Here is a 60869-nt window from a genome sequence, read left to right on the forward strand (position 1 = left end):
TTTTTTTTTTTTTTTTTTTTTGAGGCCGAGCCCCACTCTTGCTGAGGCTTGAATACAGTGGGGAGATTAAGGCTCACTGCAGCCTCGACCTCCCCAGCTCAAGCGATCTTCTCACTTCAGCCTCCTGAGTAGCTGGGACCACCACACCCAGCTAATTTTTTTGTAGAGAGGGTGCCTCTCTGTGTTGCCCAGGCTGGTCTCAAACTCCTGAGCACAAGTGATCCTCCCAAAATGTTGGGATTACAGGCATGAGCCACTGTGCCTAGCCTAAATATTATTTTAACCCCTTTTTCTTCTAAGTTTCTGAGGCTCGTTTTTTTCTTTTGGTTGATTTCAAAAGGAATTCCAGGGCTTAGCCGTAAAATTCCTAGGTGCGTTAAAATATGATTGTTTAGAAAACCACTTCTGGCTGGGCACGGTGGCTCATGCATGTAACCCCAGCATTTTGGGAGGCTAAGGCGGGTGGATCTCCTGAGCTCAGGAGCTCCAGACCAGCCAGGGCAACATGGCAAAACCCCGTCTCTAACAAACAATACAAAAAATTAGTCAGGCATAGTGGCACGTGCCTGTGGTCCCAGCTACTTTGGAGGCTGAGGTGGGAGGATTGCTTGAGCCTGTGAGGTGGAGGTTGCAGTGAGCCGAGATCATGCCACTGCACTCCAACCTGGGTGACAGAGTGAGACCCCATCTTAAAAATATATATATTTCTAATAATTAACTATTGATTAAATTATTAGTTTGACTAATTAATGATTATAGTTATGATTAATGATTAATAGTTCGACTAATGATTAATCATTTCTAATTAACTTCATTTTCCAAAATGAATAGATATTTGTGGGTTTTGTTTTGAAACTAGAAGTTTTACAGTTTGCTTCCATGCTTTATACATAAATACTTGGTTTGAGTGATTTTGCTGAATTCTTTAAACACTGGGTTTTTCTAATTTAAAATATCAAAAGTGTTCTAAAGCCACATGACTGGTGAGTGGAGGCCTGAGGCAGTGACTAGAAGGTAAGGCCACCTTTGACTCTGCCAAGGGAAGTAATTAAGACCCAGGTGGTTCTTCTTAGGGCCTCTCCCTGCAGATGTCCTGTGTACGCTTATCAAGAAAAGCAGGTGTCCTACATACTCACACCTATCAAGGAAAGACTCCTTTGGTAGTGACAGAAACTGAGCATTGGAAAACTGGGGATCCACGTGTACGTGGTGGGGAGGGGAACAGCATGATACTTTCTGGGGTTGTAATTGTAGTTTCCTTGGGCTTGCTTTTAGACAGTGGATTTGAGGGGTAGTTGTTGCTGTTGTTTTGTTTGAGACAGGTTCTTTTTTTTTTTTTTTTTGAGGCGGAGTCTCGCTCTGTCGCCCGGACTGGAGTGCAGTGGCCAGATCTCAGCTCACTGCAAGCTCCGCCTCCCGGGTTTATGCCATTCTCCTGCCTCAGCCTCCCGAGTAGCTGGGACTACAGGTGCCCGCCACCTCGCCCGGCTAGTTTTTGTATTTTTAGTAGAGACGGGGTTTCACCGTGTTAGCCAGGATGGTCTCGATCTCCTGACCTCGTGATCCGCCCGTCTCGGCCTCCCAAAGTGCTGGGATTACAGGCTTGAGCCACCGCGCCCGGCCGAGACAGGTTCTTAATCTGTCACCCAGGCTGGGGTGCAGTGGCACAGTCTTGGCTCACTGCAGCCTGGACTCCTGGGCTCAAGTGATCCTCCCACCACAGCCTCCCAAGTAGCTAGGACTACAGGCACATGCTACCATGCTTGGTTTTTTTTGTGTTTGTTTGTTTGTTTTTTGTAGAGATAGGGTGTTGATACATTGCCCAAGCTAGTCTCAAACTTGTGAACTCAGGGAATCCCATCTTGGCCTCCCAGGTGCTGGGATTACAGGCATGAGCCGCCACTCCCGGCCTTCAGTTTTGCATCCCCAGTGTTGCTGCATTCAGAGTGTAATATTTACGTGTTGAGAAAGTCTGTGAAGTTAGGACTTTTGTCTCCTGGATCTGAGATTGATGAATTAGAGAGTTCACTTGGGTCAGAACCTTAAACTGAATCTGGGACTGAACTACTCTAGGTGTTATGCCTTAATGGTGAGAGTCTGACCTCCAAGCTTGTTAAGGTGTTTGACTTTCTGCGTGTGGGTTTTACAGTTCTGCATTGTGGGGAAGCAGGCTGCTAAGCTGATGAGAAGAATATCTGTGTTTCTTTCCTTTGGATTCCTTTATCTGTTTATTGTGGTGCTCCAACTGTAGTTTCCCTTAGCATTTAGTAATTTTATATGTGTGAGTGTGTAGGATATTCGTTTCTTCGGCTTTGAAAATGAAAGTTGATAAATATGATGTGAGGCAAGACAATTCTGGAACCAAACAGAATTGTGTTCCTTTTGTGCAAAAGAATCTCAAGATGCAAGATGAGTGCATTAAAGTTCTCGGGTACATTTTTCATTTTTAAGTCAGTTTTGTATGTGCATATCCCTAGAGGATGTGACATTTAAAAAGCTCCGCTCTTCCTAAGAAAAATGAATTATTTTAATTGATAAGATGAAAATTTTGACATCTGTATGAGCTGATAAACCTTCATGGGATTAGTACTAGGGCTCATGTTTTAGTTGTACCTGGGTATCCCATCAAATGTAATGAAGGTGTCCCGATAGAGGAGTTACTGGATATAAAATAGAGCAGAAATCCCCGTGCCTCTCCTTAGCCGTCATAACTATTGTGTTGGCTAAATCATTCTTGGTTGTATTATAGAACAAATTGTCTTAAAATATCACATAGGGCCAGGTGCAGTGACTCACGCCTGTAATCCCAGCACTTTGGGAGGCCAAGGTGGGTGGATTGCTTGAGCCCAGGAGTTCAAGACCAGCCTGGGCAGCATCGTGGAACCCTGTATTTGTAAAAATACAAAAATTAGCTGCGTGTAGTGGCGCAAACTAGTCCTGGCTTTGGGAGGCTGAGGTAGGAGGGTAGCTTGGGCCTGGGAGGTTGAGGCTGCAGTGAGCTGTGACTGTGCCACTGCACTCCAGCCTGGGTGATAAGGTGAGACAACAGCCCTTAAAAATCCCACAGTGACCAAGGAAGCTCTGAACCAGTGGGTTATTTGTTTATTTACTTAGACAGAGTGTTGCTCTGTCACCCAGGCTGGAGTGCAGTGGCGGGATCTCAGCTCACTGCAACCTCCGCCTCCCAAGTTTAAGCAATTTTCCTGCCTCAGCCTCCCGAGTAGTTGGGATTACAGGCACTCGCCACCACACCCAGCTAATTCTTGTGTTTTTTGTAGAGATGGGGTTTTGCCTTGTTGGCCAGGCTGGTCTCAAACTCCTGGCCTCAAGTGATTCACCTGCCTCAGCCTCCCAGGGTGTTAGAATTACAGGAATGAGCCACTGCACCCAGCCATAAATTTAAATTAAGTCTTTGGCAGTTACAAATTAGATTGACAAAATGGGACCCCATGGAACTTACTCCCCAATTAAATTAGTTAATATGACTCAATGTAAATTGAACTGGGCCTGGAAGGATTGACAGCCATTATACAAAACCATTAATACAAAATGGTTATATGGTTGTAGTGAAGGGGCAGCTATCCCCAGTGCTGCCTTTTTTTTTCTTTTTTGACAAGATCTCACTCTGTTGCCCAGGCTGGAATCCAGTGATGCAATCACAGCTCACTGCAGCCTCCAACACCTGGACTCAAGCATCCTCCTGCATCAGCCTCCTGAGATGCTGGGACCAGAGGTGCGCCCCCATGCTCAGCTAATTTTTTTTTTTTTTTTTGGAGAGATGAGATCTCACAATATTGCCCAGGCTGGTGTTGAACTCCTGGCCTCAAGCAGTCCTCCTACCTCAGCCTCCCAAAGTGCTGGGATTATGGACATGAGCCACTGCATTTGGCTGAGTGTTTCTCCAGTTAACAGTCTAATTTGGCCTGGCCTGTTTTTTTTGTTTGTTTGTTTGAGATAGGGTCTTGCTCTGTTGCCCAGGCTGGAGTGCAGTGGCGCGGTCTTGGCTCACTGCAACCTCCACCAGCCGGGTTCAAGTGATTCTTCTGCCTTGGCCTCCCGAGTAGCTGGGATGACAGGCATGCACCACAACACTCAGCTAAATCTTTTTTTTTTTTTTGAGACAGTTTAGCTGCTGTTGCTGGGGCTGGAGTGCAGTGGCGTGATCTTGGCTCACTGCAACCTCCACCTTCCAGTTTCAAATGATTCTCCTGCCTCAGCCTCCCACGTAGCTGGGATTACAGGCACCCGCCACCACGCCTGGTTAAGTTTTTATTTTTAGTAGAGTCAGAGTTTCACCATGTTGGCCAGGCCACTCTTGACCTCCTGACCTTGTGATCCACCTGCCTTGGCCTTCCAAAGTGCTGGGATTATAGGCATGAGCCCCCATGCCCAGCCAATTTTTGTATTTTTTTAAGTAAAGACAGGATTTCACCATGTGGGCCAGGCTGGTCTCGAACTCCTGACTCAGGTGGATCCACCCTCCTCAGCCTCCCGAAGTGTTGGGATTATAGGTGTGAGCCACTGCACCCAGCCTAATTTGGCTTGTTCTTAAATCTGGTTGCCTCAAAGTGGATTACTGCAATTTACTGCTGTGATCCCAACCTAATGAGCCCCTACACCCAATATCCAACATGAGGGAAATTACTGACTCTGTCCAGCGAACAAGTGGTAGGTATTCTGGTGTCACAGATTTGTATAGGTTCTATTCAGTCTCTATTTCAAGAGACTCTTAGCTGCAGTTTACCTTCACCTTTGAAGGGATTTGGTCCACCTTTATCTGGTTTCTTTTCATGGAACCTCAGTAGCCCTGCTATTGCAGTCTTTGCCAGCAAGATCTAAATTTTATGTACCTTTCTCCAGGAGCACAGGTATGGCATTACATTAAAGTCATTGCTGGCCAGGCACAGTGGCTCATGCCTGTAATCCCATACCTGTGGGAGGCTGAGGTGGGAAGATCACTCAAGGTCAGGAATTTGAGACCAGCCTGGCCAACATGGCAAAAACCTGTCTCTACTTTAAAATATGCAAAAATTAGTCCGGTGTGGTGGTGAGCGCCTATAATCCCAGCTACTTGGGAGGCTGAGGCACAAGAATCACTTGAACCTGGGAGGCAGAGGTGTAGTGAGCCAAGATTGTGCCACTGCACTCCAGCCTGGGTGACAGAGCAAGACTCCATCTCAAGAAAAAAAAAAAAGTAATTGCTCTCTGGGAACAGTCATTTGACATTCATTCAGGACATACAAATATTGAAAGAAAAGAGCTTACAAAAAGTGGAAGGGCCATTGCCCCATCTAGAATGTAAGACGCACTGACACCTTGGCTAAATTCCAGAAAATTATGTAGTAAGCAGAGGACTCGCATCCTCTGTGACATAGTGAAGAAATAGCGTGTTTTTTTGTTTGGTTTTGTTTGAGACAGGGTCTGTCACCCAGGCTGGAGTGCAGTGGTGCGATCTTGGTTCACCGCAATCTCCGCCTCCCAGGCTCAAGTGATTCCCATGCCTCAGCCTCCCCAGTAGCTGGGATTACAGGCGTGCACCACCATGCCTCGCTAATTTTTTTGTAGTTTTAGCAGAGGCGAGGTTTCACTATGTTGGCCAGGCTAAGAAATAGCTATTGACTGTCTCACCATCACAATATCTTTTAGAGTCTTCTATTCTTTGTTCTGGAGGCAACATAATCCTGTGCACAAATTTTAATTAAATCCAATTAATGCTGTGACTTGCAGGTTAGCCCACCTTGAATGGGTATTTCTACTACAGAGGCTTCTAGACCGTTCAAACTGCCATGCAATTAATGCCCTCAGACTCCCTTACTATGTAGGCTTTTTTTTTTTTGAGATGGAGTTTCGCTCTTGTTGCCCAGGCTGGCGTGCAATGGTATGATCTCGGCTCACTGCAACCTCTGCCTCCCAGGTTCAAGCAATTCTCCTGCCTCTGCCTCCTGAGTAGCTGGGATTACAGGTGTGCACCACCACGTCTGGCTAATTTTGTATTTTTAGTAGAGACAGGGTTTCTCCATGTTGAGGCTGGTCTCGAACTCCTGACCTCAGGTGATCTGCCCACCTCGGTCTCCCAAAGTGCTGGAATTACAGGCGTGAGCCACCGCGCCTGGCCAGACTATGTAGGCTTTAGCAACCCCTACTTGTGGCCCCTGTAGGTAGCCAGATGGTCATAAGTTGTCCACAGGCTTCTGATGCAAGCCCACACTATGTGCCAGTACCATGTTGAACAGAAATGCTGCATGAGGGGACTCCCTTGCCTTGTTCTTCATCTTACTGGGAAAGCATTTTGTTTTTCACTCTTAAGTATGATGTTAGCTGTAAGTTTCTTGTAGATGTTCTTTCTTAAGAAGTAGTAGTTTCTCTCTATTCCTAGTTTGCTATCATAAATGGAAGTCGTACTTTGCCAAATGCTTTCTCATTTTCATTATCCTCCCTTTCATTTGTGATATTAGTAATTTCTATCCTCTTTGTTTTCCTCAGTTAGCTTGACTAGATTTTTATCAATTTTATTCATCTTTTCAAAGAGCGGGCTTTGGTTTTTATTTTTTTTTTTATTTCTTGCAGTTTCACTATTTGAAAAAATTTCTTTTCTTTTGCTTACTATGGTTTTAATTTGCTTTTTCTAATTTCCTAAAGCACATGCTTAATTGATTATATATTTTTCTTTCTTTCTAGTGTATCTGTTCAGTAGCATATTTGTCCTCTATGTACTCCTTTTTTTGCTGTGTCCCACACAAAGGGGTGTGTGTGTGTGTGTGTTTTGAGTTGGAGTCTGACTCTGTCACCCAGGCTGGAGTTCAGTGGCACGATCTTGGCTCACGGCGACCTCTGCCTCCCAGGTTCAAGCGATTCTCATGCCTCAGCCTCCCAAGTAGCTGGGATTACAGGCGTGCGCCACCATGCCTGGCTTATTTTTTTTGTATTTTTAGTAGAGACAGAGTTTTGCCATGTTGCCCAGGCTGGTCTCAAACTCCTGACCTCAAGTGATCCACCCACCTCAGCCTCCCAAAGTGCTGGGATTATAGGCATGAGCCACCGCGCCCAGCCCCTACAAAGTTTAATAAGCTGTATTGTCATTCGTTTATTTTTTATTTATTATTATTATTATTTTTTTGAGATGGAGTCTCTATTGCCCAGGCTGGAGTGCAGGCTGGAGCACAGTGGTGCGATCATGGCTCACTGCAACCTCCACTTCCTGGGTTCAAGCAATTCCTCTGCCTCAGCCTCCCAACTAGCTGAGATTACAGGTGCACGCCACCATTGCTGTCTGATTTTTTTGTATTTTCAGTAGAGACAGGGTTTCACCATGTTGGCCATACTGGTCTTGAACTCCGCCCATCTTGGCCTGCCAAAGTGCTGGGATTGCAGGCGTGAGCCACTGTACTCGGCCTGTCCTTCCTATTTTTTTTTGCCTACTGGATCTCTTAATTACTGGTAGGAGGGTGTTGAAATCTCAACCATAGTCATGGATTCATGTATTTCTCCTTGTAGTCGTATCACATTTTGCCTTGTGCATTTTGCAATTTTTTTGTTATGCACATACACGCTAAATATTACACATAGATTCTCTGTGTCCTCTTAGAGAATCAACACCTTGGGCGGGTGCAGTGACTCACGCCTGTAATCCCAGCACTTTGGGAGGCCAAGGCGAGTGGATCACCTGAGGTCAGGAGTTTGAGACCAGCCTGGCCAACATGACAAAACCCTGTCTCTACTAAAAATACAAACATTAGCCAGGTATGGTGGTGCGCGCCTGTAATCCCAGCTACTCAGGAGGCTGAGGCAGGAGAATCACTTGAACTTGAGAGGCAGAGGTTGCAGTGAGCTGAGACCATACCTCTGCACTCCAGCCTGGTCAACAACATGACTCCGTCTTAAAAAACAAAAACAAAAACTGCCGAGTGCAGTAGCTTACACCTGTAATCCCAGCACTTTGGGAGGCCGAGGCAGGCACATCACCTGAGGTCAGGAGTTTGAGACCAGCTGACCAATGTAAAGTGAAACCCTGTCTCTACTAAAAAATAAAAAATTAGCTGGGTGTGGTGGCATACACCCATAGTCCCAGCTACTTGGGAAGCTGAGGCAGGAGAATCGCTTCAACCCAGGAGGTAGAGGTTGCAGTGAGCCAAGATCATGCCACCACATTCCAGCCTGGGAGACAGAGCGAGTCTCCGTCTCTCAAAAAAAAAAAAAAAAAAAAAAAAGTTTCTTGTAGACAACATATAATTAGGTAGGTAGTTTTCTTGTAAATAACATACTTTTTAATTTTCTTTGTGACTTCTGTGTTTGACTGTTTACCTTACCTGATTTCATTTATTTCCCTCTCTTAACATATTGATTATGCTTTTTTTTTTTTTTTAAACTATTGTAATGGTTACCCTTGAGTTTTCAGTATACAACTATCCTAAGCCCTCTTTCTGGCAATCTTAGGCCACTTCACTGGGTGCTTAAGTAACTCTTAATAGAGTATTCCCAATTCCTCCCTCCCTTATAACAATGCTGTTACTCATTTTACTTGTCCATAAACTGTACTTATATGTTGTAGCTATTGTTACTTTGAACAACCTGTTACCTGTCACATTGAGAATGAGAAAATGATTTTACCTCCACTTATGCCTTCTCTATTGCAGTACCTTTCTTTGTCATTTACCTTCTTTCTGGTGAATTCAACATTTCTTGCAAAGCGGGTGTACTGGTGACAGATTCCCTCAATTTTTGTCTCAGAAAGTACTATGGACTCATTTGAAGGGTAATTTTGCTTGATACAGATGGTTTTCTTTTTTTCTTTTTCTTTTTTTGAGACGGAGTCTCGCTGTGTCGCCCAGGCTGGAGTGCAGTGGCTGGATCTCGGCTCACTGCAAGCTCCTCCTCCCGGGTTCACGCCATTCTCCTGCCTCAGCCTCCCAAGTAGCTGGGACTACAGGCGCCCGCCACCTCACCCAGCTAGTTTTTTGCATTTTTTAGTAGAGACGGGGTTTCACTGTGTTAGCCAGGCTGGTCTCAATCTCCTGACCTCGTGATCCGCCCGTCTCGCCCTCCCAAAGTGCTGGGATTACAGGCTTGAGCCACCACGCCCAGCGATACAGATGTTTTTCTTTCAGAACTTTAAATATTTCACTCTACTCTACTTTCTCCTTGTATGGTTTCTGAGAAGAAGTTCAATTTAACTCTTATCCCTCTTCTCTAGAGTGACTGGGGAATCACTTCCTTCTTAAATTGGAGAAAGGGCATTTTATGTTCTTTTGGAAGAAACCTCTGCTGAGAACATTTTATACATTTTATAATCATGTGTAAATTCATCATTTCATTGTGGACTGTAACGCACTTTATTGTAAATTGCAAATCTTTTTTCCTTTTTCTTCTTTTTTTTTGAGACCGAGTTTCATTCTTACTGCCCAGGCTGGAGTGCACTGGTGCGATCTAGGCTCACTGCAACCTCCGCCTCCCGGGTTCAAGCAATTCTCCTGCCTCAGCCTCCCAAGTAGCTGGGATTACAGGCATGCGCCACCACGCCTGGCTAATTTTGTATTTTTAGTAGAGACAGGGTTTCTCCATGTTGGTCAGGCTGGTCTCGAACTCCTGACCTCAGGTGATCTGCCCGCCTTGGCCGCCCAAAGTGCTGGGATTACAGGCTTGAGCCACCGTGCCCGGCCTGTAAATTGCAAATCTTAACCTGTTCCTCAAGGTCAGCAAGGCCCAAGGTTAACTGTAATGGTTCTGCTGGAAAGAGCTCTTTTGGCACTTTGCCATCTCAGGATGGCATGCCTGAGCTTTAACTTCCCAGTAACTTAATAACTCCATGAAATGGGACAATAAGTCTCTGATAAATATTAACACAAGTGAAAATAAACACTTCTCTCGGGTGGAGTGAAGTGGTGTGATCTCAGCTCACTGCAACCTCTGCCTCCCAAGCTCAAGCGATTCTCAGGCCTCAGCCTCCTAAGTAGCTGGGATTAGAGATGTGCACCACTACACCCAGCTAATTTTTTTTTTTTTTTTTGAGACAGAGCCTTGCTCTGTCACCCAGGCTGGAGTGCAATGGCACCATGTCGGCTCACTGCACCCTCCACCTCCCAGGTTCAAGCAATTCTCCTGCCTCAGGCTCCTGAGTAGCTGGGATTATAGGCATGTACCACCACACCCACCTAATTTTGTATTTTTAGTAGAGACGGGGTTTCACCATTTTAGCCAGACTGGTCTTGAACTCCCAACCTCAGGTGATCCACCTGCCTCAGCCTCCCAAAGTGTTGGGATTACAGGTGTGAGCCACCGAGATGGGGTTTCACCATGTTGCCCAGGCTGGTCTCGAACTCCTGAGCTCAGTCTGCCTGCCTCGGCCTCCCAAAGTGCTAGGATTACAGGTGTGAGCCATCGTGCCCAGCCAACTTCTCCAAAAGAAATATTTTGATTGAATTGGCTGGATCTGACTACCTTGAATATCCTTGAGGACCTCAGGACAATATGGTCAGGTAAATATTGTTGCAAGTTTGATTTCCACGTGTTTCTTGTTCTCATGTTTAGCGATGGGAATAGTAGAAAAAGCTTCTAGTTCTTCAGTGTGCTTTTATTCATTCACACATTATCCAGAGTTGACCCTGTGTCTCATGGAATGTTGAGTGATGTGATGTATAAGAAGATGAGTTTTTCTCACAAAGAATCGATGGTCTTAAAATGGAATTTTTTTGTACAGCAGTTCTCTCACTTCTCCAAAGTGCTCTGGGTCCTGCCATTGGAAAGCAGTATGCTTGTGATCACAGTGAAAAGTGTAGAAATAATTTTCATGTGTTCATAAATTAGGGAGTGTGGCCAAAGAGAGTTCGGACAACAAATTCATAGAATAAATCTCTGGAGATCACAGAATCATCGTGAACATCTTATGACTTGAGTATAGTTGCCCAGTGCTGTCAGTCTCACCCATTCTCCTTTACACACATTTGGAATGTTTTAGGATTCGGTGACCTTTGAAGATGTGGCTGTGAACTTCACCCAGGAGGAGTGGGCTTTGCTGGATCCTTCACAGAAAAAACTCTACAGAGATGTGATGTGGGAAACCTTCAGGAATCTGGCCTCTATAGGTAAAAATGAAATCATTCTATCATGTTCTTGAATGAATTAGAGAATATATTTTTCTTGGATATCAATGCTATTCCAAGATGTGGAATGTGAAAAGGCAAAATTCTTTTGTAAATCAGGCAGGTCACAGATGGACCTAGAATCTAATAATTTTTCTGTAATTCCTAATAACTTATGATAATTTTCTGGGTCTGCATTTCAGGAACAAAACAAAAAGAATGGAACACTGAAGAGCGGTACAAAAGCCAGGGGAGAAATCTCAGGTGAGTCACACTCAGAGAAGAAAGCAGCAGTATTCTAGGAGAAAATCTTAGTATGTCATTAAATTTGATAATTAAGGAAACATAAGCCGAGCCTCAAATGTATCTGTTCTTAGAAAATATTAACCCAGCTGGCGCGGTGGCTCACGCCTGTAATCCCAGCACTTTGGGAGGCTGAGGTGGCCAGATCACCTGAGGTTGGGAGTTCAAGACCAGCCTGACCAACATGGAGAAACCTCATCTCTACTAAAAATACAAAATTAGCCGGGCATGGTAGCACATGCCTGTAATCCCAGCTACTCAGGAGGCTGAGGCAGGAGAATCACTTTAACCCAGGAGGCAGAGGCTGCAGTGAGCCGAGGTCACGCCATTGCATTCCAGCCTGGGCAACAAGAGTGAAGTTTCATCTCAAAAAAAAAAAAAAAAAAAAAAAAGAAAATATTAACCCAAAGTGCTTTCTTAAATATGACATAGATGTTCAGTGTTTGAAAAATAGTTCACTTGGAAACAGTATTAAGAAACCCATATATGGTCCGGGCGCAGTGGCTCACGCCTATAATCCCAGCACTTTGGAAGGCCGAGGTGGGTGGATCATGAGGTCAGGAGTTCAAGACCAGCCTGGGCAACATAGTAAAACCCCATCTTTACTGAAAATACAAAAAGTAGCCGGGTGCAATGGCAGGTGCCTGTAATCCCTGCTACTCAGGAGGCTGAGGCAGAAGAATCACTTGAACCCGGGTGGCAGAGGTTGCAGTGAGCCAAGATTGCACCATTGCACTCCAGCCTGGGTGACAGAGTGAGACTTGTCTCAAAAAAAAAAAAAAAAAAGAAACCTATATATGAATATCACTGTTTTCATAACAGCTATGTTTGAGCCCGCTTGCAGAGTCACAGCATTCAATACATTCACTTCACAAGCAATTCAGACAGGACAAAAAAATCTATACTTTCCCTGAAAGTGGAAAAAATAGTTATTCTAGTATCAGTTAATAAAGAGAACATCTTTAATAAATGGACTATTAATGTGCTGCTCATTTTTTACAGAAATCATATGGTAGAGAGACTCTGTGAAAGTAAAGAAGGTAGTCATGGTGAAGAAGGTTTCAGCCAGATTCCAAATCTCAGTCTGAACAAGAAAACTCCTTCTGGAGGAAAGCTTTGGGAAAGCAGTGTATGTGGAAAAGTCTTGAGCCATCATTCATCCCTTAACAGACACAACAGATCTTACACCAGACACAAACTGTATAAGTGTCGGGAATATGGAGAGAAGCCGTATAAATGTAAAAAATGTGGGAAACCCTTCAGTTATCTGCAGTCTTTTAAAAAGCATAAGAGAGCACACAGTGCAAGGATAGTCTACACATGTAAGGCCTGTGGGAAAGCCTTCAGTTGTCAGCGTTCTTTCCAAATACATGGAAGGACTCACACTGGAGATAAACCCTATCAATGTAAAGAATGTGGAAAAGCATTCCGATATCACCAGTCCGCTCAAAGACATGAAAAGGCTCATACTGGAGAGAAACCCTACAAATGTAAGGAATGTGGGAAACCCTTCATTTACCGCCATTCTGCTCGAGCACATGAAAGGAATCACACTGTACAGAAACGCTATGAATGTAAACAATGTGGAAAAACCTACATATCTTCTGTAGGTTTTCAAGCACATGAAAGAACTCACACTGGAGAAAAACCCTATGTATGTAAAAAATGTGGAAAAGTGTTCGTGTATCACAACTCTGCTCAAAGACATGAAAAGACCCATACTGGAGAGAAACCCTACAAATGTAAGGAATGTGGGAAAGCCTTCAGTTATCACTGTACTGCCCAAAAGCATGAAAGGAATCACACGGCACAGAAACACTATGAATGTAAACTGTGTGGGAAAACTTACTTGTCTCCTTTAGGCTTTCAAGCACATGAAAGTACTCACACTGGAGATAAACCCTTTGAATGTAAAAAATGTGGAAAAACATTTAGATACTACTACTCAGCTCAGAGACATGAAAGGACTCATACTGGAGAGAAACCCTACAAATGTAGGGAATGTGGGAAAGCCTTTTATTGTTGCAGTTCTGCCCGAAGACATGAAAGGATGCACACTGCAAAGAAACAGTATGAATGTAAAAAATGTGGGAAAACATACATTACTCTTGCAGGTTTCCAGATCCATGAAAGAACCCACACGGGAGAGAAACCTTACGAATGTAAACAGTGTGGGAAAGCCTTCAGTAGTTCCAGTTATATTCATATACATGAAAGAATTCATACTGGAGAGAAACCCTATGAATGTAAAGAATGTGGAAAACCCTTCAGTTTTCTTACAGGCTTTCGAGTACACATGAGAATGCACACTGGAGAGAAACCTTATAAATGTAAGGATTGTGGCAACGCCTTCATTTGGCGTGCATCCTTACAATACCATGTGAAGAAAGTGCACACTGAATAGAAACTATAAATGTAAAATATCAAAAGTTTTGCAATTTTAACGATTTTCAAAGTTGATATGAAAGTTCATACTGGAGAGTAGTTGCATGAATGTAAGTAATACAGGAAAGCCTGATATAACTTAATTCAGGTATAATGCTCCAGAAAATTCATGCCATGAAAAAATTTTATAAATGTATTTATCAGTGTCATGTCCCTTTTGATTCTAGTTTTAATATATTTTATTTTAAAATATTTTTATATATGTGTGTATATGTGTATATATTTGTAGAGACAGGCAACATTATCTTGCCCAGGCTGATCGCCAACTCCCTGACCTCAATAATCCTCCCACCTCAGCCCCACAAAGTGCTGGGATTATAGGCATGAGCCACCACACTGAGCCAGTTTTTTGTTTGTTTGTTTGTTTTGAGATGGGTCTTGCCATGTTGCCCAGGCTGGCCTTGGACTTCTAGGCTCATGAGATCCTCCCACCTCAGCTTCCTGAGCAGCTGGGACTACAGGTGTGTGCTGCCTTGCCTGGCTTAGTGCCACATTCTTAAAGTGGATCTCTGGACTGTGGGTTCCTACTTATTTTCATAAATGAACACTGAGGTGAGATTATTCTGTAAATGCTCTTTAAGAAATAGTGCAGAGGTGTAATTGGTAGTGTTTTTTCCTTAAGTCAGTTAATAACATTTTTTCTCTTCATAGTTCTGTAAGTAAGGAAGGGGCCATTGAAAAATGACAGTTTGGTACTGGGAGTTTCCTACTGACATCTTATGGCAGGTACTGGCTTTCCCTTATCCATTATGTATATATTCCACCTTCCTCAGGAGAAAATCTTTCTTCGTTTTTATTAGAAGAGCCATATTTTATTTCCCTTGCTAATGAATAGTGGGCCGTTATAAAATATAGTCTTATCTAAATTATTTCCACATTTTACTCTTTCTGGGCAAGATATGGATGGTGGACTTTGAATTAAGAAGGGAGATCTGTGATAGGACGGCACAATCTAGGTTGGAGGTGTCCCTCTTAGATTGTGTTATGTCATTATGGGTAACGTGAACTAAGTTTTCTAGAATCTATTCCCTTTTGGATTTTATGTTGGAATTCAGCAGTAGTCTAACTGACATGAAAGTTGGAAGGCAGAACTGAAGAAGGCATTAGTCAGGTTTTGGACCCATCTACATGGAGACAGACAGATGCACAGGGACAAATGAGGGCTTGCAGGAAAATCCAAACCGCAAATGGATCTTTGATGTGAAGGTTGTGGAGACATCTGTGGAACCCGACCCCTCTGAGAAAACAAGTAGACGGTGATGTTTTAAACTCTTGATTGTCAGGACAAAGTATCAGGAAAACAGGCAGGAGGCCGGTGTCCATGCAGTCCCCTTGCAGCCTTCTTAAGTTCTGCCTCCCAACTTTCATGTCATTTGGCTATTGGTGAATTCTAACATGGAAACAAAAAGAGAAAAGATTCTAGAAAATTGTTAACATTACCCGTATCACCATAATCCACCAGGCAACTAATTAAAACTGTCATGGTTGAGGGTATTTTCTGTTGTTCTGACTACCCTCATCTCTAGATTATATTCAAATAAGATCTAATTTGCATAGTAAACACCTCATTCTGTTAATACTGGTAATAACTGTGTTCCTGATTTCCCCGTGACAGCTACAATGATAAAGTCACACAGAACAACATGGGGGCTTGTTCCTCTGTTGTGTTGTGCAGTAACTGCTCTGACGCAGTCTCTGTGAGAACAAATGTCTTAGGTCAGGCAGATTGCAAGAATTTCCAATTACAGCTGAATTGTGATCGTGTGCACATTCTCAGTTATGTTTGTATGTGGTAAAAACAATGCATATTTATCAAACAACTTATGCAGGTATTTCTTAGAAATATTTTATTAACTCTTTTAAAATAACTTGTATACTAACAAATATTGTATTAATATTTTCCATTACCTGAGACTATATATTAAAATATCCCATTGCAATTATGCATTTTCAGGTCAACTTTGTAATTTTGTCAGGTTATTCATTATACATTCTAAATAATGAGTCAGTATTACCATTTGCATATAAGTCCAAGTACTTTTTTTCTTTAAAAAATGTTAAAGAAAATGTAAAGGAAAATTTTTAAAAATTCTTACATGGTCACAGTTTTTCTCATGAAACTAATTTCTCATTTATAATACCACAAGAACAAAGCATGCTTTTGTCTGTGCCATCTTGCCAAAGACCACTAGAATCACACCTGTAGTCAGAGTGGTGTGTAAAGAGTTGTAATAAGAATTCACACAAAGCATAAATGACTGAGGGTTGTCAATGAGAGGGTGCTCAAGAGGACTTCTTACAGGATTTGTGTTTCTTTTGGGTGATTTCATTGCTATTCAACAAAGTGAGGTGTTTGTATTGGATGCTGTGAGGTGAACTCAATTCCATCCTTGGAAATTCTAATAGATCTTATCTAGGAGGCAGAAAGAATAGAGTGGTGCTAAACCTAATTCATAAGAAGCACAGTCATATTAGTTAGAAGAGATTTCTGGTCATTTTTAGGGCTTGGAGTCTGTTTTCTTTCTAACTATATCCGAGACATAGTTACAGAATTTGATGTTGATCCATTATGGTCACCTGGTAGCTTTGTCTGATGGAGGTTTGTTACAGTTTTCAACAGGGAAGACTTCGCTTTGAGGTGAGTTGGGGAGCAGCTGTCATTGGGAACAGCTTTTGCTTTTCTCATTATCTAAACACTGAAGTATTTCCTGCAGTATAACGGACACTGTTATCTATAAAGTACCTCAGTTAAATTATTGACCAAAATTAAGTCTGTTGAGGCAGAAATAATTTGATAAAGGCTAATCAAAGCCAAATGTGAGGATCGGCCAGGGAAGGCACCAACAAAGCTGGGTATGTTTCAAAGTCATAACACTCTTGTAAGTTTAGGAGGCCAGGTGCCGTGGCTCATGCCTATAATTCCAGGTACTTGGGAGGACTGCTTGAGGCCAGGAATTTGGGACCAACCTGGGCAACATAGGGAGACTTCATGTCTAAAAACATAAAAAATTATTAGCTGGGCATAGTGGTGCCCAGTTGTAGTTCCACTACTCAGAGTCAAGAAGATCAAGGAGTTCAACACCAACCTGGGCAACATAATCAGACCCCTCCCATCTCAAAACACTAAAAAATTTAAGAAAAATAGACTGGTTTCTGCAAGGGGTAAAACAATAAGAAAATAAAAAACCTTGAGTGGACATTTTTTCCAACGAAGACATACAAATGGTCTGAAAGCATATGAAAAGGGACTTAATATCACTCATCATTACAGAAATTCAAATCAAAACCACAATTACATGTTACCTCATACATGCAAGGATGGGTACTATCGAAAGAGATTAGTGTTAGGGTATAGAGGAAAAGGAAGCTTTGTGTACTGTTGGTGGAAATGTACATTTGTACAGCCATTGTGAAAAACAATATGGAGGTTCCTGAAAAAAAAAAAAATACCATGTGATCCAACAGTCTCACACCTGGGTATATGCATATATGCCCAAAGGCAGTGATCAGTATTTCAAAGATATTATGTGCCACTCCCATGTTCATTACAGCATTATTCACTATAGTCAACATATGGAAACAAACAGCATCCATCAATGAATGAAGAAAATGTGATGTATATTTAAACAACAGAATATTAGCCATAAAAAAGAAATCCTGACATTTGTCACAACATGAATAAACGGGGTGTACACTATAAGGCAGAGATATAGGCAAATACTTCATGATCCCACTTAATTGTGGAATCTTAAAAACTCAAACTCAGAGGTAGAGGGAGGAACGGTGGTTACTAGAGTCCAGAAGGTAGGGAAAATGGAGAAATGTTGGTCAAAGGTTAAAGACCAAGCTGTAAGGTGAACAAGTTCTGGAGATTTAATGTACAGCATGGGTGGTCATCAATGTGTTAATCTGACTGGTAACCATTACAGAATGTATATATACATCAAAACATAACATTGTACGTCATGAACATATTCAATCTTTGTGAAGTATTTTAAAATAAAAAAAGGAATGTTTACTGAATCTATGCCTGTTGGATCTTTGAATTACTGAGACGTGTTGAGTCTTCAGTAAATTGTGAATTTGTCTGTCTCACCTTGCAGTTGTGTGTTCTTGCATGACATATTTTGACAATCTGTTATGTGCATATATTTTAAATTATGTCATTTTTTTTTTTTTTTTTTTTTTGAGGCGGAGTCTTGCTCTGTCGCCCGGGCTGGAGTGCAGTGGCCTGATCTCAGCTCACTGCAAGCTCCGCCTCCCGGGTTTACGCCATTCTCCTGCCTCAGCCTCCCGAGTAGCTGGGACTACAGGCGCCCGCCACCTCGCCCGGCTAGTTTTGTATTTTAGTAGAGACGGGGTTTCACCGTGTTAGCCAGGATGGTCTCGATCTCCTGACCTCGTGATCCGCCCATCTCGGCCTCCCAAAGTGCTGGGATTACAGCCTTGAGCCACCGCGCCCGGCCAAATTATGTCATTTCTATTATTGGGTCTTAATTTCTTTTCTTCCTGAAATATCTGATCTGGTTATTCAATCCAGTGAATATTTTATACCAGGCATTGCTGTTTTCCTTTCTAGTAGCTCAAATTGTGTCTTTAGTTTTTAATTTTCTTTCTCTCAGACAGGGTCTCCCTGTCACCCAGGCTGGAGTTCAGTAGTGTTATCTTGGCTCACTGAAACTGCTGTCTCCCAAGCAAATGATCCTCCCACCTCAGCCTCCTGAATAGCTGGGACCACAAGTGCACATTATCATGCCCAGGTAATGTTTTAAACCTTTTTTTTTTTTTGGAGAGACAAGGTCTTACTATATTGCCCAGGCTGGTTCCCTGGGCTCAAGGGATCTTCCTGCCTTGGCCTCTCAAAGTGCTGGGATTACAGGTGTGAGCCACGGTGCCTGGCCAGTTTTTAATTTTTTTTAAGGTCAAATATAGTAATACAAAATGTACCATTTTAAGTATGCTATTCAGTAGCATTAAATACATTAACAGTGCTTTAGAACCATCACAGCTAGCTAGCTCCAGAGTTTTTTCATTATTCCAAAAAAATTGGTACCCATTAAACAACCATTCCCCATTCCTCCCATCCCCATCCCTTGGTAATCTCTGTTTTCCTTTCTTGCTCTATGAATTTGCTGACTCCAGATGCGTCATGTAAGTAGAAGCATACAGTATTTGTCGCTATGTGTATGGCTTATTTCACTTAGCATAATGTTTTCAAGGTTCATCCATATGTTAGCATGTACCAGTAATTCATTGTTTTTGTGCCTGAATAATATTCCCAAGTGTGGCATATTGGATACACCACACTTGATCCATTCGTATGTTGAGCACTTGGGTTGTTTCTACAAAACTCTTTTGACTACTGTGAATAATACGGCTCTAAAATTGGTGTATATGTGTCTGAATCCCTGCTTTCCATGGTTGGTTGATTGATTGAAACAGTGTCTTGCTCTGTCGCCCAGGCTGGAGTGCAGTGATGTGATCTTGGCTCACTGCAACCTCCACCTCCTGGGTTCAAGCGATTCTCCTGTCTCAGCCTCCCAAGTGGCTGAGATTACAGGTGTCTGCCACCACACCTAGCTAATTTTTGTATTTTTAGTAGAGACAGGGTTTCACCATGTTGGCCAGGCTGGTCTCAAACTCCTGACCTCAGGTGGTCCACTTACCTTGGCCTCCCAGAGTACTGGGATTACAGGCGTGAGCCACCGTGCCTGGCCTCCATTATTTTAGATATATACCTAGGAGTGGAACTGCTGGGGCACAGGGTTTTCTATGTTCATGTATAGCCATACTGTTTTTCACAGTAGCTGTGTTTTACATTCTCCCCAGCAATACACAAGGACTGCAATTTCTCTGCATGCTCACCACCCTGGTTATATTCTACTTTCTGTTTTAAATGGCAGCCATTCCAACAGTTGTGAACTATCTCACTGGTGTTTTGATTTACATTTCCCTAATCACCAGTGATAATGAGCATTATTCCATGTGATTGTTGGCCATTTATATATCTTCTTTGTACAAATGTTTTCAAGTCCCTCACTCATTTTTGAATTGGGTCATTGGTTTGTTGAGTTGTAGGAATTCCTTATGTATTTGGGGTATTAATCTCTTCCAAGATACGTGATTTGCAAATACGTTCTCTCATTCTGTACATTGTCTTTTCATTGTCTTGAGACTGGCCTTTGGTGCACAAGCTTTAAATTTTGATGTAGTCCAGTTTATTTTTTGTTTGCCTGTGCTTTAGATTTCATATCCAAGAAATGATTGTTAAATCCAATGTCATGAAAATTTCCCCTATATTTTCTTCTAAGTCTTCTATGGTTTTAGCTTTTAAGTTTAGATCTTTGATTCAAAGTTAATTTTTGTATATAAGGTAAGGGTCCAACTTTTATTCTTTTGAATGTAGATATCCAGTTTTCCCAACAACATATGTTGAAAGATTGTCCTTTCTCCATTGAATGATCATGGCACTGTTGTCAAAAACTCATTTGACCACATATACAAGCATTTTCTTTCTAGACTCTGTTCTGTTCCACTGGGCTGTATGTCTGTCCCTGTGCAGTACCATGTGATTTTGATTATGGTAGTTTTATAGCCAGTTTGAAATCAAAGTGTGAGTCTTTGAACTTTGTTATTTTTGAAGATTGTTTTGGTATTAGAAGATTCCAAATGAACTTTAGGGTTGATTTTTTTCTAGTTTTTTTTTTTTTTTTTTTTGAGATGGAGTCTCACTCTGTCTCCCAGGCTGGAGTGCAGTGGCGCAATATCAGTGCACTGCACCCTCCATCTCCTGGGTTCAAGTAATCCTCCTGCCTCAGCCTCCTGAGTAGCTGGGACTACAGGCACGAGCCACCACACCCGACTAATTTTTTGTATTTTTAGTAGAGACGGGGTTTCACCGTGTTGGCCAAGCTGGTCTTGAACTTCTGACCTCAAGTGATCTGCCTGCCTCAGCCTCCCAAAGTGCTGGGATTACAGGTGTGAGCCATTGTGCTCAGCCTATAAAAGAAGGCCATAAGGATTTTGATAGGGGTTGCATTGTATCTGTAGATTAATTTGGGTAGTACTATCATCCTAATAGGAAGTCTTATAATCCATGAACATGGGATTACTTGCCATTTGTCTGTTTTTTAATTTGTTTCAGCAATCTTTTATAGTGGTCAGTGTACAAGATACAGGCCTCTTGGCTGAATTTTTACTGTTTTCGATGCTTTTGTAAATGAAATTGTTTCATTAATTTTCTTTCAGACCGTTTGTTTATTAGTATATAAAAACGCAACTTGGGGCTGGGCACGGTAGCTCACGCCTGCAGTCCCAGCACTTTGGGAAGCCAAGGCGGGTGGAGCACAAGGTCAGGAGTAGAAGGCCAGCTTGGCCAACATAGTGAAACCCCATCTCTCCTAAAAATACAAAACTTAGCTGGGTGTGGTGGCACGCACCAGTAGTCCCAGCTGCTCGGGAGGCTGAGGCAGGAGAATCGCTTGAACAGGGAGGCGGAGGTTGCAGTGAGCAACACCACGCCTTTGCACTCCAGCCTGGATGAGTTAGACTCCATCTCAAAAAAAAAAAAAAAAAAAAAGCAACTTGGGGCTCACACCTATAAGCCCAGCATTTTGGGAGGTTGAGGCAGGAGGATCACTTGAGGCCAGGACTTTGAGACCAGCCTGGGCAACAGAGTGAGACCCCATCTCGTTTAAAAAAAAAACACAAAGGCCAGGTACAGTGGCTCACACCTGTAATCCCAGCACTTTGGGAGGCCAAGGCAGGCAGATTACCTGAGGTCAGGAGTTCGAGACCAACCTGGTCAACGTGGTGAATCCCCGTCTCTACTAAAAATACAAAAATTATCTGGGCATGGTGGTGCGCACCTGTAGTCACAGCTGCTTGGGGAGGCTGAGGCAGAACTGCTTGAACCTGGGAGGCAGAGGCTGCAGTGAGCCGAGATCACACCACTGCACTCCAGCCTGGGCAATAGAGCTAGATCCCTCAAAAAATCTGTGAAGTTCAGGTTTAGAGACAGACTTGTTTGGGTTGTCTTCTGGAGAATGGGTTTATGATTTTGACAGTTTATTTAGATCAGAACCTTAAGCTGATTCCAGGTGAGAGTTTCTTGCTGGTGAAAATTAAGGTCCTGAGGGAGGGAGCATTTCCACACTCAGGAGGGGACAGGAACTCACAGGTTGATCCCCTCTGGGGCTGCATTACAGCAGTCAGAACCTGGCTCTTAAGGTTGGGAATGTGACTCATTTTCTGAATGCGGCTTTTCCTTGTGAAAGAGGATGGTTATCTGAGGTAGTTCAAATGTCTGCTGTTCTTCCCCCCCCCTTTTTTTCTTTTTTTTCCTTTTGTTTTTTCCGGAGCGGATTGTGTTCACCCCTCGTCGCCCTCACGTGGACGTGGCAGTGGCCCCGGGTATCTCCGAGCTTCACTGAATGCTCTGCTCCCGGGTTCTGACGGCCGATTTCTCCTGCCTCAGCGTTCGGAGGTTCGAGTATGTCTGGGACTACAGCGGCTCTGCCACCCCGTCGCCCAGTCTAATTTTTTTATTTTTCAGTAAGAGACCCGGGGTCTTCACCGTATTCAGCCAGGATGAGTCTCGATCTCCTGACCTCGGTGATCCGCCGTCCTCAGGCCTCCCAAATGCTGGGATTACAGGCTTGAGCCACCGCGCCTGGCCCCTTTTCATTTTTTGAGACGAAGTCTCTGCTGCCCAGGCTGGAGTGCAGTGGCATGATCTTGGCTCACTGAAACCCCTGCCTCCCAAGTTCAGGTGATTATCCTGCCTCGACCTCCCAAGTAGCTGGGACTAAAGGGACGCACCACCATGCCCAGCTAATATTTTTTGTATTTTTAGTAGAGGCGGGGTTTTACCATGTTGGCCAGGATGGTCTCGATCTCTTGACCTCGTGATCTGCCTGCCTTGGCCTCCCAAAGTGCTGGAATTACAGGCTTGAGCTGCTGTGCTCGGCCTAGTTTTTGTATTTTTAGTAGAGAATGGGGTTTCACACGTTGGCCAGAGTGGTCTCAAACTCCTGACCTCAGGTGATTCGCCTACCTCGGCCTCTCAAAGTGCTGGGATTATAGGCGTGAGCCATCGCGCCCGGCCCCTTTTGATTTCTTTACAGAATATTGTGGTAGTATAACTCTTTTTTCCATGCACTTAATTTTTGTTCCCTTCTTGGCCATTTCCCTGAAAATGGGTAGACTGAGATAACGTGTGAGGAAGCCTTGGCCATCCCACCAGCCGCTTTTCCCAAATTCCTGATCCCCGGAAGACATCTGGGCCCTTCCTCCTGTTCCAGTCCAGTAGCTTTCAGCAAAGGTACTGCTCCATTGGACACGGAGTGTGGAATTGCCTGCTCACACTTGTCCAGGATGAAGAAACAGAAAGGGCCCAGTGAGTACAGGAAGATGCCAATGCCCACTGTGGAAAGCCCGGAGCAAGTTTTTCTTAAATGCGAATGCCCCAGTGTGGGGTCACGTCCAAGCTCCAGAAGGAAGCCTGGCCTCGGTGGGGGGAGGGGGGGGGGGGAGGGCTGTTGCTAGAACCTGTCAGTCCAGTTCCACACTTCCGTGCTTTCCGTGGCTTCTCCTGAAACCCGGGCCTAGGGAGTGGGGCTTGATCCCTATCCTAGGGGTGCTGGGCAGGGTTGTGTAAATCATCCAATCAGGTGCTCTGCCAGGAGGGTGGGGCCAAGCTCCGCGAGTCTAAGGGGCTCTTGTTCCCCTAACCCACTGAAATCAGCGTTCCAGAGGCTGAGGTGGCTCCACCACAGCTTCTGTCCGGTGGTGACCAGCACTGATCCCCGGAGCCAAGGGAGGACCCGGGACACCTGGGAGCCTGGAAATGGTGAGTGTGCAAGGCTGGGCGGGAGGAGGGGCTGGTTGGGACCTGCTGTGGTGGGACCCGGGCCTCTTAGCAGTGATTCCAGGGTCTGCGGACCCGAGTCTCCCTGGCGCAGCTGGGCCCTGGGTCCCCTCAGCTACAGGGTGGGGCTAGGCCAGCAGCCGGACCCCAGGCAGGAGCCCTCTCGGCAGCACAGCGCTCGCAGCGCCCGCAGCCCCGCGTCTCCCCAGATTGTGTGGGGGCCACGGGAGGATCACGGCGAGAATCCAGACTCATGTGTGAGGTTCTCCTGGGAGGAGCTGTGGTCTGTGGGGTTCCCAATCCCGCCTTTCACCTGTAAAAATTAAAATGCAGCACCGTTAAATATTTAATTATTTTTAGCCAAGGGCAGTTCATGAATAACCCAACCAGGGCTTGTTCTTTGGGGTCCCGTCAGGGGGGCTTGAAGGAAAGGCTTTTCTAAGGTGTATGAGGAAGCAGACCAAATTCAGTCTTTTGATTGGTTATGAGTCGCCTTATTTGGTCTGTCAACCAAAGGTTAAAAAAACAGCCGTTTTATTCTGAGCCAAGTTTAAGGACAATAGCCTGGGAAGGCAGACCCAGCACAATGTGTCCTGGAGTGGCTACGTGAAGTATACGCTGTGTTACATAGAAAATGGGAGAGGTGGGCAGTGACCTTATACATAAGATAAAGCAAGTATGTGGTTAAAGTATATGAAAGGTTAACCAGTACACAGGCATCTTAGGGTTTAGAGAGGGATGATTGAATCTGTCCTACCTTTGCTTCATCTGATAGGCAAGGTTGTAATCAGTACAGGTCAGTGAAATATTTGACTTGCAGGCTGAGAGTTCAGCTTTATTTCATGGGTCTGGTTTCTTTTTTTTTTTTCTTTTTTCTTTTTTTTTCTTTTTTTTTTGAGACGGAGTCTCGCTCTATCGCCCAGGGGGGAGTGCAGTGGCCGGATCTCAGCTCACTGCAAGCTCCGCCTCCCGGGTTTACGCCATTCTCCTGCCTCAGCCTCCCGAGTAGCTGGGACTACAGGCACCCGCCATCTCGCCCGGCTAGTTTTTTTTTTTTTTGTATTTTTTAGTAGAGACGGGGTTTCACGGTGTTAGCCAGGATGGTCTCGATCTCCTGACCTCGTGATCCACCCGTCTCGGCCTCCCAAAGTGCTGGGATTACAGGCTTGAGCCACCGCGCCCGGCCGGGTCTGGTTTCTAGTACCTGTATGTCCAACCTGCAGCCATCTTAGGCCACTTTTTAAAAACAAATTTCTTTCAGTTTTTCCTATTTCTGACAGGTCTATCCAGGTGGAAATGTTCTGGTCCTGTAGTTGGAGGCTAAATTTCATTTTCCTCTAAACTGGTAATTTACAGGCTGCATTTGTGTTCGATTTTGGTGTCCTTGGGTAGGAACTCAGGGCACTACAGCCACTCCAAACTGATCGCCTCTTATTTCTTTTAACACTCCCTAGGGGTACCAATTTTCCCATGTATTTGTTTGCCCTTGCATTTTCCAAATGTGTGGGACACAGGTCTCATATCCACAATTCTGTTTGCTGAACTTAACCCTTCTAGGGTTTGTATGAATTCCAAAATGTCCAATTCCTTCCCCACATTCCCAAGTGCCAGCTTTGCTTCATCGATACAAAATATTACCAACTATTTGTCCTTTACTGTACATTTCAAACAGATGCAGTACTTTATCATTTTTTCACAGAGCAATAGATGGCTCTTTTTAAAATATTTTTCTGTTTGTGAACATTTCACATGAGGAAAACAGAGTAAGTGCATGAAACTCTGCTGCAAAAAACTTTGTGCCTCTCCTCCTTTTATCTTCCCTAGGCACAGACACCTTGCCAGAATGTCTTTGGATTGAGGTTCACTTTTGGAAATTTTACAGGGTGATCTGTCCCTATTCCTGGGTTTCAGACTTCCTGGGGTTGCCCCAGGATGCTCACAGTCGCCAGGTGTCTTGGAGGATCTAGTGAATAGCAGCCCCTGGTTCACTCTGCCTTCTGGGCTCAAGCAACCCTCTCAGCCTCTCCAAGTGCTGAGATTACAGGCATGAGCCACAGCACCCAGCAATTTCTGAATTTTGAATCAGCCTTGTACACCTGTAATGATTCCCACTTGACGGTGGTGTATAGTTCTTTTTCTACATTTTCAGATTCAATCTGTGAATATTTGTTGAGAACTTTTAGGATCTATGCTGAGAGTTACTGGTCTATAGTTTTCTACCTTTGTAACGTATCTGCCTAGTTTTGGCAGTAGGATTCTGTTGGCCTCATAGCATGTATTAGGAAGTGTTTACGCTTGTATGTTATAGAAAGATTGTAGTGAACTGGTGTCAGTTATTTAAATGTTTGGCAGAAATGACCAGTGAGACTGTCTTGGTCCTTGTCTGTCCTTTTTTGGACCGTTACTACGTTATTAGCTGATTCACTTTCTTTTAACACATATATACCTATTCATATTGCTTCTCTCTCCTTGTGTGTGTTTTGGTAGATTGTCTCTTTCAAAGGATTGGTCCATTTCATCCAAGTTATCAAACTTGTGGGCATGGAATTGTTCATAATAATCCTTTATGGTTCTTTTAATGTCCATGGAATTAATAGTGATGAACCCTCTTTCATTTATGATCAGTAATTTTTTGGGTCTTCTCTCTTTTTCTCTTACCCTGGCTATAGGGTGTGTGTGTGTGTGTGTGTGTGTATATATATATATATATATAAATTTTATTGATATTTTCACAGAACCAGCTTTTGATATTGTTGATTTTCTTTTTTTTTTTTTGAGATGGAGTCTCGCTGTTGCCAGGCTGGAGTCCAGTGGTGCCATCTTGGCGCCCGGCAACCTCCACCTCCCGGGTTCAAGCTATTCTCGTGCCTCAGCCTCCCCAGGAGCTGGGACTACAGGCGCGCGCCACCACACCCAGCTAATTTTTGTATTTTTAGTAGAGATGGCGTTTCACCATGTTGGCCAGGATGGTCTCAATCTCCTGACCTCGTGATCCTCCTGCCTAGGCCTCCCAAAGTACTAGGATTACAGGCATGAGCCACCGTGCCCAGCCTATATTACTGATTTTCAATTTCATTGATGTTTTCTGTAATTGTTATTTTCCTGTGTTTGATTTACATTTATCTTGCTCTTCTTTCTCTGGTTGCCTAAACTAGAAGGTTACATTGTTGATTTTAGACTTACTCTGCTTTATTTGGTTTATTTGAGACAGGGTCTCACTCTGGCTGGCTGGACTGCAATTGCATGATCTCAGCTCATTGAAGCTTCAACCTCCTGGGCTGAAGCAATCTTCCCACTTCAGTATTTACATTTGTTAAGAGGTGTTTTATGGCTCAAAATGTGGCCTAACTTGGTGAATATTCCATGCAATCTTGGGAAGGATTTGTACTTTGCTCTTGTTGGTTGCTGTATCTTAGAAATACCTCTTAAATCCAATTGATTGATGATGCTGTTGAGTTAAAACTATACCATTAAATTCTCTTTGGGGCCGGGTGCAGTGGCTCACGCCTGTAATCCCAGCACTCTGGGAGGTCGAGGCGGGTGGATCACCTGAGGTCAGGATTTGGAGACCAGCCTGGCCAATATACTGAAACCCTGTCTCTACTAAAAATACAAAAAACAAAAAAACAACAACAAAAAAAACTGGGTGTGCTACTTGGGAGGCTGAGGCAGGATCATCACTTGAACTCAGGAGGTGGAGGTTGAGGTGAGCCGAGATTGTGCCACTGCACTACAGCCTGGGTGACACAGCAAGACTCTGTCTTAAGGGGAAAAAAAATTATCTTTGGTACTGAAAAAAAAACCTATACCATTAATGATTTTCTTCCCACTTGATTTGTCAACTACTGATAAAGGTATGTTGGTGTGTCCCACTAAGAAAGAGAATTTCCTTATCTTTCCTCACAGTTCTAGAAGTTTTTGCCTCATGTATTTTGACACTCTGTTATCGTTGCACACCTAATAAGGATTTAAGACAATTGATTTGGCTGGGCACGGTGGCTCACGCCTGTACAATGGGAGGCCAAGGTGGGTGGCTCACCTGAGGTCAGGAGTTTGAGACCAGCCTGACCAACATTGTGAAACCCTGTCTCTACTAAAAATACAAAAATTAGCTGGGCGTGGTGGTGGGCACCTGTAATCCCAGCTACTGGGGAGGCTGAAGCAGGAGAATCGCTTGAACCCAGGAGGTGGAGGTTGCAGTGAGCCATGAGCATGCCATTGCACTCCAGCCTGCGTGACAGAGCAAGACTCCATCTCAAAAAAAAAAAAAAGTTGATTTAAAGTCTTTGTCTAGTAGGTCTAATGTCTAGGGTTTTAGAAATGGTTTATCTCAAATGATTTTTTCCATTAATGAGCTATGTTTTTCTGTTTCTCTGTATTCCTCATAAATTTTGTTGAAATACGGACATTTGAATGTCATAAGGGATGACTCTAGAAGTCAGTTTCTCCCTCTTCAGTGTTGCTATTTTTGTTTGTTGACTTTTCCAAAGTATTTTTGCAGAGATCGTATTACTTGTTGAGCACAGCCCTTGAAGTTCCTGTTCCTTTAGCTTGTGTTTAGCCTGTGTTTTGACAGCGATTTCCTTGCATCATAAGAGCTAAAGAAGCAGAAACAAAAAACCTCACGGTGGCCGAGTACAGTGGCTCACACCTGTAATTCCAGTACTTTGGGAAGCCGAGGTGGGTGGATCACGAGGTCAGGCGATCAAGACCATCCTGGCTAACACCGTGAAACTCTGTCTCTACTAAAAATACACACACACACACACACACAAATTAGCTAGGTGTGGTGGCACGCACCTGTAGTCCCAGCTACTGAGGAAGCTGAGGCAGGAGAATCACTTGAACCCGGGAGGTGGAGGTTGCAGTGATCGCACCACTGCACTCCAGCCTGGGAAACAAAGCAAGACTCTGTCTCAAAAAAAAAAAAACCTCACACTTTCCAGTTTTTATGGATAGTTCTAGGCTGTGGCATTCCTTTAACACTTAGCAAGGCTGCTTAAAACTCTGCTTCCGCCTTCACTTTCTGCCTAACTGATCCTAGAGATTAGCCAGTGCTGAAAATGAGGGTGTTCTTGGGTCTGTGATGTTAGCTGTGGGTTTTTAATAGATTCCTTATAGCAGGTTGAGGAAGTTCCTTTCTATTCCTAGTTTACTGAGTGTTTTCATTGTGAACATGTTGAACTTTGTCAAGTGCATTTTCTTTGTATATTCCACATATTAACACCTTGGCAGTTCTGTGTTTGCAAACATTTTCTGCAGTTCCATGGGCTGCCTTTTCACTGTGTTCATGGTATCCCCTGAGGGACAGAAGTTTTTAACTTTGAAGTCAAACTTGTCTCTTCTTCCTTTTGGTGACTGGGCATGTGTGATATCTAAGAAATCATTGCCAAATTCAATTTTGTGAAATTCCTCCCTCCATATATTCTTCTAAGAGTAGTTTAGTTTAGGTCCTTGCCTCATTTTGATTTCATTTTTGTATATGGTGTAAAGGGTCCAGCTTCATACTTCCACATGTCAAGATTGTTTTCCCAGCACCACTTTTTGCAATAACTTCCTCTTCCCACTGAATGAACCTGGTACCTTGCTGAAAATCATTTAATCATATATGTGAGGATATCTTCTGAGTTCTCTATTCCATTGATATATCTTCTATCCTTGTGCCAGTACTACAGTGTTTTTATCTATTGTATATTTAAGTTTAAAAAAGAAGAGTGAGACTTCCAAATTTGTTCTTTTTGAGATGGAGTCTCACTTTGTCACCCAGGCTGGGGTGCAGTGGTGCAATCCTGGCTCACTGCAACCCAAACCTCCTGGGTTCAAGCAATTCTCCTGCCTCAGCCTCCTGAGTACCTGGGACTACAGGCACCCACCACACCACCATGCGATTTTTTTTTTTTGTTTTGAGATGGAGCTCGCTCTGCTGCCCGGGCTGAGTGCAGTGCCGATCTCAGCTCACTTCAGCTCACTGCAAGCCCGCCTCCGGGCCCCCACTGCCTCAGCTCCCACAGCTGGGACTACAGCCTGCCACCACGCCGGGACAGTTTTTTTTTTTGTATTTTTTAGTAGAGAGGGTTTTACACCGTGGTTTAGCCAGGATAAGTCCGATCTCCTGACCTCGTGATCCACCCGTCTCGGCCTCCCAAAGTGCTGGGATTACAGGCTTGAGCCACCGCGCCCGGCCTGGCTAATTTTTTTTAGATAGTGTCTCACTCTGTTGCCAGGCTGGAGTGCAGTGGCGCGATCTTGGCTCACTGCAACTTCCACCTCCCAGACTCAAGCGATCTCCTGCCTCAGCCTCCCAAGTACAGGCGTGTGTCACCACACCCAGATAATTTTTGTATTTTTAATAGAGACGAGGTTTCACCATATCGGCCAGGATAGTCTCAATCTCTGGACCTCATGATCTGCCCACCTCGGCCTCCCAAAGTGCTGGGATTACAGGCATGAGCCACCGTACCTGGCTCAGCTAATTTTAAAATGTTTTAGTAGAGACAGAGTTTCACCATGTTCACCAGGCTGGTCTCAAACTCCTGACCTCAAGTGATCTGCCTGCCTTGGCCTCCCAAAGTGCTGGGATTATAGGCGTGAGCCACTGCACCTGGCTTGTTCTTCTTTATCAATCGTTTTGTCTATTTGGGGTTCCTAGAGATTCCCTATGAATTTTAGGATGGGCATTTCTATTTGTTTTTTTAAAAAATTCATTGGTGCCAGGTGCGGTGGCTCACACCTGTAATCCCAGCACTTTGGGAGGCCAAGGCAGGTGAATCACCTGAGGTCAGGAGTTCAAGACCACCCTGGCCAATATGGTGAAACCTCATCTCTACTAAAATAAAAAAGCCGGGCATGGTGGCATGCACCTGTAGTCCCAGATACTTGGGAGGCTGCGACTTGAGAACTGCTTGAACCCAGGAGGTGGAGATTGCAGTGAGCTGAGATCATGCCACTGCAGGTGAGCAGGTACACACGAGTAGAGTGAGACTGTCTCCAAAAAAAAAAAAAAAATCATTGGTATTTGGATAGGAATTGCATTGACTTTCTAGACCATCTTCAGTAGTATTGATATCTTAATATTAAATCTTAAAATCTATGAATGAGATGTCTTTCTATTCATTTATATCTTTAATTTCTTTCAACAACATGTTATAGTTTTCAGTGTACAAGTTTTTTGCTGCCTTTGTTATTGTTCATGGTATTGTTTCCTAATTTCCTTCTCAGATTATATGTTGTTAGTATGTATAAATGAGACTGATTTTTCTTTAAGGGATGGGGTCTCACTATGTTGTCCAGGGTGGAGTGCAGTGGCTATTCACAGGAGCAACTGTAGTGTACTACAGCCTTGAACTCCTGGGCTCAAGCAATCCTCCTGACTCAGCCTGCAAAGCAGCTTGGACTCATGCCACCACACCCAGTTGAAACTGACTTTTTCATGTTGATTTGGTATCCTGCAACTTTGTGGAATTTGTTAGTTCCAACCATTTTGGGGTGTTCTATGTGTGTTATGCACAATCTTTAGGATTTTCTACCTATAAGATTGTTTCATCTGTGGACAGAGATAATTTTATTTTTTTCTTTTCAGTTTGGATGCATTTCTTTTTCTTGCTTAATCATTATGTGTAGGACTTCCAACAGTGCATTGAGGCAGGTGGTGAAAACAGGTATCCTGTTTTGTTCTTGATCTTAGTGAAAAAGTTTTTTGTATTTCACCACTGACTATGTTTCTGTGGCTTTTTAATGTATGGCTTGTATTATATCAAGGTCGTTTCTTTCTAGCTCAAGTTCTGTGTTTTTATCATGAATGGGTTTTGTATTTTGTCAAACGCTTTTTCTACACCTACATTGAGATGGTTGTGGTGTATTACTTTTTTTTCTTTTGAGACGGAGTCTTGCTCTGTCGTCTGGGCTGGAGTGCAGTGGCATGATCTTGGCTCACTGCAAGCTCCACCTCCCAGGTTCACACTATTCTCCTGCCTCATCCTCCCGAGTAGCTGGGACTACAGGTGCCCACCACCACACCCGGCTAATTTTTTGTATTTTTAGTAGAGACGGGGTTTCACTGTGTTAGCCAGGATGGTCTTGATCTCCTGACCTTGTGATCCACCCGCCTCGGCCTCCCAAAGTGCTGGGATTACAGGTGTGAGCCACCGTGCCTGGCCACTATTTTTATATGTTGAACCATCCTTGCATTTTAGAGATAAATCTCACTTGGTCATGGTGTGTAATCTTTTAATATGCTGCTGAATATGGTTTGCTAGTATTTGAGAATTTTTGTATCATATTCAGAAAGGACACTTAGCTGCAGCTTTCATTCTTGTAGTGTCTTTTCTTTGGTGTTAGTGTGATTTGGGCCCATAAAATGAGTTTGGAAGTGTTCTCTTAGTTTTTTTAAGTTTGGGGAAGATGGGTATTAATATTTTAAATGTTTGGTAGATTTTAGCAGTAAAACTCTTTGGTCTTAGGTTTTTACTGTTTTTTGTTTTGTTTTGTTTTGTTTATTACTACAACAGTCTCCTAGAACTGAAGATCTGTTCAGATTTTCTGTTTCTTCATGACAGTCTATGTACATTGTGTTTGTAGACATCTGTCCACTTCATCAGTGTCACCCAACTTATTTCTGTGCCCTTAGACTTCTGTAAGTAAAAGGTCTGAGGCATAGTTTTTCAGTCGTGTTCTGCTGTTATTATGGTATAAATTCTGCTGCTATTGATGTGGTGATCAGGTGTGGGACTATGGGAAGCATTTCATGGACCTATGATTTGACCTCATTTGTAGGAAGCCTGTGTCTCTGTGTTGTGACGCTTTCAAGTATTTCTCCCTCACTTCTGCTTAGTTGAGGCAAAAAAGAGGGCCAAGAGGTTTGCCTCTGGTAAAATCTCAATCTGGTTTTTGAGAAACAGTTTCTTTTGAAGGTAGGTCTTGTTAAGAATAGAATTCTCTGGGCATATTGCAAAATAGTGGCAGGGTGCTTTGGAAGGCAGGGGCAGGAGGATCACTTGAGGCCAGGAGTTTTAGACCAGCGTGAGAAGCATAGCCAGACCTCATCTCCAAACAAATGAATAATAAATAAAAATAAATAATAAATTGATAGCTAGAGAGATTATTGCTTGATGGATGGATGGGCCTTATTTCATTAAAATGAAAAGGCTTATTGCTGTTTTCCTTGCCTCAGTACATTTCATACGTGCTAGTGTTTAAGGCTGTGTGCCATCCAATACCCTCATCCATTCCAATAGTTATGGTGCTTGAGCTTCTTCAGGGTTTTTGTTTGCTCTTAGGAAAAATATTGCTCCGATAGTCTTTAAGCACAAATGCACAATAAACTACCTAGAGAAAAATTACTGGGCTGTAGATTATGGTAAAGTTCAAATTACATGAAATAGCAATGGAATGTATCTCTTGACCCCCACTCCTTCATTCATGCATACCTATTTATTTTCTATGGTCATTGCCACTTAGGATTCTCAAATTGACTAATTTTCGTCCTTCTAATCAATGAGAAATATCATCTAGTTGACATTTTATTTGGCTATTTCCTCATTACTATGGAAATGGATATTTTTTCATACATGGTCTTTCATTTTCAGTTAAGTATTTTCTTTATTTTCCCATGTTTTAATCTTGTGTTTGTTTTTACTCTACAAATTAATCCTTTTATATTGCATGTACTACAGGCATTTTTCTCCTACTTTGTTGTTCGTCTTTTACCTTCCTAATTTTAATTTATTTAAATTTATCACTCTGTTCCTTCATTGCTTACTCTTTTATTTATTTTATTTTATTTTATTTTTTTTGAGACAGGGTCTCGCTCTGTCCACCAGGCTGGAGGGCAGTGGCGCGATCTCGGCTCACTGCAAGCTCCGCCTCCTGGGTTCAAGCCATTCTCCTGCCTCAGCCTCCCGGGTAGCTGGGACTACAGGCGCCCGCCACCGCGCCCAGCTAATTTTTTGTATTTTAGTAGAGACGGGGTTTCACCATGGTCTCGCTCTCCTGACCTTGTGATCCGCCCGCCTCGGCCTCCCAAAGTGCTGGGATTACAGGCGTGAGCCATCGCGCCCGGCCTATTTTTTTTTTTGAGATGGAGTCTTGCCGTGTTTCCAGGCTGGAGTGCAGCGGCAGGATGTCGGCTCACTGCAAGCTCTGCCCCCTGGGTTCACGCCATTCTTCTGCCTTAGCCTCCTGAGCAGCTGGGACTACAGGCACCTGCCACCACACCCGGCTAATTTTTTGTAGTTTTAGTAGAGACAGGGTTTCACTGTGCTAGCCAGGATGGTCTCGATCTCTTGACCTCGTGATCCGCCTGCCTTGGCTTCCCAAAGTGCTGGGATTACAGGCGTGAGCCACCACACCTGGCCCCAACCAATCTTTTGTGTCGTATGTAAATCAGACACTGCCTCATCAAGCTCATCTATAAAACTGTCTGCATTTCGCTGTGGAAGCAGCAACCCACTTCTCTGGGACCTTTCTCTCTGCAGCAGAGAGAGCTCATCTCTTTTGCCTATTAAACTTCTGCTCAGAACCTCACTCCTGTGTGTGTCCATGTCCTAGTTTTCCATGGCCGTGAGACAATGACACCGCTTCAGTGTGAACTCTCATGAACTGAGTCTAGATCCCCAGTGCTGTCCGTCTCACCTGTCCTCCTCTACACATATCTGGGATATGTCACGGCTTGGTGGTCTTTGAAGATGTGGCTGTGAACTTCATCCAGGAGGAGTGGGCTTTGCTGGATTTTTCCATGAAGAATCTGTAGAGATGTGATGAGGGAAGCCATCAGCACCTGTCTTCTATAGGTGAGGATAATATTTTTTTCCTTTAGTCAATTAGAGAAGTGCTTCTTGGCCATCAGTGCTATTCCAAAACTTGGAATGTGGAAAGGGGGTATTTTGATGAATTGATCAAGCATGGCTGCAGTGCACAATGAACCTACAATCCAGTATTTCTTCCATACTTTCTAAATGATGATGATTTTTCTCAGTCTACATTTTAGGAAACAAATGGGAAAACCAGAACATTAAAGATCAACAGAAAAACTCTGGGAGAAATCTAAGGTGATTTGCACTCAAAAGAGGGGAAAAAAAAGTCCCTGAGGGGATCTTTGCATGTTACCAATTTTTAAAACAAAATTTTCAACAAAAATATATACTTAATGTAACATAGATGTTGAAGTATTTATAAAATACTTCACTTGGAAATAGAACTAAGAAACTTCATACATGGATATTATTATTTTTATAATAGCTATGGGGGAGCCTTGTTGCAGAGTAATCAGTGCATTTACTTTCAAACAATTCATACATGGCAGAAAACCTGCACCTTCTGTGATACTGGTAGCAATGTATGTTCAAAACCTATTAATGAATATAAGTCTAATTAATGAACCGCTAATAATGGGCTTGTCTTTTTTTTTTTTTTAAGACCAAGTCTCACTCTGTCACCCAGGCTGGAGTGCAGTGGCACCATCTCAGCTCACTGCAACCTCCGCCTCCCGGGTTCAAGCGATTCTCCTGCCTCAGCCTTCTAAGTAGCTGGGATTACAGGCGCGCATCACCACGCCTGGCTAATTTTTGTATTTTTAGTAGAGACAGGGTTTTACCATGTTGGTCAGGCTGGTCTCAAACTCCTGACCTCATGATCCACCCTCCTTGGCCTCCCAAAGTGCTGGGATTACAGGTGTGAGCCACTGTGCCTGGCCAGGCTTGTCATTTTTCACAGAAGTCATTACATTAGAAAAATTGTGAAAGTAGGGTAGTTATTGTGGAGAAACCTTCAGCTAGATTCCAAATCTCAATGTGTTTAAGTCATGCTCTTCTTTGGTTCTGTGAACATATTTATAATGTACACTTTGAAGTATTTTTCTATTAATCTGCTATCTGTTCTCACAGGCAGTTTCTATTGTCAGCTTTTCTTTTTTCTTTTTTTTTTTTTTTTTGATGTATGGGCTGTACTTGTTGCAAATTGAACATTTTTGATAACATACCGAACCTTCTCAGAGTATGTTCAATTTCTCCAGGCCTTGTTATTGTTATTTGCTTTATTTTGTTTAGTGACTGATTGGACTATTTTGGTGAAGTCTATCTCTGTAATAGTTAAAGAGGAAAGAAACACAGCTTGATGATTAAATATAGGTTTATTTTAGAAATAACCTGAGAGGGGCTTCTGGCCAATTTTGGTCAGGAGCACTTTTTCTTACAGACTAAGAGTACATATTGGTTTTAGGGTGAGGGGGCTTATTACAAGCTTGGAATGTCTCTGGGCGGAGGGAAGGTTATTTGGGGGCAGACATCTTTCTGGCCGGAGGGGGGTTTCTTGGGGCTGGCATCTTCCCAGCCAGAGGTAGGGGTTATTTTGGTGCATGTCTCTGGTCAGGGAGGAGTCTGGAATGTATCTGGTCAGAGGTGTTATTTGTGGTTTATGTTCATGCTGACCTTAGCCATTAAGCTGATGCCCTTTGGATTTAGGCAGCTTTCGATTAAGGTGAATTTTAAAATGAGGTGCTTGCCCACGATGGCGATGTTCCTGCTCTGTCAATTTCTTCCTCATAACTTTAAGCCTCTGATATTGCTCTTGAGGGGAGGGGAAGTGGTTCAGCTTTGTTTCTGCCTGCAGTCATCCTGGGATGACAATGGTATGATGGGAATCTCTTCCTCTCTTGGACAGCCCTCAGATGTTAAACTGTACTAATTGCTGGTTGATGGCTCTATTGTTCTCAAAAAGTACAAAGACAAATTTGCCCTGTAAATCCAAGTATGTTTTCTCTCCTTTCTAAGAATACTATCTGAGATCAGCATTTAATAGTTGTTAGTTTATACGCTTCACGGACTCCTCCCTAACAGTGTTTTTTCATGGTTTTCTCCACAAATTAGCTGGCCTACAGTGCAGGCAGTATCTTCATTAAATCCACGAATCTCATGTGAATTGTTTTTCACCTCCATTTCCACTGCATCAAGGATGGAGTGCCCTTTGGCTAAAATGTCTCATGATCTATTGCAATTGAAGTTAATTCTTAGGCAAGAGGTTAGGAGCTCTGTTTCACAGCTTGCTTCTCTTCCACCTCAAGGCAAAATCTGACAGGGCTCTGAAGCGTGGGTAGGAACACTGGCAAGCTGCTTTCTGAATAATCCTCTCTTTTTGAGAACTGAGTGTTCAGTGGTGGGGAGGGACAGCAGCCTGATGTCCTCTTGGCCTGTGTCCTGGTATGGATCCACCACCTCTATGAGCTGAGGCAAAGTTGGTCAGTGTCCTAGCAGTCTGAGTGCACCATGCTCACAAACCATATCCCCACTTTTCAAACATATGCACACAGTAAGATGAGAAAAGCTGAAGTTTTGCCCTTCCTAGAAAAAAGCTTTCTGACTAGAGGCTGGGTGACTGAGCAGAAGCATCAACATCATAGACAAGCATCTCATTTTAAAAGTCACCTTAATCAAAAACTGCCTAAATCCAAAGGGCATCAGCCTAATGGCTAAGTCAGCATGATCATAAACCACAAATAATATCTCCAACCAGAAACATTCCAAACTCTTCCCTGACCAGAGACATTCCAACCCTGCCATAAACTTCTCCCCCACACGGAAACATTCCAAGCTTGTAATAAGCCCCCTCACCCTAAAACCGATATATACTCAGTCTGTAAGAGAAAGCACTTCTGACGGAAATCAGCCAGAAGCCCCTCAGGTTTTTTCTAAAATAAACCTGTCTTTGACAGTCAAGCCGCATTTCGTGTTTCTTTCCTCTGACTCTTACATTTGGTGCCGAAACCCAGGACGGGTGCTGGGGGCAGAGGCTCTCTCGCAATCCAGGAAGCAGTGGGCAATGGCAGCTCGTCCTGAGTTAATTCCTGGATCCTGAAGGTCTCTGGCCACCACTCCATCTCTTCTTTGTTCGCTTTTCTCTCATCCTCCCTTTTCTCTCTCTCTCCCTTGTGCAGCTGCAGTCCAACAGGCCAACTGGAACATCAACATGAGACACTAATCCAGCTGACTGGTAAGAGCTGCCCTCCCCTGGCTTTCTCATGGTACCCAGAAAAAGTCAGGTCTGCTGTCTTGGTCCTCAGAGGACCAGTGGGACTAAGCCAGAGGAAATCTTGGGGATGCCCAGTTTCTTCTCAGCTTGACCATCCTCTTTAGAAAGAGGACTCTGGGTCTCTGTCTTTTGTCTGGGGATGCCTAAAACAAAAACAGACACCCTCGGCGGCTTCTTGCCAGTCCACATGGGTGCCAAACAATCCCATGTTCCCACACCTTCTCCCCTGTGCTGTCTCCTTCCTGACCTTACCAAACTTGGCTTAGTCTTTTATTGTAACATGGCCTGGCCCCAATACACATTAGATAATGACAGCTGATGGCCCAAAATGGCACCTTTAACTTTCAAATTCTCAGGAACCTTAACAACTTGATAACCAGGAACAGCAAATGGCAAGAGGTTCTCTGTATTCACACTTTCTTCTGCTTCTACCTTAAATCCCATCTCTCCCTGTGTCAAGCTTGCACCTCTCATAAAATCTTTCTTCCTGGCTGGGCACGGTGGCTCCCATCTGTAATCCCAGCACTTTGGGAGACCAAGGTGGGCGGATCATGAGGTCAGGAGATTGAGACCATCCTGGCTAACACGGTGAAACCCCATCTCTACTAAAAATACAAAAAATTAGCCGGGCGTGGTGGCAGGCACCTGTAGACCCAGCTACTCAGGAGGCTTAGGCAGGAGAATGGTGTGAATCCGGGAGGTGGAGTTTGCAGTGAGCCGAGATTGTGCTACTGCACTCCAGCCTGGGCAACAGAGGGAGACTCCATCTCAAAACAAACGAACAAACAAACAAATCTTTCTTCCTAATGAAAACCCTCTCTAGGTCTCTCCCTCCTCCAAGCTATAAGTACATTCAAAAGGCTTCTCTTCATAAATCTTGCTTTCCTGGAAAAGGTTTTTTCCCAGTTAACTGAATTACTTTTCTCCACTCTGTCTTGCCACCCTTGGTGCATGTTTAAAAGACCCTAAAATGGCTTCTAGTGGCCTGGGACTCCTTGGGAAAACAGAAAAGGTGCCACAATCCCATTTTGGGGAAAATCTGTTTTCCTTATGGAACCCCTGGAATTAAAGGTAAGTACCTCTCAAAGTCTTTGTCTTCCAGCTCTACTTGTTTATTAGGCCCTGGATACTGTTTTCCTAGCTCTTTTCTTAAAGGACCCCACCCAAAGGCCAATAAGTCAACTGGGAAATTAGCAGAAAAAAAATCTTGTAACTACTAAATCTTCTGGGTTGTCTTTGTGGCTATATGTGTGCAATGTCTATTAAAAGAACTCTAATTGGCAAAAAAATAAGGGCCTAAATCAAATATTTTTAAGGGAAAAGTAAAAGCTATGGGATCTTTCAGTTCACGTGACTTTAATCTTTAAAACTTACTGGTACAGTAAAGTTAGAAGTGTCTTAAGAGTTGCCAGCATACATTTTCATTTGCATTTCTTAATCAAGCAATTTCATTTTTATCTCTGCCAAATACTATAAAGTATCAAAACAAAACTATGACTCAACCCAAACAAAATAATCTTTAATTTTTTAATAAATGAAACATTAATATTGGTTTAATGAAAATAGCTACATCCTAAGATTTTCATTTAATGAAAATCCTACATCCTAAGCCGTTTAATATCCTAACTTCTACTCTTATGGCCTTAGGCAGTCTAGTCCACAGGCGTGAAGGAAGTTTGTTTTGGGAAAGGACTGTTATCTTTGATATTAAAGGAATTTATATTTTAAAATGTTATATGGTAAATTTTTGTCCTAAAGTAAATTAACTGGTTGTTTAAAGAGAGGGATGTTTCCAACAAGTCAGAAAGTTCAGGCATGTCAGATTGTCTGTGAAAGGCAAGAAAAATTTTATAAATGGAATTTATGCAAGAAATATACAATTTAAAAGTGATTAGGCCTCCTGACTGCTTTATAAAATGCCCCTATAACTCTTACCTGTACAACTTGCCTGCTTTACAGCTAGGTAAAACTTAGGACACACAGAATTAATGCTGGACTAACACAGACCTTATCTGCACTTCTATGTAGATCCTAGGCTCTACACCTAGTACATAATTAAAATCCCAAACTTACCAAGGTGTTCAACAAAAGTTTGCTAAAAGTTAATTATGTGGAAAGTGTGTAAGGAAAGTAAAATATATATATATATACTATATATATATACACACTATATATATATACTATATATATACACACTATATATATATACTATATATATACACACTATATATATATACTATATATATACACACTATATATATATACTATATATATACACACTATATATATATATAGTAAAAAGATTATAAGAAGGCATGAGATTGTGGATTTTTTACCTACATTAAAGAATTTTTTTGAAGGTCTAAGCAAGTTTTGGAAGGTTAATTGTAAAGGAAATTCTGTGTAAACATACTGGCTAAAGTTGAAGGGGTAGCATCCAGTTTTTCTGTAAATTGAGCATTAAAATAAAAGCACAACGGGTTTATCTTAAAGCACTAACCTGCTCTTTAACAAAATATAAAGGGTTAAAAGGGTCTATAAAATCTTACCTTATGGTCAAACATTAAAATTGAGTAAATGCATCTACAAGGGTTTATTAAAAATGGAGTTTAATATTAATAGTGCACTAATATAAAGGTAAAATTTGGTGTATTTGGTATAAAATCATACAGGAAGCACTGTCAAATACAAAATGGTGTTTGGCTTTCTTTGGGCTATATTTGTATAAATGTTATTGGTATGTGTTCCAAAGTTATGGGAGACTCCTACAATTCTGACATATCTTAGTGTACCTTATAAGTAATAATTCTAATTGTTATGTTAAAATTATTGTGTGCCACAGAGGTAACAGATATCCTTGTCAATTGTGTCTTTATGGCTATTCTAAAACTTTTTTTCTGAGACAGATTTTCACTCTTGTCGCCCAGGCTGGAGTGCAATGGCACGATCTCGGCTCACTGCAACCTCTGCCTCCTGGGTTCAAGCGATTCTCGTGCCTCAGCCTCCAGAGTAGCTGGGATTACAGGTGCACACCACCACACCTGGCTAATTTTTGTATTTTTAGGAGACACAGTTTCACCATGTTGGCCAGCCTGGTCTCAAACTCCTGACCTCAGGTGATCCGCCAGCCTTGGCCTCCAAAAGTGCTGGGATTACAGGCATGAGCCACCGCGCCCAGCCTATCCTAAAACTTTTTGTAATCCATAAACAATTGTTGTCTTGTTTTGGTCCTTTTTAAAAAGTTGGTTTTAAAATAAGCTATAAAGGTCTAACAGGTGCCCCTGAATGCAGGTTTCTGATAACTTTGAAAATTGTTATATCAGACTAGAGGAAAACGTTCAGAACTCTTAAAAAACTAAAATGTTAATATCAATCAGGACAGGAATTAATTGCATGAACTAAACTGTAGGAGACTGGAGTGACTTTTTTTTAAGACAGAGTCTTGCTCTGTAGCCCAGGCTGGAATGCAGTGGCGGGATCTCGGCTCACTGCAGCCTCCTTCTGGGTTCAAGCAATTCTCCTGTCTCAGCCTCCCAAGTAGCTGGGATTACAGGTGCATGCCACCATGCCCAACTAATTTTTGTATTTTTAGTAGAGATGGGGGTTCACCATGTTACCCAGCTGGTCTTGAACTCCCGACCTCAGGTGATCCACCTACCTTAGTCTCCCAAAGTGCTGGGAGTTTACAGGCATGAGCCACCACACCCAGCCTGGAGTGATCTTTTTAACGTATTGCTTAAAATATTGCTAATCCTTTGTTTTGCTTTTCAAAGTACAAGAATATTTTCTTTTGAGCTATTGACAGCTTTTAACAATTTAGTATGCTTCCATGAACAAAATTTGGAGCATACTTGTTTCTCTCTACCTGATTTTCTCCAGAATTTGGAAACTATCTGTAAGTATTCGTAAGTTATGGTAGTATAGTTATTTGCATAAGTGCAACCAAGAATCTGTTTTCTTTTGTAACAGGACACAATTGGAAAAACTGGTTATTTTACCAAGGCTTTGCCTGGAATGGTGTGCCTTCCTTCAAGGAATCAAATTTGACTTATGGAGCCAATAAAGCCCTTGGAAAGCTGGCCTCAGATTTTCTGTACACAGTCCCTGTACAGGGTTTCTGATCTGTGGTAAGTAAAGAATGTCACATTTTGACAGGCCAGGAGTCCCAAGTTATCTTGGAACCTCAAGAGAAGAGGAATTCACCCAACTCACAGGTATTCAGTGGTACAAATCCATGGCTGGGCTTCCCTTTAAAAAGGTCTTACCTCAGATTCCTTCTACGAAACAAAGTTCCATCAAAGCCCATTTAAAGGGCCGGTGTAACAAGTAATTATGCTTGCTCCACTGTATGCAAATAACTAAGCCAAGTATAATAAAGAAACTCAGTCCTACTAGCATGATTTGTCTTTTAATGAAAATGATAGCACACCTGTTGTTAAATTCTGGTGTTGCCCAGTGTTTTTCAAATCTTGCTATTTTCTGTTTAAATTAAATTCTAATTTTTCTGGCTACAAGTTTCCAAAATAGCTGTGCTTTCTAAAGGCCCTATAAACTGAAAACTTGATGTTTCAGCAGCTCTGCCTCTAAGCCCCCTGACTCACACAGGAGGAAATAAATAGGAAAGCTTAAGCTAAAAATCATAAAAAAATAACCAAGTGAGAATTACTCATCCTATTCAGTCTCACCCCTACCTCGTCAAATACTTTTATCGTTCCTACCTCTGCTTTTAAGTCAAATATTAACTTTTTAATGAAAATTATTTACTAAGCCACCCTTGTGGGAATTGCTTTACTCATTCTACTATTTGCAGTAGGACTATATACTGTAGCACCCTCAGGGTAAAATATCAGACATAGACTCTCCATTACTATAGCATTTTGCTTAATTATTATTATTATTATTATTTTTTTTTTTTTNCCAACGCGCCCAGCCGCATTTTGCTTAATTATTATCCTCATAGCAGGAATAATGGTTACTAGCAGAAAATAACACATGGGCCTTTCCAAACCAGCACCTCTGCTCTCATTAGGTAAGGAATGTTGTTTCTATATCAGCCAATCAGACCTAGTAAAAAGCGCTAGAAAAAAAAGTTACAGAAAAAACTAAAAAAGCTAAGGAGTACCAAAACAAGCAAATAGATTCTTGGTTTGGGAACAAAATCATAGCATGGGTCATCCCATTCCTGGGCCCTCTCCTAATAATATGCCTAATTATGGGACTACTGTTCTTACCCTGCCTAATTAACCTTTTTCAAAGATTTTTTAAACTGACAGGATCTTGGCCATTTCACAGACAACTACCCAAAAACATCTACAGACAGCACTGCTCCTACACTCAACCCGAAACCAGGGAACTCTCCGTCCCCTCATCAGCAGGAAGTAGCCAGAAAGAACATGCCGCCCCTCATCCTTTTTATAACTATAAGGTCTGGATTGATGGCAGGAGCATCACCATCGTGGATAAGCACCTCATTTTAAAATTCACCTTAATCAAAAACTGCCTAAATCCAAAGGGCATCAGCCTAATGGCTAAGGTCAGCATGACCATAAACCACACATAACATCTCCAACCAAAAACATTCCAGACACCTCCCACAGAGACATGCAACCTCGGGATAACCCCTGTCCTGCCAGAAAGATGTCACCCCCAAGATAACTGCCCCTCTGCCCAGAACATTCCAACCCCACCAAACACTTCTCCCTCACACAGAAACATTCTTTTTTTTTTTTGAGACAGAGTCTGGCTCTGTCGCCTGGGCTGGAGTGCAGTGGCCGGATCTCAGCTCACTGCAAGCTCCGCCTCCCGGGTTGACGCCATTCTCCTGCCTCAGCCTCCTGAGTAGCTGAGACTACAAGCGCCCGCCACCTCGCCCAGCTAGTTTTTTGTATTTTTTAGTAGAGACGGGGTTTCACAGTGTTAGCCAGGATGGTCTCGGTCTCCTGACCTCGTGATCCGCCTGTCTCGGCCTCCCAAAGTGCTGGGATTACAGGCTTGAGCCACCGCACCCAGCCCCACACAGAAATATTCTAAGCTTGTAATAAGCTCCCTCACCCTAAAACCAATATATGCTCTTAGTCTGCAAGGAAAAGTGCTCCTGACTGAAATCAGCCAGAAGCCTCTCTCAGGTCTTTTCTATAATAAACCTGTCTTTGACTATCAAGCAGTGTTTGGTGTTTCTTTCCTCCTTTTTCATTTTTTTAAAGACAGAGTCTCACTTTGTTGCCCAAGCTGGAGTGCAGTGGTGCGATCTCAGCTCACTGCAACCTCCACCTCCCGGGTTCAAGTGATTCTCCTGTCTCAGCTTTCTGAGTAGCTGGGATTATAGGCGCACACTGCCATGCCTGGCTAATTTTTTGTATTTTAGTAGAAACGGGGTATCACCGTGTTGCCCAGGCTGGTCTCAATCTCCTGAGCTCAGGCAGTCCGCCTGCCTCATCCTTCCAAAGTGCTAGGATTACAGGTGTGAGCCACCACGCCCAGCCTCTTTCCTCTTTAACTCTTACACTGGGGAAACAGAGAACCTTGTACCCTTGGCTACACAGTCTAGAGTGGAGTGTTCACCTCACTGGGGTGAGGATGTGGGGTGCAGGATCAGAAAACAGTAAGGGTTTAAATACCACAGATTCATATTTCTCAAAGAATTTTCATAGATTCTCTTGAATAGTTTTCCTCACTGGCTGGCTGCCTTTAGGATGACTTCCAGGGGCTTTAAATGGTTGTTTTAAAGTGACTGTCACAAGTTTCTCTGGGGAGTGGGTTAGTGAAGCTCCTCATACTGTTACGCCATCCTAATGCCTTAAGATTCTGTCCATATCAAAAAATGCCCTGCAGTTTGATGTGATGGCAGTACAACCTGTCATATCACTTATAATTTTATTTAAGAACCACATGTTTAAAATTATTTTTTTCATTTTTTTTTTTTTTTTTTGAGACATGTCTCACTCTGTTGCCCAAGCTGGAGTGCAGTAGCATGATCTCAGTTCACTGCAACCTCTGCCTCACAGGCTTTAAGCCGTCTACCCACCTCAGCCTCCCAAGTAGCTGGGACTACAGGCACATGCCACCACACCTGGCTAATTTTTAAAATTTTTGTAGAGATGGGGTTTTGCTATGTTGCCCTGGCTAGTCTCGAACTACTGAGCTCAAGTGACAAAAAAATTTTTGTTAACGTTTATTTTTTAAAGATTCCTGGGATAGAATACACAAACCCACATCTCACGAACATCAGGAATCATATCACAAAAAATATACATTTCTATTTATTTACCTTCTTAATAATTTCAACTTTTTAGATTCAGTGGGTACATGTGCAGGTCTGTCACCTGGGAACACTGTGACACTGAGGTTTGGGCTATGGATGAGCCTGTCATCCTGGCAGTGAGCACAGCACCCAACAGGCAGTCCCTCAGCCCTCACTCTCCACCATCCCTCCCCCTTCAGCAGTCCCCAGTGTCCATTGCTCCCATCTTTATGTGCCTAATGATTTCTTATGGTTTGCGAAAACATACTGCTCATTTCATAAAACTTCTTTAGAGGACTATAACACAGAGAACTGGTTTCCTGTTAAAAATTAGTCATCTGATTTATGAACTATTAAAATATAGTTAATGCAAATTTTCTTAATCATTGCTTATAGTCAATGTTAAGATTCAAAAATTCAGCCTGAGGCTGGGCACAGTGACTCATATCTGTTTGGGAGGCTCAGGCCAAAGGATCACTTGAGGCCAGTTCAAGACCAACCTGGGAAACATGGCAAGACTTTGTCTCTACAGAAACAAACAAACAAACAAACAAAATCTCCTGTGTGTAAACACACACCCACCCACCCACCCAAAACCCAGCCTGAGATTTAGAAGCAGTCTACCTGAAGGCTCACTCTTAGCATGTTCTCTAGCATTCCTGCCTAGTGGCCTCAGGTTCCCAAAGGTAACAATTTTATTACTTTGTCTGTTCAGCATTTCCATAAAAGTAATTTAAACTACATATTTTCTTTCCTCACTATAAAAGGCAACATGGTTTACGCACTTTGCTTTTTTGTTCATTTGAAAATAAATCCTGCAGCTTTTTTCATATCCACTGGTGCCTTCCCTAATTTTTATAAAGGTTCACAAGATGATAGAAGTTGAGCCAGCTGTGGTGGCTCACAGGCCTGCAGTCCCAGCGACCTGGGAGGCTGAGATGGAAGGATCACTTGAACCCAGGATTTCAAGGCTGCAGTGAACTGTGTGCCACTATACTTCCAGCGTGGGCAACAGAGTAAGACCCTGTCTCCCCACAAAAATTTTTTTAATAAATACATTTTTTTAAAAGATGGAAGTGAAGTATGTGGGGCGGCCCGGGCGCGATGGTGCTCAAGACCTGTAGTACCAGTGGCACTGTTGGGAGGCTGAGACGGGGCGGATCACGAGTGAAGGTCAGGAGATTTGACCCATCCTGGTCATATAACCAGGTTGAAACCCACGATCATCTACTAAAAAAGAAAAACCAAAAAACTAGATCGTGTGCAGAAGAGAGGAAACGGTGGCGGCGACCTTGTCAGAGTTCCAGCTCCTCATGGATGGAGCGCTGGAACGGCGAGAGAGAATGGGCGTCAAACCCGGGTGAGGCCGGAGCTGCAGTGAGCCTGAGATCCCGGGGCCACTGCACTCCAGCCTGGTGAAGAGCGAAACTCCGTCTCAAAAATAAAAAAAAAAAAAAAAAAAGGATGCGAGCGTTCTCTATTAAACATGAGTATGTTCCCACTCTTTTACTAGTCATTTCTTGCTGAAATCAAGGTGAATAGCAATAGGTACAGTCTAAAAGACTTATAAATGTGTCCTGAACTAAGGCAGTGAACAATGAGAACTGGGAAGGTAGTTAGAAAACATAGCAAAATAAATATTTGAAAGTTGTTTTTCATGCTTAAAGAATGACTTTATTTTTTTGGTAGAGATGGGGGTCTCACTATGTTGCCCAGACTGGTCTTGAGCTCGGCCTCAAATGATCCTCCTGCTTTGGCCTCCCAAAGTACTGGGATTACAGGCATGAGCCACCACACCCAGCTGAATTATATTTTTGTAGTGAAATACAGCATACTTACTATAGAATGCATAGGATGTTTTATGTTTAATCATAACTGTAAAATTCTATATACTGGGCATGTCTTATCTCCCAGTGCTGCTTCACCTTGACTTTGTTTCCCTCTTGTCCCCAGAGGTGACCACTGCCCTTAATTTTGTGGATATTCTTTACGGCTATACCATTATTTTTATCACCAAGCAGTGTTTTGCTTAAGTTTGCCTCTTTTACACTTTCTATGGAAGGAAATAATGGATAGGCGTCTCCTTAGTTTTTGCCCTAGTTGTTTCACACATGCTGGTGTCTGAGGCTTGCGCTACCCAATTTGCTCATCCAGTGTCTATAGGACTCATGATGCTTCAATTTTGTGTTTTGTTCTTATGGAAAATGCTGCTCTAATCATATTTTAAGTCCCCATGTGCCTGTGCACAGTAAATTCTCTATACATTAGAAAAAACGTGCTGGGTTGTAGATCGTGAGCAACTTTTAAGACTGCCACCAAGTCCCAATGGAGTATATGAATTGACCCTCCCACCATTCTTGCGTGTGTATTTAGATAATTCCAATGTTGCTAGTCATGTGGAATAATGTATTTTTACCTATCTAGTTTGTGTGAAATGAGATCACTTTGTTATTTTTTTTTTTTTTTTTTTTTTGAGACAGCGTCTTGCTCTGTCACCCAGGCTGGAGTGCAGTGGCGTGATCTCGGCTCACTGCAAGCTCTGCCATTTGAATTACCACAGAAATGAATTTCCCTTTGTATCTTTGGAAGCATTTGGTGTTATATTTTGGAGTTTAGCCATTCTGAGGTGTGTAAATGTTATAGGAATAATGAACAAAAAGAGTTTCGCTTTCTGAAAAACAAGATGAGACCTTCCCTAACATACCTCAAGTATTTTCAACTATAGAGAGGGAGCAGAGCTAGATGGCGGAATAGAAAGCTCCCCTGATCATCCTCCTGCAAGGACACCAAATTAACAACTATCACACAGAAAAAAGCACCTTTATAAGAACCACAAATCAGGTAAGCACTTACAGTACCTGGTTTTAACTTCATATCGCTGAAAGAGGCACTGAAGCGATTTAAAAAACAGTCCTGAATCGCCAACAGACCCCTCTCCCACCCCCAGCAGCAGCGGCATCATGCAGACAGCATCTCTAGGTGCTGTGGGAGGGAGAACACAGCAATTGTGAGGCACTGAACTCAGTGCTGTCCTGTTACAGCAGAAAGGAAAACCAGACCAAATTCAGCTGATACCTGCCCATGGAGGGGACATTTAAACCAGCCTTAGCCAGGGAGGAATTGCTGATCCCAGCGGTCTGAACTTAAGTGCCTGCAAACCTCATCACTGAGGGCTGCAGCACTCTCTCTCTCCAAGTAAAGTTGAAAGGCAGTCTAGCCCATAAGGACTCCAACTCTTAGGTGAGTCCTAGTGCTGAATTAGGCCCAGAGACAGTGAACTGACGGGGGCAGGGAGGGGTGGTGACATATGGCATCATCCCTCCCTTAATCCCAGGCTGCACAGCTCTCAGCTCCCAAAGAGACCCCTTCCACTTGAGGGAGGAGACAGTATCGGGGGGACTGTGTCTTATATCTCAGATACCAGTCCAGCCACAGTAGGACAGGGCACTGGTCAGAATCAGGAGGCCCCTGTTCCAGGGCCTACCTCCCAGACATTTCTAGACACACCTTGGGCCAGAAGGGAACCTGCTGCCTTGAAGAGAAGGGTCCAGTCCTGCCAGCATTCATCACCTGTTAATTGAAGAGTCCTTGGACCCTGAATAACCAGCAGCGATATCCAGGTACTACATCAAGGGCCTTTGGTGAGCCTGAGACTTGCTGGCTTCAGGTGAGACTCAGCACATAACCAGTTGTGGTGGCTACAGAGGAAAACTCCTTCCGCTTGAGAAAAGCAGAGGGAAAAGTAAGGGGACCCTGTCTTGCACCTTAGGTACCAGCATGGCCACAGAGGGACAGAGCACCAAGCAGGCTCTTGGGGCCCCTGATTCTAGAACCTGACTCTTCGATAGCATTTCTGGACCTGTCCTGGGCTAGAGGGGAGCCCACTATCCTGACAAGCTAACTTAAGAGACCTTTGGCCCTCCAGGAACATCAGCAGTAGCAGTACTCTGACAGAACTCTTTGTGGCTTGGGGCAGTGGCTATGGGGTGAGGCTCCTCTGCCTTTCCAGGGAAGAACTTGTATAGTTTGAGTGCCAGCTCAGCCAAGCTGCAATACAACAGGACACAAAGTAGACTTCTAAGGTGTTTTTACTCTAATCCCTGACTACTGGACAGCACTTCTGAACTCACCTGGGCCTTGGGGGACCTCGTCACCCTGAAAGGAAGGACACAGGCCTGGCTGGTTTTGCCATCTGCTGCTTGTAGACCCCAGGGGCCTTGAGTGAACACAGGCAGTAGCCAGGGAGTGGTTACAGCAGGCCTTGGGCGAGACACAGCACTGGCTTCAGGTCTGACCCAGTGCAGTCATAGTGGTGGTGGCCACAGGGATGCTGGTGTCATTCCGCCCTCAACCTTGGGTGGCTCAGAACAGAGAGAGAGAGAAACTATGTTTGGGAGAACATAAGGAAAGAGAACAAGAGTCTGCCTGGTAATCCAGAGAATTCTCCCAGATTTTGTCTAAGATCATCAAGGCAGCACCTCTATGAGTCTGCAAGAACCACAGCATACTGGGTTTGGGGTGCCCCCTAAAGCAGATATAACTTAGATATCTGGAAAGTCTTCCCTAAGAAGGACAGCTACAAATAAGCCCAGACAGTGAAGACTACAATAAATACCTAACCTTTCAATGCCCAGACACCAAAGAACATCTCCTAACATTAACACCATCCAGGAAAACATAACCTCACCAAATGAACTAAATAAGGTACCACGGACCAATCCTGGAGAAACAGATATGTGACTTTTCAGACAGAATTCAAAATAGCTGTGCTGAGGAAACTTAAATTCAAGATAACACAGAAAAGGAATTCAGAATTCTATCAGATAAATTTAACATAGAGATTGAAATAATTAAAAATTGAGCAGAAATTCTTAAGCTGAAAAATGCAACTGGTTTACTAAAGATTGCATCAGACTCCTTTAATAGTAGAATTGATCAAACAAGAAAGAATTAGCTTGAAGACAGGTTATTTGGAAATATACAGTCAGGAGACAAAAGAAAAAAGAGTAAGAAACAAGCACACCTACAGGATCTAGAAGATAACCTCAAAAGGGCAAATCTAAGAGTTAATTAAAGAAGAAGTAGAAAAAAAGTTGTAGAAAGTTTATTCCAAATGATAACAGAGAACTTCCCAAACTAGAGATATATATCAGTATCCAAGTACAAGAAGGTTATAGACCACCGAGCAGATTTAACCCAAAGAAGACGACCTCAAGGCATTCCATAATCAAACTCCCACAGTTCAAGGATAAAGAAAGGATCTTAAAAAAGCAGAAAGAGAAAAGAAATAACATACAATGGAGCTCCAATACATCTGGCAGCAGACTTTTCAGTGGAAACTTTACAGGCCAGGAGAGAGTGGCAATACATATTTAAAGTGCTGAAGGAAGTAACTTTTACCCTACAATAGTATACCTGGTGAAAATATCCTTCAAGCCTGAAGGAGAAATAAAGACTTTCCCAGATAAACAAAAGTGAGGGATTTCATCAATACCAGACCAGTCCTACAAGAAATGCTAAAGGGAGCACTTCAATCAGAAAGAAAAGGACATTAATGAGCAATAAATGATCACCTGAAGATTCAAAATTCACTAGTAATAGTAAACAGGAAAATACAGAATATTGTAACATTGTAACTGTGCTATGTAAACTACTCTTTTTTTTTTTTTAGACGGAGTCTCGCTCTGTTGAAAGGATGGAGTGCAATGGCGCGATCTTGGCTCACTGCAACCTCCGACTCCCTGGTTTAAATGATTCTCCTGCCTCAGCCTCCCAAGTAGCTGGGATTACAGGCATGCACCACCACGCCCAGAAAATTTTTGTATATTTAGTAGAAATGGTGTTTCACCATGTTGGCCAGGATAGTATCGATCTCCTGATCTCGTGATCCACCCACTTCGGCCTCCTAAAGTGCCGGGATTACAGGCATGAGCCACCGCATCCAGCCTGTAAACTACTCCTATCCTAAGTAGAAAGACTTAAACAGTGAACCACTGAAAATAATAAACATAATTTTCAAGGCATAGTACAATAAGATATAAATAGAAACAACTAAAAGTTAAAAAGGGGGTGAACAGGACAGGCGCGGTGGCTCATGCCTATAATCCCAGCACTTTGGGAGGCCAAGGCAGGCGGATCATGAGGTCAGGAGACTGAGACCACCCTGGCTAACACGGTGAAACCCTGTCTCTACTAAAAATACAAAAAATTAGCCAGGCATGGTGGTGGGCACCTGTGGCCCCAGCTACTCAGGAGGCTGAGGCAGGAGAATGGTGTGAACTAGGGAAGTGGAGCTTGCAGTGAGCCGAGATTGTGCCACTGCACTCCAGCTTGGGCGACAGTAAGAGACCCCGTTAAGAAAAAAAAAGGGGGGGGGGCAGTGAACCAAGTTGTAGAGTTTTTGTTTTCTTTTTGCTTGTTTATGCAAATGGTGTTATCAGTTCAAAACAATGGGTTAAAAGATAGTATTTACAAGCTTCATGGTAACCTTACACCGAAGAAATAATGGATACACAAAAAATAAAAAGACACTGAATCTTATCACCAGAGAAAATCATCTTCACTAGAAGAAGAAAGGAGAAGAGGAAGAGAAGACCACTAAACAACCAGAAAACAACAAAATGGCAGGAGTAAGTCCTTATTTATCAATAATAATATTAATGGACTAAACTCTCCAATCCAAAGACACAAACTGGCTGAATGGATGAAAAAACGAAACCTATTGATATGCTGCCTATGAGAAATACACTTCACCTATAAAGACACACATAGACTGAAAATAAAGGGATGAAAAAAGATATTCCATGCTAATGGACACCTAAAAAGAGCAGTAGTTCCTATACTTATATCAGAAAAAAAATAGATTTCAAGTCAAAAACTGTAAGAAGAAACAAAGAAGGTCATTATATAATAATAAAGGGTCAGTTCAGCAAGAGGATGTAACAGTTATAAATAGATATGCACCCAACACTGGAGCACCCAGATATAAAAAGGAAATATTATTAAAGCTAAAGAGAGAGAGGCCCTGACACGATAACAGCTGGACACTTCAACACCCCGCTTTCAGACCTAGATCTTCCAGACAGAAAATCAATGAAGAAATATCAGATTTAATCTGCACTATAGATCAAATGGATCTAATAGATACTTACAGAACATTTCATCCAAAACCTGCAGAATATACATTCTTTCCCTCAGCACATGGATCATTCTCAAGGATAGGCCATAAGTGGGTCACAAAATGAGTTTTAAAACATTCAAAAAGGCCAGGCACAGTGGCTCACACCTGTAATTCCAGCACTTTGGGAGGCCGAGGTGGGCAGATCACGAGGTCAAGAGATTGAGACCATCCTGGCCAACATGGTGCAACCCCGTGTCTACTAAAAATACAAAAATTAGTTGGGCATGGTGGCATGAGCCTGTAGTCCCAGCTACTCGGGAGGTTGAGGCAGGAGAATCACTTGAACCCGGGAGGCAGAGTTTGCAGTGAGTCGAGATTGCACCACTACACTCCAGCCTGGTGAGAGAGTGAGTGAGACTCTGTCTAAAAATAAATAAATATTAAATTTAAAAAAAAAAAACTGAAATAGGCCGGGCGCGGTGGCTCACGTCTGTAATCCCAGCACTTTGGGAGGCTGAGATGGGCGGATCATGAGGTCAGGAGATTGAGACCATCCTGGCTAAAACGGTGAAACCCCGTCTGTACTAAAAATACAAAAAAACTAGCCGGGCGTAGTGGCAGGCGCTTGTAGTCCCAGCTACTCGGGAGGCTGAGGCAGGAGAATGGCGTGAACCCGGGAGGCGGAGCTTGCAGTGAGCTGAGATCAGGCCACTGCACTCCAGCCCAGGCGACAGCGAGACTCGGTCTCAAAAAAAAAAAAAAACCATATGATCATTTCAACCGATCCTGAAAAAACATTTGATAAAATTCAACATCCCTTTATAATAAAAACCCTCAAAATAGTGGATATAGAAGGAACATGCCTCAACATAATCAAAACCATATATGACAGACCCACAGCTAGTATCATACTGAATGGGGGAAAACTGAAAGCGTTTTCTCTAAGATCTGGAACACAAAAAGGATGCCCACTGTCACACTGTCATTGAACATGGTATCAGAAGTCCCAGCTAAAGCAATCAGACAAGAGGAAAATACAAAGGGCATCCAAATTGGAAAGGAAGACGTCAAATTACCTCTGTTTGCTGATTACATGATATTATATTTGGAAAAAACCTAAAGACTTCACAAGAAAACAATTAGAACGAATGAACAAATTCAGTAAAGTTGCAAGATATAAAATAACATACAAAACTAGTAGCATTTCTATGTCAACAGTGAACAATGTGAAAAAGAAATAAAAAATTAATCCCATTTACAACAGCCACATGTAAAATTAAATTTTACCGAGAAACCAACTTAACCAAATAAGTGAAAGATCTCTATAATGAAAACTATAAAACACTGAGGAAAGAAATTCAAGAGGACACCAAAAAAATGGAAAGATATTCCATGTTCATGGATTACAAGAATCAATAGTGTTAAAATGTCCATATTACTACCTAAAGCAATCTACGGATTCAATGCAATCCCTTTCAAAATACCAAGGATATTCTTCACAGAAATAGAAAAAAAAAAAAATCCTAAAATGTATATGGCACCTTAAAAGACAGAGAATAGCCAAAACTATCCTAAACCAAAAGAACAAAACTGGAAGAATCACATTACCTGACTTCAAATTACACTACAGAGCCATAGTAACCACAACAGCATGGTACTGGCATGAAAGGAGACACACAGACCAATGGAACAGAAGAGAACCCAAAAATAAATCCATACACCCACAGTGAACTCATTTTTGACAAAGGTGCCAAGAACATACACTGGGGAAAGGCAGTCTTTTCAGCAAATGGTGCTAAGAAAACTGGATATCCATATAGAGAAGAATGAAGCTAGATCCCTATCTCTCACCATATACAAAAATCGAAATGGATTAAAGACTTAGATAAGACTTCTACCTATAAAACTACTACAAGAGGCCGGGCGCGGTGGCTCAAGCCTGTAATCCCAGCACTTTGGGAGGCCGAGACGGGCGGATCACGAGGTCAGGAGTTGGTGAGACCATTCACTATATAGTCACGGTGAAACCCCGTCTCTTTACTAAAAATGACAAAAAAAAAAAAAACTAAGCCGGTGCGAGGGTGGCTGGCGCCCTGTAGTCCAGCTCGGGAGGCTGAAGGCAGGAGAATGGCTAAACCCGGGAGGCGGAGCTTGCAGTGAGCTGATGAACCGGCCCATCTGCACGCCAGCCCGGGCGACAGAGCAAGACTCCGTCTCAAAAAAAAAAAAAAAAAAAAAAAAAACTACTACAAGAAAACACTGGGCAAAATCTCCAGGACATTGGTCTAGGCAAAGATTTATTGGGCATACATCACAAGCACAGGCAACCAAAGCAAAAATGGACAAATGGTATCACTTCAAGTTACAAAAGCTTCTGCACAGCAAAAGATACAATCAATAAAGTGAATGTACAACCCACAGAATGGGAGAAAATATTTATTTGCAAACTACCTCTGTGACAAGGGGTTAATCAGAATATATACGGAGCTCAAACAACTCTATAGGAAGAAAACCTAATAATCTGGTCAAAAAATGGGCAAAAGATTTGAATAGACATTTCTCAAAAGAAGACATAAAAATGGCAAACAGGCATATGAAAAGCAACATAGCAAGACCCTATGTCTACAAAATATACAAAATGTCTACAAAATACACAAAAATTTGCCAGGTATGGTGGCATGCACCTGTAGTCCCAGCTACTTGAGAAGCTGAGGTGGGAGAATTGCTTGAGCCCCGGAGTTTGGAGGCTACATTGAGTTATGATCATGCCACTGCACTCCAGCCTGGGCAATAGAGCAAGACTCCCTCTGTATTTTTAAAAAACTTCTAAACCATGATCAAGTGAGATTTATCTCCAGAATGCAAACAGTTCATCCTATGAAAATCTGTCAATATAATATAACACATTAGCCAAATGATGGGAAAAATCACAGTAATCTCAATTGATACAGAAAAGGCATTTGACAAAATTCAAGACTCATTCATGATAAACAACAAACTAGGAATGGGAGGAAACTATAAGACTATTATACTTAATGGTGAAATACAAAAATGGTGATCTTTTCCCCTAAGATTAGAAACAAGATAGGATAACTGCTTTCAACACTTCCATTCAACATAGTACTGGAAGAGCTAGTCAGAGGAATTAGGTAAGAAAAAGAAAAGGCATCCAGCTGGGCACAGTGGCTCATGCCTGTAACCCTAGCACTTTAGGAGGCCGAGGCGGGTGGATCACCTCAGGCCAGGAGGTCAAGACCAGCCTGTCCAACATGGTGAAATCCCATTTCTACTAAAATACAAAAACTACCCGAGCATGATGGTAGGTGCCTGCAATCCCAGGTACTCAGGAGGCTGAGACAGGAGAATTGCTTGAACCCGGGAGACGGTGGTTGCAGTGAGCCAAGATTGCGCCACTGCACTCCAGCCTGGGTGGCTGAGTGAGATGCCGTTTCAGGAAGAAAAAAAAAAAAAAGGCATCTAGATGGGCAAGGAAGACATAAAATTATGTTGGCAGATGACATAATCCTATGTGTAGAAAATCTTAAAGATTACACACACATATATGTACACAAAAACTGAACACATAAAGGAATTCAGCAAAGTTGAAGGGTACAAAATTAACATTTAAAATTACATTTCTTTTTTTTTTTTTTTTTTTTGAGACGGAGTCTCGCTCTGCCACCCAGGCTGGAATGCAATGGTGCGATCTTGGTTCACTGCAACTTCCACCTCCCAGGTTCAAGCGATTCTCCTGCCTCAGCCTCCTGAGTAGCTGGGATTACAGGTGCCCACCACCAGGCCCAGATAAGTTTTGTATTTTTTAGTAGAGACGGGGTTTCACCATGTTGGTCAGGCTGGTCTCAAACCCCTGACCTCATGATCCACCTGCCTCAGCCTCCCAAAGTGCTGGGATTACAGGCGTGAGCTACTGCACCTGGCCTAAAATTACATTTCAATACAATAACAGTGAATAATCTGAAAAGGAAATTAAGAAAACAATTACATTAGTAATAACATCAAAAAGAATAAAACAGGCCAAGCAGTGACTCACACCTGCAATCTCAGCACTTTGGAAGGCCAAGGCAGGAGGATCGCTTGAGCCCAGAAGTTCAAAACAAGCCTAAGCAACAAAGTGAGACCTCATACTACAAAAAAATCAAAAAATTGGCTGGACGTGCTGGCCTGCGCCTGTACTTCCAGCTCTGGGAGGCTGAGATGGGAGGACCACTTAAGCCCAGGAGATCAAGACTGCAGTGAGCCATGATTGCAACACTGCACTACCACCTGGTGACAGAATGCGACCCTGTCTCAATAAAACAAAAACAAAAAAACAGCTAGCTATGGTGACACAGACATTGTAGTCCCAGCTACTGAAGATCCTGAGATGGGAGAACAGCTTGAGCCCAGGAGTTTGAGACCAACCTGGACAACACAGTAAGACGTCATGCCAAAAAATTAACCAAAAAAGCAAAAAACTTGTATACTGAAAGCTATAAAACATCACTGAAAGAAATTAAAGCTATAAATAAATGGAAAGACATTGTGTTCATAGTTTAAAATACTTAATTTTGTTAGGTGTCAATATATTACCTGCAAATGCTCTACAAATTCAAAGTAATCATTATCAAAATGCCATGACATTTTTTCTAGAAACAGAAACACTCATCCTAAAATTAACAGGGAATCTCAAAGGACCCCAAATAGCCAAAACAATCTTGAAAAAGAACAACAGGCTGGGCATGGTGGCTCACACCTGTAATCCCTGGACTTTGGGAGGCCGAGGTGGGTGGATCACCTGAGGTCAGGAGTTTGAGACCAGCCTGGCCAACATGATGAAACCCCGTCTCTACTAAAAACACAAAAAATTAGCTGGGTGTGGTGGCACATGCCTGTAATCCCAGCTACTCAGGAGGCTGAGGCAGGAGAATCTACTGAACCTGGGAAGTGGAAGGTACAGTGACCCGAGATCACACCACTGTACTCCAGCCTGTGCAACAAGAGCAAAACTCCATCTCCAAAAAAAAAAAAAAGAAAGAAAGAAAGAAAGAAAAAGAACAACAAAGCTGGAAGCCTCACTCTTCTAGCTTCAAAACTTAACTCTAAGTTTCGGCCAGGTGTGGTGGCTCACGCCTGTAATCCCAGCACTTTGGGAGGCCGAGGTGGGCAGATCACTTGAGGCCAGAAGTTCAAGACCAGCCTGGTCAAAATGGAGAAACCTCATCGCTACTAAAATATAAAATTGGCCGGGGTAGTGGCATGCACCTGTAGTCCCAGCTACCCGAGAGGCTAAGGCAGGAGAATTGCTTGAACCCAGGAGGCTTGGAGGTTGCAGTGAGCTGAGATTTCACCACTGTACTCCAGCCTGGGCAACAGATCGAGCCTCCATCTCCAAACAAAAACAAAAACAAAAAACAACAAAAAGAAACATACACAATTTTGTTATTAAAATACTTCTATTAACAATTTTATTCTTATGAATTCAGGTATCACACTCACGATTTTGGTACGATCAACTTACGCACCTTCTGTGAAAAAGCTGTTTACGTCATATATGAGCCCTATGCATATGACATACCTCAGTGCCCAAGCTGGGCAGTGGCTCACGCCTGTAATCTCAGCACTCTGGGAGGCCAAGCTGAGCAGATCACTTGAGGTCAGGAGTTCCAGACCAGCCTGGCCAACATGGTGAAACCCCATCTCTACTAAATTATAAAAATTAGCCAAGGATGGTGGCCTGAGCCTGTAATCCTAGCTGTTCGGGAGGCTGAGGCAGGCGAATCACTTGAACCCTGGATGTGGAGGCTGCAGTGAGCTGAGATGGTGCCACTGCACTCTAGCTTGATAGAGCGAGCCTCTGTCTCAAAAAAAAAAAAAAAAAAAAAATTGGCCAGGTGCATTGGCTCACACCCATAATCCCAGCACTTACGGGTGAATCACCTGAGGTCAGGAGTTCGAGACTAGCTTGGCCAATATGGTGAAACCTTGTCTGTACTAATAATACAAAAAAATTAGCTGGGCGTGACGGCATATACCTATAATCTCAGCTACTTGGGAGGGTGAGGCAGGAGAATCACTTGAACCCAGGAGGCAGAGGTTGCAGTGAGCCGAGATGGCACCACTGCACTCCAGCCTGGGCAAAGAGAGAAATTCCGTCTCAAAAATAAATAAATAAATAGGCCGGGTGCTGCGGCTCACACCTGTAATCCCAGCACTTTGGGAGGCCGAGGTGGGTGGATCACAAGGTCAGGAGACTGAGACCATCCTGGCTAACACAGTGAAACCCCGTCTCTACTAAAAATACAAAAAAAAATTAGCCAGGCATGGTTGCAGGCACCTGTAGTCCCAGCTACTCAGGAGGCTGAGGCAGGAGAATGGCCTGAACCTGGGGGGCAGAGCTTGCAGTGAGCCGAGATCGTGCCACTGCACTTCAGTCTGGGCGACAGAGCGAGACTCCATTTCAAAATAAATAAATAAATAAATACATAAAAATAATAAATAAAAGATAAATCAATGCCCATCCTAATATTTAGTATCCCACCACAAACATAAACAATATGTATGATAAAACAGTTACTTTAATAGAGTAAATCAGTAAGCCATAGAGGTTTAAACCCTTATTACTAGCATTGTTAAAAAAAAAACAAAAAACAACGAGAGAGAGAGACATGGGGTCACACTAGGTTCCCCAGGCTAAGAGTTTAAGAGGTCAAGGGACACCTCCCTCCCTTCCATGTTTCTTTTTCGTCAGTGCATATACTTCAAGAAAAAGGGTATTTTCTCTAATGGGACAGTTACAATTTTTTTTCCTCCAGAGAAGCTCAGTTCAGTGTCATCAGAATTAGGGGTCTCCTCCATGGCAATGGCTCCTTCATAGGGTTTAAGAATCTCTAGCCTATGTCAGGTTTAAACTAACCCCTTCGTTATGCCACTGGGGAATCATGGATATTGTCCTGTCTATGCCCCAGGGTCAGGATATTTGTTGTGATAAAGGCACCTGAAGCAGAAAGCAGCAACAGCAGAGGTCCTTAAGGTCCTGGTGAGCCCTGTGCCTTTCGGGGTGTGGACTTGGTGCGCCACCTGATGGCTGCCTTTCCTCCCTTTCTCTCTCTTTAAATGACGACTGTTTTCAGGAGCACCTCTTGTACAGGGTGTATATAGACCGCCCTGCACACCGGGCCAACCCAGCATCAGGCACAGCTTCACTCTAAACACACAGATAGATCCAGCATCAACTGAAGGAGGGTTCCAATAGCATATTCCTACTCTTAAATGCCAAAGAATTATTTTTAAAAAGGCGGATTCAGTCAGCAGAATATAGAATCCATACTTGGTAGGGCTCAACATATAACACAGAGCAGCACACTTGAAGCACCAGCTCTCTAGCCAGCAGCAGCTCACCAGACATGTTGGCCATCAGGCAGGTCAGTGGGTTAGCAAATCAGAGCAAGAGAAGATCTACAAAAATAACTCAGGCACGGTGATGCACACCTGTAATCCCAGCTACTTGGGAGGCTGAGGCAGGAAAACTGCTTGAACCTGGGAGGCAGAGGTTGCAGTGAGCTGAGATCACGCCACCACACTCCAGCCTGGGTGACAGAGCAAGACTCTGTCTCAAAAAATAATAATAATAATTAATTAAAAAAATAAAGGCTGGGTGCAGTGGCTTACACCTGTAATCCCAGCACTTTGGCAGGCCGAGGCAGATCACGAGGTCAGAAAATTGAGACCATCCTGGCTAACATAGTGAAACCCCATCTCTACTAAAAATACAAAAAATTAGCTGGTGGCCGGGCGCGGTGGCTCAAGCCTGTAATCCCAGCACTTTGGGAGGCCGAGACGGGCGGATCACGAGGTCAGGAGATCGAGACCATCCTGGCTAACACGGTGAAATCCCGTCTCTACTAAAAAAAATACAAAAAAACTAGCCGGGCGAGGTGGCGGGCGCCTGTAGTCCCAGTTACTCGGGAGGCTGAGGCAGGAGAATGGCGTAAACCCGGGAGGCGGAGCTTGCAGTGAGCTGAGATCCGGCCACTGCACTCCAGCCCGGGCGACAGAGCGAGACTCCGTCTCAAAAAAAAAAAAAAAAAAAAAAAAATTAGCTGGGCGTGGTGGCACACGCCTGTAGTCCCAGCTACTCAGGAAGCTGAATCTGGAGAACTGCTTGAACCGGGAAGGCAGAGGTTGCAGTGAGCCGAGATCGTGCCACTGCACTCCAAGCTGGGCAACAGAGCGAGACTCCGCCTCAAAAAATAATAATAAAAATAAAGAGATGGCTTCTACACATGCGCACGGTTGGGCGGGCCTCCTTCCTTCTCGCTTAACGCTGCCAACATGGTGTTCAGGCGCTTTGTGGAGGTTGGCCGGGTGGCCTACGTCTCCTTTGGACCTCATGCCGGAAAATTGGTCGCGATTGTAGATATTACTGATCAGAACAGGGCTTTGGTCGATGGACCTTGCACTCAAGTGAGGAGACAGGCCATGCCTTTCAAGTGCATGCAGCTCACTGATTTCATCCTCAAGTTTCCACACAGTGCCCGCCAGAAGTATGTCCGACAAGCCTGGCAGAAGGCAGACATCAATACAAAATGGGCAGCCACACGATGGGCCAAGAAGATTGAAGTCAGAGAAAGGAAAGCCAAGATGACAGATTTTGATCGTTTTAAAGTTATGAAGGCAAAGAAAATGAGGAACGCAATAATCAAGAATGAAGTTAAGAAGCTTCAAAAGGCAGCTCTCCTGAAAGCTTCTCCCAAAAAAGCACCTGGTACTAAGGGTACTGCTGCTGCTGCTGCAGCTGCT

At 43.2% G+C, this 60869-nt stretch overlaps 1 protein-coding gene and 1 long non-coding RNA gene across 2 annotated transcripts; one reads left to right on the forward strand and one right to left on the reverse strand.

Moving 5' to 3' along the window:
* Positions 1 to 10383: 10383 nt before the first annotated feature.
* LOC108539619 (zinc finger protein 709-like) lies at positions 10384 to 13984 on the forward strand. Its single transcript, XM_017888446.1, has 4 exons — positions 10384 to 10472; positions 10952 to 11078; positions 11279 to 11339; positions 12381 to 13984. Exons 2-4 carry the CDS (start codon positions 11045 to 11047, stop codon positions 13780 to 13782), a joined length of 1497 nt encoding a protein of 498 aa, XP_017743935.1. The 5' UTR covers positions 10384 to 10472; positions 10952 to 11044; the 3' UTR covers positions 13783 to 13984.
* Positions 13985 to 22872: 8888 nt separating this feature from the next.
* LOC108539624 (uncharacterized) lies at positions 22873 to 37622 on the reverse strand. Its single transcript, XR_001888440.1, has 3 exons — positions 37432 to 37622; positions 34321 to 34432; positions 22873 to 24004 (listed from the first exon to the last, which is right to left on the reverse strand). It is a non-coding gene; the product is annotated as an uncharacterized LOC108539624 (long non-coding RNA).
* Between the last annotated feature and the right edge of the window lie 23247 nt (positions 37623 to 60869).

Source organism: Rhinopithecus bieti, unplaced genomic scaffold (genome assembly GCF_001698545.2).
Source record: "Rhinopithecus bieti isolate Rb0 unplaced genomic scaffold, ASM169854v2 scaffold_15296, whole genome shotgun sequence".
Classification (NCBI taxonomy): domain Eukaryota; kingdom Metazoa; phylum Chordata; class Mammalia; order Primates; family Cercopithecidae; genus Rhinopithecus; species Rhinopithecus bieti.

What these genes read in the sequence shown, in the direction of transcription:
- LOC108539619 (XM_017888446.1), top strand. Translation starts at nt 11,045, where the DNA reads ATGTGGGAAACCTTCAGGAATCTGGCCTCTATAG. An exon ending in CAGGAATCTGGCCTCTATAG is followed by an intron (nt 11,079 to 11,278) that starts GTAAAAATGAAA and finishes TCTGCATTTCAG; the next exon opens with GAACAAAACAAAAAGAATGG. An exon ending in AGCCAGGGGAGAAATCTCAG is followed by an intron (nt 11,340 to 12,380) that starts GTGAGTCACACT and finishes CATTTTTTACAG; the next exon opens with AAATCATATGGTAGAGAGAC.